This window comes from Castanea sativa, chromosome 2 (genome assembly GCF_040712315.1).
Source record: "Castanea sativa cultivar Marrone di Chiusa Pesio chromosome 2, ASM4071231v1".
Lineage (NCBI taxonomy): Eukaryota > Viridiplantae > Streptophyta > Magnoliopsida > Fagales > Fagaceae > Castanea > Castanea sativa.
In genome coordinates this window covers 29,767,127-29,828,074 of record NC_134014.1, presented here as the reverse complement: position 1 = coordinate 29,828,074, position 60,948 = coordinate 29,767,127, and the positions used below count along the sequence as shown (strand labels likewise).

The window sequence follows — 60,948 nt, the reverse complement described above, 5'->3', positions numbered from 1 at the left end:
AGTAGATTTATTATGTAAAGAAAGTCGGAGAACTTAATAGAATCTAAGTCCTTCTTTTTATACCAGTTTATTATTCCCCGGCCCCCTCGGCCTCATCTTCATCATCAAACTTATTTCATTTCTTCAGAGTAACAGTAAAGCTATGGACAACATTTAACTATTCATTAATAATGAGTTCAACCATTGAAAAGCAAGGGCGAGGGAGAATATGTGTTGAAATTTTGAAATGTGATTAGGATTTAGGAGAGGAGAGACAAAAAAAGATGTGTCGTCAAAAGTGTAAACTTGTTGGCAGTGATGACTGATGAAAGAGCAGCAAGGCCAGTTCGCAATCGCTTATCTTTAATAGCTCCATTATTTATTTATTTAATTATTTTAATTTTTGCTTTGCTCTTGATTTCTGCAAACATGGTGTTGGACTGGAATGGAATATATATAAAGAAGCATTTGCTTTATTAATGAGTTCAGTCAAGGAAAAGCAAGGTTGATAGAGAATATATGTGTTAGAGCACTTGCAGCAGTGGAGCTAAATAGCTATATAGCTATTTTAGCTCTACCAAAACACCAAAAAGAAGCATTGGAAGAATGCCTAAATCTATATTTTTTAAATTATCATATGCACATCTATAGATAGATGTGCATTGTTCATGAGAGCTAAAACAAAATTAATTTTTTATTTTGTGTTCACATTACCTTTTTATTGTGGTGTTTTTATTGTAGTGAGATATATTATTTTATTGTGGTAGATATATTATTTTATTGTGATGTTTATGTTATTTTATTATGTTGAAAGCTAAAATAGATCCACTGCTGCAGCATGTGTGTAGGTAAAATAGATAAAGTAACTTTTGGTGGAGCTAAATTGCTAAATTTTTAGCTCTATTGCTGTGGATGCTCTTACCATTGTTGCAGGGTAGGGGAGCTTGTCCTGAATCTTAGGAGAGAGATATGTAAGTGAAAACGTGTGGGCACCAATTTTTGTTGCATATGTAAAATGGTTTTGAGCCTCGACTCGAGTAGGAGAAGGAATTGAATCATTTTTTGACACTAATATATGTATGTGTCTATGCATTGTGGCGTATAATTGGAGAAGTAGGGCACTAATTTTTATAATGATTTTCTAGAGGTAAGAGACAGTTTGCAAACAATTTCTATATTACTTTTTATTTATTTATTTATTTATGAATTAGGACTTCGTTGCTTGATAATATGGTCTAGTAAAGGAATTGAATTTAAACTTTTTATTGTGATGGTGATAAAATCAATTTGAGCATCTAGAAGACTAGAACTAGAAGACTCAAAAAAAAAAATATAATAATAATAATTTTATTACTGTAAAATATTTACAATAACAATAATATGGTGATTGAAAGTGGATATGTACATGAATGGAAGCAAGTTTTTCTTCTAAATACTTTATGAAAGTGTGAACAGAAGATGTTTACGTCATAAATACTTCATAAAAAAGAAGAGAAGTACGTCATAATATATATATTTATAGTAATTTTTTAAAGAAGAACGATTTGCTTAATGAGGCAAGCTGACCAATAAGGTTGAAGGAGAAACAAGACACGTTGTGTTCTATCCAGCTCAGCTCAGCTCAGCTCAACTCAACTCGCTCCACTGTCTGTATATATAAATGTACGAGTAGTTTACTACTACTACACTACATAACATAACAAGCACAACAGCTAGCTACGTTAAACAAATCACACAAAATTCCAATCCCCAATTTCGCTCTTCGTAAAGTAAAATCAAAACCCTTCTCTCTGGCGCTCTCTCCCTCTCTCTCTCTCCCTCGCTTCAAATTCAGGTACTGTTTCTCTCTCTCTCTCTGAATCTTTCTATTTTTTGCCTTTTGTTTTTCGGTTTTTGATCTTAGTTTTATATTCTAGGGTTTTTAGGTTTATTGTGTTTATGCGATCAAAATTTGGGTATTCTTGATTGATTTATAATCTGGGTTTGCTTTCGTTTGATTAAAAAATGGGAAATTTCGTTGTTTTTGTTGGGCAATTTGGGTTTTGTATCTATGACTTATTATCTGTTTTTTGTTTTCCTCCTTCCTGTTTTGATTTTTTTAGTCAAAAATATTTTTACTAATTTCAATTTTCGCTTAATTTCCGATTGTTACTAAGGGGTTTTGTGTTCTTTTTAGGCTAACTTGTTAATCTACTCGATAAATTTAATGATTTTAATCCTATCAGGGGGTTTCTCTACTTGAATGAAGATTTGATTGGTTGGTTTATAATCTGGGCGATTTGGGTTTTATATCTATGAATCATTATCTGATTTTTATTTTTCTCCTCCCTGATTTGATTGTTTTAGTCAAAGTGTTGTATTACTTAATTTAATTTTCGATTGTTATTCAGGAGTTTTTAGGTTTTGTCTAGGCTACTTTGTACTCTACTCTATAATTTTATGTCCTTTTGATGTTAATAACATCCTATCAGGGGGTTTCTCTACTTGAAACAAATTAAATCAAGATTTGATTGGTTGGTTTTTGATTTATCTTCTTATCATTTAGTCTTTGGTATCTGTTTTGGGTTTGTATTTTTTATTTCTGAATTTGTGGGGGCGTTTCTTGTCATTTTGTGCCTAATCAATTAATAATGTTTGATAACAGGTAATTATTCCACACCAAATGTCTATTTCTAATCTCAACAAGAAACACTTTTCAATCATTCGGTGTGATTCTAGCTTCATAAACCGGAGGAGGCTCTGGCGTTCATTGAAGGTCCTGTTCGGCACTTGATTTTTTATACTCAAGTGTCATTCTCATTGCATCGCATTGTAGGGTAGAGTTCATTTCTTGTTCCTGTGAAACCATTGCATTATTGGGGAAAGGGGTTTGGGTTTTGTTGATTAAGAGCAGGTTACACGTTATTATTCTTCACTGCTTGTGAGGAAATTGTATACTAGATCTTCAAAGTTATGGAACCGAGGGAGTACGTTTTGGATTGCTTGTCGGGGAGAAAGTCATTTCCCATTCCTGGGGTTGGGTTTCATCCCACAGATGTTGAGCTTGTTGTGTACTATCTATTGTGGAAAGCTACCAAGAGACAATTCCCCATTGAACTCATTGCAGAGGTTGATGTATACAAGTTTGATCCTTGGAAACTTGCAGGTATATGGGAAAAATATTTATTTACACTCCTTTTGTCTTTTATTTTTATTTCATTAAATTACTCTATTTTGTTTTATTGATTAGCACATTATGCTTTCTTACTAAAGTTTGTTTGTTCTTCTACCAGATGAATCTATTGTGAAAGGGGATCTGAAATGGTACTTCCTTTGTCCAATTGAGAAGAAATATTTAAGTGGGGTTAGAATGAATCGTGCCACTGATGTTGGGCACTGGAAAATCACTGGAAAAGATAGACCTGTTCTACACGACAATGCATTGGTGGGCTCAATAAAAACTTTGATTTTTCACAAGGGAAAAGCACCAGGGGAACGGACGGATTGGGTTATGCATGAGTACAGACTTGATGATAAGTATCTGGCTGAGAGAGGAGTTGCTCAGGTAATGTTTGGTTATATATCATTCTTTAGTATGATACTTGTGTCTGTTGGTGTAGTCTTTGTATAAGCTGATTGTGAATATTGTTTCTTTCCTAGTCCACACAGAGGTTCAGCGATTATATTGCATGTGCATCTGAATTGACATATGTGTTACTTGCCTATTCACCAGACTTCTCTAATTTATCTGTTCGCAGTCCAAAGTTTGTTCCCTGGATTTAAATGTTGATCTCGATGGTTAGGTAAAACACTTGTTGCAATCCAAAGCTGTTTATACTTTATATCCCACCTCAACTGCCAATTGTTTAAATGCACTTACTGGACTTTCTGTTATTCCCTGTAAATTGTTTTTGAGAGACTCAAATTGTCTTTTTTTTTGATAAGTAAGAAAGATGTATATTCAAAAAACTGCTAAATGCAAAGTAGCACAAAGCATATCAAAAAGTACAAAAAAAGAGAGAAAAGCAAAAACATAAAAGAAACGCTAATGACAAAGAAAAAGAGTACTAAGGAACAAAAGGAGAGAATGACTAGATGTGAGTCCCCAAGCCCTAGACCAATCAAAAAGGGAACCAGAAAAGAGAGTAAGCAGCTGGTCATCGGATCTATCCAAGTCCTCAAAAGTCCACTAATTGCGTTTCCTCCAAATACACCACATCAAACACAACGGAACTAAATTCCAAATGTGAGATGAATGCTACCCCAACCAATTCCACCAACCAAATAGAAATCTGTCATTGAACGTGAGGGAACTCACGAAATCCCAAAAGTTTTAAAGACAAAGCTCCAAAGCCGATAAGCCTTTCCATAGTGTAACAACAAATGATCCACATTGTCTCCCCACAACAATGACACATAATGCACTAGTCAACGAAATCAAAGCCCCTAACCCGCAAGTTATCTCCCGTGAAAATTCTATCCCATTTGGTTGTCCAAGCAAAGAGAAACACGCCGGGGTGCCTTAACCTTCCAAACACATTTTCATGGAAAAACAACAAAAGAAGAACCATGTAACTTATGATAAAACGAACGGATATTTCCTATTCTTTGTCAACTTCCATCTCATACGATCACTATTAGTTGTTGAAGGTAAATTGGATGTCAAGAATCAAAAGAAATCATCCACCACATCCGCCTTCCAATCATTAGGACCCCGAATGAAACGAACATCCCAAATTCTCCTATCCTCTGCTCCTTGGCATTTCAAAGATGAGTCTACAGAAGCTGCACTGTTTGCAACAATATTGTACAAGACTGGAAAAGCCAAATGGAGAGGAAGATCCCCACACCGCTGGTCTGTCCAAAATTTGACTCTATTCCCCACCCCAACCTTAAACTTGATGTTTTTGCTAAAACCTTCCCAACCCATCCGGATACTTCTCCACAAACCATACCCATGAAGGTTGGGAAGGTTAAAGCAAAAACATCATGTTTAGCAAAACCTGGATTCAATTAAAAAAAATGCGAAAGCCCCCCATATCTGATCGGAGTAGATGAAAAGAACAAAATATCTGGCTAATTTGAGGTAGCTGGGCATGTGTAAGCTTCCTATGTACTGTGTAGTTTGGAATGTTTTAGAGATTAGAGTTTATATTTTTTGTTAAGAGGGTTTACTTGTCTGTTGAATCAACTGCTTGAATATTTTTCGTTTGTGTTAAATTTTCTTTTTTTTTGTTTGAATTATAGAAGAAATCTTAAAATTCACTATTTTATAGGTAACTCTTCTTTGCTGTTTGCAGCTCCTGAAGTCTTTTTTTCCCCTGTTGGTTGATGAGCTTATCAGTTATACTTTTAAATGGATGACATATTATCCTCAGTTATGTGGAATGGTCCAAATATGGATAACAGAATGTTTTTTTCTCTCTTTGATTGCACATTCAATAGTCTTCCCCCTACCTCATCTAATCTAGTTTATGCATTGCAAATGCTTGAGACATATTACTCTTGGCAACCATAATCTCTACTTAAAAAAGATTATTGTTGATTGAATTTTATGTTCTGTCAAACATGGCATAATTTTGTTTTTTGTGATTAGTCCATTTCTCCACTTCCTAATTCAACAGCTTCTCAAAATTACCATTAGGAAGTTGTTGTGTACTCTCTCAAAATTTGGAACTTTGTGATGGTAATTTTGGAAAATTTTCTTGTTAGAGAAACATGGTAATAATTTCTTCTTATCCTTTCCCTTCTGAAGAAAAAGATAGAAAAATATATTGTGTGTCATTAAAAGGTTGAGTTTACCAAGAGGGAAAAATATAATGGGATAGGGAATAAAATTTATTTGAATTGTTGGTCAACTGCTACAGCTATTTCTACTCCTACATGTATATAAGTGATTGATGGTGTTCTGGAGATTGAATTTAAATTGATTCTCTTGATGTTTGTCTTTCAGAGTGAACATGTGCTTTGTAAGATTTTCCAAAAGGAAGGCCTAGGCCCAAGAAATAATGCCCAATACGGAGCACCATTTAAGGAGGAAGACTGGATTGACGATGAAGAAGTTAACCGTTCTGCTGGTTTGTCTATCCCTGCTTCTGTGCTGCCTAATAACCATAGCAATTCACTTGCTGCTGGCACCTCGCAATTGAACAGCACGGCATCTGAATCATGTTTTTCTGAAATTGTGCCATTCCAGCATGTGGTACTTCCTTCAGTTCAAAGCAATAATGTTGATTCAAAGGAGTTACCTCAGATTTTGGGTGATGATGTTTTGTTTTCAACATCATTGGTTTCAAATGAAGATAAGAAAAATAAGGTGTGTAACTTCTCTGCCCTTTTTTCTTACTAGTGTTCCAGATCCAGTTGCAATGGGAATTTTAAGTAGGTTATATTTTCTAATGTACATTGTTTCATTATGAACTTAGCCAAAGCTTTGGACATTGCTATACTTTTCATTGTTGTATTTACATTTAACTATAGGTATATTTCCATCATTACCCAATTTCATTAGTAAACTCAAGATACCTGGATTCAAAATGTTAAAACATTTTTTTTTTTTTATAATAATAATTTCCTAGTTTTGGCTATCCAAATTTCATTCTATTTCTTTCCTTTCTTTGCCCTTATTGGAAAGTAATGTTAGAAAATACTGAGGAAAACCAAAGTTACAAATAAAGAATTTGCCCAATTGGTTGGCACCTCCTGGTATTTTCAAGACAACCCAAGGTTCAAATCCCCCCTCCTCCATTGTAACAATCGAATTTAAAAATAAAAAAAATAGTAAAACTATTATTAAAACTGAACCTGCAACTTTCTTCCTATAGGGTCCGTTTGGATAGAACTTATTGCTGAAAACTGAAAACACTGTAGCAAAATAATTTTTAAATGGGTAAAAAACACTGTTCATTCCAAAAGTTACTGTTCATTGGCCTAAAATCACTGTTCATGACCAATGAACAGTAACAACACGCGTTGAAAAAAAAAAACGTGGACGCAGCTAAAACACTGGATCCAAACGTATTCATAGTGTCATAAAGGCCCCACATCAAAAGCAGACCACAATTCTTGAATATTTTAGTATTTAGCCTATGTTTGGATAGCGGCCTAGTCCAACGTTTTTTGTGGGTCCCGTGCACTGTTCACGGGACCTGCGAGTATTTTTTTTTAAATTTTTTTTTTCAGAAAAACAACTTTAAAACTGGGTTCCGTTGTACTATTCACACATTTAAAAATTCTTTTGCTTCAGTGTTTTCAGTTTTCAGCAATAAACGGTATCCAAACAGACCTTAATCTTGTCTTTCCTTGAAATCTTTACTGTTTGTATCAGGGGAATAATATTGTAGCATTTAGCATTTTTTTTTCCTGATTTTTATACTATTTTGCTTGCAAATTTTCTTTGAAGTTCTAATCTCTACTTATGTGGATTTTGTTTATGATATTTGCAGAAGCCCATTCATGATAGAAGAGTTGATCCTAATTACAAACACTTGGGATATCTGGCTGGACCAAGTGAGGATGTATACACTGGTTCTCTGTACAATGGTCTTCTGTACAATGGTCTTAACATAAGGGATCTCGATAAGCCACTGAATATCCATCCTGAAGCAGGTGAACCCCAGCATGTTCCATTCAATGGCCTCAATGCTGGACACAACGATTTTATTGATTCAGAGCAGTTTCCCACATCAAAAGTAAACCACAATTCTTGAATCTTTTAGTACCTAATCTTTCATTAAACTCTTTACTTTTTGTATCAGGGATTCAAGGGGATGATATTGTAGCATTTAACATTTTTTTCCTAATTGTTATACTACTCTTTTGCTTGCAAATGTTCTTTGAAGTTCTAATCTCTCTACTGATTTGAATTTGTTTACGATTTTGCAGAATACCATTCTTGATGGAACTGTTGATGCCGAACTTACTGTTGATCCTATTTCCAAAGACTTGGAAGATCTGGGCAACAAAGCTGGATCAAGTGAGGTTGGATATGTTTTCCACTCTGGTTCTCTGTACAATGGTCTTAACATGAGGGATCTTGATAAGCCACTGAATCCAGAGGCAGGTGGATCTCAGCACTTTCCGGCCAATTCTTTTGGTGCTCCTGAGGTCTCATATGTGCCACATCAGTCTGATCCTTGGCCAGATTTACCTTGTCAAATTGAGGTGAGCTTTTGAAATAATCAAACTTTACTGACGTTCTTCTTTTACAAGTTTCATCATATCTTTTCTGTTTCCCATATTTTGCTTGCACCTCACTTGTATTTGTGGAAGATAAGGGATTGGTGCTTATGAATAAAAAAATTATGGTTGTCAATGTTTTGAACCTCATTTCAAGAAAAAGAACTGTTTTAAGGGTTCCTTACCTCTATCCTTTTATAGTAGTAATGATCTATTCGTGCTTATTTGATTAAACATATATAATAGTTTTCCCCCTTATATATTTTGTTTTATTTCCAATCTGTTTGAATTTAGTCCTACTATCCTCGGTGGGATTAAAACTGCCATCAGTCTTAGTGTTCCCTTTTTATCTTACTTGAAAGCCCTTGCTTCGTGCATGGTGCTGGAATTTTGTTTGGTAATTTGATGTGCTATTTGCCATATAAAATTTGAACTTAAAATTTCAAACATTTAAAATAAATAAATAAATTGAGAGAATTTACATTTTTAGCCACCAAAATTTTAAAATATCATTTTCGAATGAAAAAAAGTTAGGACTAAATGGCGTATAAAATTTTATAAAATAAGATAACATTTTTCTGATTGCTTTGCTAGCAAATTTTCTTTGAAGATTTAATCTCATCTGATGTAGAATCTTATGATTTTGCAGAATGCCAGTCACAATGGAACAGCTGAAGCATCATATTCTTCAGATTTTTTTGAAGGCTTGGAAAATCTGGGCAATACTACATCTGGACGAGGAGATGTCCCCTCTAGTTCTCTGGAATATTTTGACATGGATGATCTCTGGAAGCAATTGGGCTGCCCCCCTGAAACTGGTGAGTCTCAACACATTCAAACCAATGACCCAGAGCAATTTCCAGTCAATTCCTGTCATGCTGCTCGGCAGTTACCTGCGTCAGATCTCTCTCAAAAGGACTCTTCAAACAAAAAAGAGAGAAAAAGAAAAAGGAAAGAACATAATGATGAAAGAAAATGAAAAACTTTTCTTTTTTTTCCCATTGTTTATATGTAATAAATTGATGACCTACTTTCATCGTGTTTTTGAGTTGTGATTTAAATAACCTGAAGTGTTCTGTTTCTAATAATTTCCAGTTTACACAGCTAAGCTAAGCTCCTATTGCATTAGCATGTGAATGATTTTACTTTTACTTGATAGCATTTCCAAACCCAAAAAGTACCTTGTTTATTGCAAGCACCTGGTTTACCCTCTTAGATGACCAAGCAAGGCTAAACCCGTAACAGAAACCAAACCAAACCAAACCAAACCCGTTAAGATCTTAGTCTCTTACAACTATCAATGATTTGCCTTCTTACTGGGTAGTTATCTCCCAATACTAAATTAGGTTGTTATTAGCCATTAGCCAAAAATTCATCTTTTCATAATAATGATGACATGCAGCTTGACAGTTTGAATGCTGATCTAAAGAAATTTTCAATTTCAGGAAAATATTTTAAGGATTCAAAAAATAACAAATTCAAAATAGGATGATTGAAGGGCAAAATTGCATCCTGTACACGTACTATTATATTTTTACATAGAATTTTGCATAGTTCACGAAATGACTAGAAAGGTGCTGATGCTATATCCCTCGGCCCTGGTAATCTTAGTTGTTGGTCTTCTTTAGACTCGAGCTCTTCATCTTCTGTGTCTATCATTGTATTTTCATCATGTCTTGCAGTACTGACAACTGGCTCTAATCCCTGCCGAATATTTGCAATTATTACACAATGAATCATACAAGCAATCAACTCCTAAAAAATATAATGATATAATTGTAGTAATAATAACTATAAAAAAAATTTTAAAAAAAAAACAAGGGGGAGATTATAAATCATAACTTAACACAAGTTTTTTTTTTTTTGGTGTGTGTGTGTAGCTAAGATAACTTACAAAAGTAATTTATGTGTTAATTCATACAAATGCTTTTATAGCTTCTCACATCCATCTACACAAATGGATTATTATTGTTGTTGATATATGATCAATTGATTAGCTTCATCAACATCATCATCACTTCCATTGCATTTATTTCATCGATCTCTTCAAAATAATGCATCTAAGTGCTACTAACTTAAATCACAAATTCTTATTTTATGGATTCCTTTTTGCTAAGTTAATTTACACAAGTAATTTATGTGTTGATTCATACAAATGCTTTTAGCTTCTCACGTCCATCTACTCAAATGGATTATTATTGTTGTTGTTATCAATGAATCAGCTTCATCATCATCATCATCAAACTTCCATTGCACTTTATTCATCTCTTCAAAACAATGCATCTAAGTGAAAATACTCAATCACAAATTCTTATTTTATGGATTATAAAACCAAAGAACGGATTTTATAGCTGAAGAAACACATACAGAATAATGACATTTTATAAAATAAAATAAAATAAATTCCCGTACCTACCATGCATCAAACTACCTAACAGTTTTCCATCTCAAACTCAACAAAGTGTATGCCAAAATGATTTTGTGTTATACTTGCTTCAAAATCCATCATGCAAAAAATAATCCCATGCATACTCGGTGATTTATATGCAAGAAGCTATTTCTCTCTCTCTCTCTCTCTCTCAAACAAAATCAATATCATTAAACCAACAAAGAATTATTAATTCAAATAAAAAAAATTGTAAATTTGTACTAATCAAAAGTTTTTTCGACTCATTACCTTCATGAAGATAGTCATTGCTTCTTCTATGGTCCTTGTATTTAACACATACAAGGCTGCCTCCTATAAACAAATTGACGCACCAAATTAACATCCCCCAATAGTATATAACAAATCCATAAACATTTCACACACACAATTGCAAGCACAAAATTAATGCAAAACTTAATTAAGCAAATATATAAATTGACTTACCCTTGCATATTGGATTTGATCAAAACCCAAAGTCCTAGGCTCACTTTCGATTGATGATTTCCTATCAATCCGTAACATGGATGCTCCTTCCATTTTAGAGAGAGAGAGAGAGAGAGAGAGAGAGAGAGAGAGACCAAAATATATTTGGAAAGAAAGAATTATTAAGGTGCAAAGCAAAGGTGAGAGGAGGAAGTAAAACGAAAAATAGGTTTATATATATAGTTGAGGGGTTGTGAGCTAAGTGCCACCACAAAACGTAACGTGGCAATCTAGAACCAAAGGGAACTACATACGTGGCATTCTGGAGATGGTAGATAGGACACGTGGCGCGTGATGATTACCTCGTCTCTAATGAAGAAAGTCGTAAGTCAAAACCTGTGGATGTGGATGTGGCGTGGGTTTCCCATTCCCATTCCCACTCCCATAATAGAAAATTTCGAGCTGTGTTTTTTGTTCACTAATTGCGTGCTTGTGCGAGGCACGTAAGCCAATCAAAGTGTGACACCACTGCAATAGGATCCCCATGAGTTGTAGTGTACATGCGATACACGTGTGTGTTTAGGATCAGTAATTGTAGGTTTTTGACCGGATCTGTTCCTACATTTACTCATTACGTCATTGGGTTTTGGGGGCCATTGGTGACTTCTCAACATTTCTAACGCTTTTTCCTTTTTTCTTTTTTTGATCTCAAAAGATTTCTAACTTGGACATATATGGGAATACGGGAGAAAAGCATTGTCAAAAACCGTGTAATTCTTGATGCTTCTTCCATGTGATCCTTAACGTGAATATGTCTTTTTTGCTCTTCTTGTTTTTTTTTTGTTTTTGTTTTTATTGTTGCTGTTGTTTTTAAAAAGATAGAATCTAGAGAGCAAATCACTTTCCACATAAGAAAATATACCCTACTTGTGCATGGGCCCGTCACCCTGATGCTAATGTATCCGGAAGTGCTTCATATATATATAGTAGTAAATCACTTCCCACCTAATGAGATCAATCCTACTAATGCATGGTCCTGCCACCTCGATGCCAATGTAATGTATCGACACTACTTCACGAGAACAAATTGCTTTTTATCTAATGAGATAAACCCTACTCGTGCCTGCCACCCTAATGCTAATATATCTTTTGCGCTACTCAAACTTTAGCACTAAAAGCAAGGGGAACAAGGTGTTTAAATACTAGGGCCTCATAATGTTATAAATCCGTCACTTGTATGAGTGTATCATAGATTGAAAGGTGATGATGTTTGAAAATCATTAACCCGTACGCTCCAAACTTCAACGGCGGATTGATGACCTGAAAGTAAAGAAGGACTATCGAAGGTGCTGGAGTGAATCGGCCAAGAACCCTCTAATGGTTAAGTCAATTTCTCTCTAGAACTCAAGTATAGTAAATGGATGAATAGTAAAACATACCTTAGTCTGGTGAGGTTGGTTCCATTTTTATTTAGAGTTTGAAGTGAGTCAACTTGTTAGGTGCCACTAACATCATGGGAGATGTGTAGACTTAGTGAGGAAACTGGAGTGAATTTCGGGGAACTCACCGCACGTTTCAAAATAGTGAATTGTGGTGCATCTAGTCTTGGTTTGCAGAAAACACTTGGGTTTCTTGGACAATGCTTATGGACGACATATACTTTTTAAATTACCATCAAAAGGGATATGTGTTGATAATAAAATATAAAATAAAAAGAAATAGATATGTATGAGCCAATCATAACTTCAAGTTCACCATCAGGCACCTCTCGCTTCAGCATCTAGATTGGTCTAAAATCTAGATTGGATTTTACCCCCTTAAAAATTAGGAGTATTTGAATTTTACACTTTAACATTTCCGAATTTGGATTTTACCTCCTAAATTTTAAAGGGGTTTGGATTTTATTTCCTAAATTTGAGGGTGTTTAGATTTTACACTCTGAAGTTTCACAATTTGAGAGTGTAAATTCCGACACTCCCAAACTTTATGGAGTAAAATCCAAATTTTAAAATGTTAGGGTGTAAAATCCAAACACCTCAAACTTCAAAAGATAAATCCAATTTATGAGATTTCAAGGTGTAAAATCTAAACATTCTCAAATCTTAGGGATGTAACTCAACTACTAATTAATTAAATTTCATCTTTTTTTTTCTTTTTTTTCCAAGTTAAGGTTACTAGTTGAATAGGATGAAATTAATATGAGTTTGGAAATTGAGAGACGACTGTGGGGGCTAAAAGGACCTAAGTAAGTATTTGGGCCTCGGGCTTTGTTGATGGGCGCTAGTTTGTTTTAGACTAAAAGCCTCTTAGAACTGTAACTCGGCCCATGAGTCGAGAGTCCGAGGATTCGTCCGAGGTCGAATATCTCCTCGGACAGACCCACGATGACTCTGAGATTCGCCAAAAAGATCAAGGCAGAGTTACGGAAAAACCGTTGGTTAAGAGGGGGATTTAAGCACCCTCCAGACGCAACGGTATGAGGAAAATATCTTATAAAAAGGCTGCTACCTCCACATTAAAGACCCTGCACCTACCTCCCTGGCCGCATTAATGGGAGAGTGACCCCTGAATAGTAGAAGTCAGCCTTCTTGCTATAATTTAAAGACTTCCAGAGGGTGGTGGATGGGACAGGTGGCTAATAGGGTGATTTGTGTGACACGTGGACAAAAAGGGAAGAAGAAGAAGTATTTAAGGAGGAAAGAGGGCAAAGAAAAAGGGAGAGAAATATTAAGAACTGTGGTCTTTGAGAAAAGGAAAAGACAAATAATATATAATTTGTCCTCGGCTCACGTCCAAGGAAGTTTGTTTTTCCCCGTTTGTCTTTTATTGCAAACACTGTAATATTTTAGCCTGTTCATCAAGTTTTGAATATCACTAAATTAGATTGCAAGCCCACACTCTACAAATTTCATTGTTTAAGGCTCATTGGTCCTGAGCCCACGTGTGTTTTTGGGTCCAGGCGCAATTGTGCGCTTACAACGACAATGGCACAATTAACAGTTAAGAGCCTAAATTAAATGTTACTCCACAATTGGAAAATCAAATTAGTAATTTAACTTATTATTTATTTATCTAATCTATTAAAATGAATTTAAAATCATGTAATCAAATTAGTATATATATAATTTTTTTTGAAACGTACATATGTTATATTTTAGTAATTAGAACGAGTTGATTGTTAGATAAATATTATGGAGTGAATAAGAAATTGACTCCTAATGTGTCTAGTTAAACATGATATTGAAGTGGTGAGAATTCTTGAGTCTCACATAAGAAATGATAGAGAATATGAGTTTCGGATTGGACATTGGCTCAGGCTTTAGACATGTGTGGACTGGGCCCTCTTGTCCAATTAATAATAATATTTTATTATTTTATTTTTTGAGTCAGTAAGCCTATATACAATAAATATTTCTAAAATAGTGTCTGTTTTATAACGTATATATTCATAGTTTCTCATTCATGAAAAACAACTTTTGAGAAACTCTTCCAGAGAAAAAATATTTTATGCATTCATTTGAGTCAAAGAGAGACACAGACGGATTCTGTGTGCTTTTTCTCTGTGCTTTAGATAATTTTATCTTGGGAGGCAAACGTCTATGAGTCTCAAAGTACCACCGATTGTGTGAGGGGCGAAATCTGCGTTAAGAAGATTGTGTCAAACACAAGACTTGATTTCTATCATTCATCATTCATGCATTTGGTTTGTGAGTTTTTAGTTATTTGCATATTTCTTCTTATATATTATCTTTTTATTGCTTTTGCCTATCGCATTTATTTGTGTTATTACTTATATTTAAATCTGTATGTTGTTCCCTTTTTTTTAATCACAAAAGTAAATTATTGAAATATATCCAACAATCTTAAAGAAAACTTTCTTTAATTTATTTTTGTGATTTACGGTGAAAGATTTTTTGTGTTTTTCACAAACTTGTGTGCCAACGTTAATCGGCAATTTGTTCTACTCCTAAGCAAAATTGGAAAAAACTGAGTTTGAATTTTTTTGGGTTTGTTGGTTATCACAATTATCTGCTTGTTTACATTATAAAGTTAATTTGTGATCTTTGGCTTTTTGATAACATTGATTTCGTGTTTAACAGTTGAAGGCCAAAATGGTCATATACCACTATTTTGCAAAATATTTAACAATATACCACTATTTGTGAAATATTTAGCAATCTACCACCATTTTGAAACTCGAGTTTGGGAAACTCAAGTTTGCTGTGTAACTCGAGTTTGAAAAAATAGCCTTCCAATTTGTCGTGCTATTTTTTTGTGGAACCGAGTTACATAAAAAATTGGTGAAAATTTTCCATGGAACTTGAGTTTGTGAAACTCATGTTACATGGCAAACTCGAGTTTTAAAAAAGTGGTATATCTATAATTATTTTGCAAACAGTGGTAGATCCATACATAATTTCCCAAACAGTGTGCCGACGCTCGGGCCTTGAACGGCTAGAAAACCATCATCGGGCCTTCGTTCGACCACCCGTCGTGGTGACGCTCCCGCACGTGGGGCCCGTTGGAGGCCCCTCTTGATAATTGTGAGGTTCGCGCGGTGCTTCGGGTGCTCTCTCTCTCTCTCTTTCTCTCGGTGGAGGAATGTAGGTCTACCTTTAGAGGTGTGACAGGAATTTTGGCCAAATTTTAGGTGATTACCAAAGGTAAGTGAAGTCGCCACCAATCATTGAGTTTTTCTAAGGTGTGATTAGTTACTTGTTTCTAGTTGATTTTATTACAAATTCTAAGCTAAGAAAAATGGCATTTTTCCTAATCTAATGTGGATGGCAAAAAATCTTGATTCTTGAGTCCAAAAGTTTGGTTACGTGTGGGAAAGGTGTTAGGCACCCCACAACGCCTGTCCAAGGACAATCCTTTGTTTTGATAAAACCTTAATTTTCAGAGATTGGTAGTAAAAAACATGATTTTGGCTTTGGCTTTGGCTTTTGGGGCTTTGCATGCATGGGGGGCTTTAAGGTTTGGCTTTTGAATGGGTGTAGTCCCAATCTATGCTTTCCTAAGACATTTGGGCAAAGTACCAGATTTTCATGACGAAAATCCGGCGACATGTCACCTTACTTTCGCGGTGTAAATTAGGCATTGTTTTACCTTAGGTGACATGAGCTGTGACAATCACACCAGAAGGGGGGAGCAGGTGTGTGTGTATATATATATATATATATATATATATATATATATATATATATATTAATACATACATCATACACAATGAAAGCACACAGAGTAGGAAAGTAAATGCCTACATTCCTAGAGCATGGCCCAAAATATAGGTGCAAGAAAGTAAACAGGGTCGTGTTACTCTAAAGATGAGGACAAATGGTACATGGCATGATATACCTAATATAACCTATCTAAGAGAGAAATGAGGGAGGAATGAAGGGGGTTTAAAAGAGTACATAACCAAATGGGAGTAGCTAGACCCCTAAATCTACTGAACATAGCCGCTTGGCTTATATCCATATGCTCGCATCCTCGCCCTTTTTGCTTGCGCTTGGGAGACCGTGCCCTAGCTTCATGTGTCCTCGCTCTATGTGTGTACATGCAAAGGCAAAGACAAGAAATCAGCAGACAAGCAATGGAAGGAAAAGATGCAAAGAGCATATGAAAGGGGCATAAAGTAGATAAGCATGATAGACATGGCAAGCAAAGAAATAGGGAAGCAAGCAAACAAGCGAGAAGATAAACAAGCAAGAAAGCAAACAAAAGGTGGTGTCCGTGAAGGATAAATGTAGGTTTGGATGGAATGTCCATAACTTCATTGTGTTGAAGCATGGACAACGCACTAGCAAGCAAGACTCATGCATGGACATGTGAACAAGCGTGTAAAGATGCATAGAAAGCCAACTGGTGGCACAAACAAGCATGGTAAGCAGCATCGCACGAAGTGGAAAAGGGAAGGGTACGTACGGAGCAACCCGGCATCCGAAAATGCCTCCCAAATGGTTACATCCGAACAAGGCCTCATGGGCGTCGGATGTAACCAAACAAGATCAAGCCCACGGAGGGGGTTAAGCATGGTAAAGCCTAGAACAAGAGAGGCTAGCACAAGCATAAAACATAGAAGCAAGCAAGCATAGACATGCAAATAGGATGATCCAAACCCTTTGATGTGGGCCTTGGTGTATGGATGATGACAAAAACCATAGGGTCTAGATCGGGTTCTAACCATTAGGCCAAAACACAAGAAAATGTGATAAAAGGAGCAAAAGGGCTACAATAGCACATGGCATGACAAATAAGGTCTAGGCCTAAGCACATAAACATGGCGTGAAGCACGCAAGCATAAAGATGATGGCATAAAACATGTAGAGAACATCAATCTAAGCATATAAACACACCAACCTACACATATAAATATGAAAATATGCATGTAAGCATGTGGATATACATCTAAGCATGTGGATGTAAGCATAAAAACATGGAAGAACACAAATCCAAGCATACAAGCATGTGATCAGCATGGACATAGGCATAGGAGCATAGAACATGCATACAAACATGTAGATCTAAGCAAGGCATAGCCAGAGACATCATATCAAGCATGTGAGCATGTAGACCCAAACATCAACACATGGGAAAGAAAAGATCTAAGCATCTAAAGCATGGCATAAAGCATAAAACATGTAGAAGAGGCAACTAACACATGAACAAACATGGAAGCATGTGGAAATAAGCTAAAAATATGCTAGAACCAAAATAAAGCAAGAATCATGCTAGATAAAGCAATAAATCATGTTATTAAGGCAAAAAAGCAAGATAAAAGCTAGATGAAGCTTTAAAGAAAAGGGGTATGGATAGTAGCGAAAAAGCTACATCCATACCCCTTAAACCTTAAATCCAAGGTATGGAACCAAGGAGAGGAAGATGGAGGGTATGAACACTACCTTGTATTTTTGGTGAAGAAAATAATCAAAAGGCTTTGATGTATTTTATATGTGTTTTTTGTGTTTGGAAGAGAGGAGAAAAGCTCAGAATTCATCCAGGAAGAGAGCAAGCAGCCAAGAAGTCTCTCTTTTTCTGGTCTGGAGGTGCCTTGGGCCTTTTATAGCCCTGACACACTTTACGAGGCTACTGCCAGCGGCCCTTCAAGGGCCGCCACCTTCAAATGGTCTCGAATCAGGTTGATCTTGATACTCCTGAAAAGATCTTAACTTCTTGTTTCTAAAAAGGTATAGAACTTGAAAATCTAACGGTCGGATCAAAAGTTATGGCTTCCGGAAGTTAGTGGTGCATCGATCGGTGTGTTAGCCCAATTTTCATGATATCTCAGCCGTTCTAACTCCGATTTCAACCCTTGAATAGTTGTTGGACTGAAAATTTGATAATCTTCATAATGACATTGATTTCAACCCGTTTTGATAGCCAGATCAAAATTAAGGTTTCTGGGCCCACTAGAAGTCAACTCTGGGTCAAAGGCCCTACAAGGGCCACCACCTTCAAATGGTCTCAGATCAGATTGATCTTGACACCTTTGGAAATATATTGACTTCCTGTGTCTAAAAAGGTATAGAACTTGAAAATCCAACGGTCGAATCAAAAGTTATGGCTCCCGGAAGTTAGCGGTGCAACGATCGGTGCGTTAGCTCGATTTTCATGATATCTTGATTGTTCTAACTCTGATTTCGACTCATGAATAGTCGTTGGACTGAGAATTTGATAATCTCTGCAATGGCATTGGTTTCAACCCGTTTTGAAGGCGAGATCAAAATTAGGGTTTATGGGCCCGCCGAGAGTCAACTCCGGGTCAAAGTTGCCAAACGTCTTCGAAAAGCTCAGGTTTGATGTAAAACTATGAAATGTGCTGTTTTGAGGGGATTCTAACTTTGTTTGACTTTCGGTCAACCCAGGGTTAACCAGGGGCATTTTGGTCATTTTGGTTGAAAAAGGCACTTTGGGTGCTTCGGTTTCCAAACGGGTTGTGCCACATCATTATGAATGTTCTCGTGGCCCCATGGAGAGAAACTAATATTTTTGAATTTTTTGGGATCCAGCACGCAAATCGAGGGCGAACAAAATACGGTATCAACATAGTGATATTTAGCCATTTTGGGCAAAAATTGAATTTTTGGTACTATTTGTCGGCATTGATTATTAAAGGACTTTCCATCTTCTTTATTTATATTATATAATTTTAGGCAAATTTGTCTCTTTCAAATCATTGTTTGGCTGGACTTTGTTTAGATTCATTTGTACAAATTGTCTGCTCTGTTTTTGTCATTTGGTTTTACAAATAGTTGGTTTAACTTTATATTTTGCATAGTAATGTAGTTTGGAAGTTATGTATCTTTCTTAAACTTGGTTGGTTTACAGGATTCAATTTGATTTTGTTTAACATTGATGTCAAACGAAATTGTTGTGAATCCTGTTGTGGCTCAAACCAACATGAATGTTTCTACGGTGGTTTCTGATGTGAATTTGGTAGGAGGAAATACCAAGAAATACTGGGTGGACATTGAGGCTACTCGTCATGTATGCTCTAAAAAAGAAAATGTTGTCTACATATAATCTTGTGGGTGATGGAGAAAAAAATTTCATGGGTAATTCCTCAACCTCTATGGTTAAAAGAAATAGAAAGGTTGAGCTAAAGATGACTACAGGCAAGTATCTTACTTTGAAGGATGTACTGCATGTGCCAGACATTCAAAAGAATCTTGTATCGTGCTCATTATTAAGCAAGAATGGTTTTAAGTTGGATTTTGAGTCTAATAAATTTTCACTCTTTAAGAGTCGAATGTATGTGGGCAAAGGATATTTGAGCAATAGCTTGTTTAAGATGAATGTAATGGCTGTATTTCTTATTATTGATAATAATAAGAGCGCATCTTCTGTTTACATGCTTGAGTCATCTAATGTTTAGCATTGTAGATTAAGTCATGTTAGTTATCATACTTTACATAAATTGATTAGTTTACATTTACTACCTAAATTTGAAATTGATTTTGATCATAAGTGTAAAACTTGTGTGGAAGCTAAGATGGGCAGAGCATCTTTTATATCAGTTGAAAGAAGAACTGAACCTCTAGATTTAATACACATTAATGTATGTGACTTAAAATCTGTACAAACTAGAGGTGGTAAGAAATATTTCATCACTTTCATAGATGATTGTACTATATACTGCTATGTGTACTTGTTAAGGGGTAAGGATGAGGCAATTGAGGCATTCATTCAATATGAGAATTAGGTTGAGAATCAACTCAACAAAAAGAGTAAGGTTCTAAGGATTGATAGAGGTAGAGAATATAAATCACCTTTTGGTGACTTCTGTTTATATTATGGTATTGTTCATCAAACCACTACATCTTATTCACCTTAGCAAAATGGAGTTGCTGAAAGGAAAAATAGAACCTTGAAGGATATGATGAATGTGATATAGTTAAGTTCTGGTTTTTAGTAGAACTTGTGAGGGGAAACTATTCTTTCCGCCAATTATATTATTAATAAATTGCCTAGAAAGAAAACCAAAAAGACACCATATTAATTATGGAAAGGTAAAACGTCATCTTATTAATTCTTAAAGGTTTGGGGGTATTTGGCAAATGTGATTGTCCCTATTCCTAAAAGGATAAAAATAGGGTCAAAATCAGTGGATTGTGTTTTCATTGGTTATGCTCATAATAGCAGTGTATATCGGTTTCTAATTCATAAATCTGACATTCTTGACATGAATGTGAATATCATTATTGAATCAAGGAATGCAGTATTTTTTGAAAAAATATTTCCTTATAAATCCACATAAGAATTAAGTACTTTGAGTTTACATTTAGTACGTCATGATCAAGAGTTGATGGAAGAGAAGAATGAAGTTGAGCCTAGACGTATTAAGAAGGCTAAAACATCAAAACTGTTTGGTCCAGTTTTTCTAACTTATATGTTAGAAGATGAACCTCAAAGCTTCAAGGAAGCCATCTCTACATCTGAGGCAATTTTCTAGAAAGAAGCTGTCAATAGTGAGATTGAATCCATCTTACAAAATCACACATGGGAACTAGTGGATCTTCTACTAGGTTGTAAACCTCTAAGATATAAATGGATATTTAAGAGGAAATTGAAAGTTGATGGATCTATTGAAAAGTACAAGGCAAGACTTGTTATAAAGGGTTACAAACAAAAGGAAGGTGATTATTTTGACACATATTCAACTGTTACAAGAATAACATCTATTCGGATGTTGATGGCTAGAGATACATCAAATGGATGTAAAAACTGCATTATTAAATGATAAATTAAATTAAGAGATTTATATGGAATAACTTGACGGGTTTATTGTTCTTAGTTAAGAAAAGAAAGTGTATAGGCTTGTCAAATCTCTTTATAGATTAAAACAAGCTCCAAAGTATTGGCATGAGAAATTTGACAATGCAATGATGTCAAATGGGTTTAGAATCAATGAGTGTGACAAATGTGTGTATATTAAAGATACTACAAGTGGCTATGTCATTATATGTCTCTATGTTAATGATATACTCATTATAGGTACAATAATGATATCATTAAAGCTACCAAGAGAATGTTGAATGGTGAGTTCGACATGAAAGATTTAGGTGTTGCAGATGTGATACTAGGAATGAAGATTTCTAAAAAATTTGATGGACTTGTCTTATTTCAATCACATTATATTAAGAAAGTTCTCGAAAAATTCAGGAAATATGATGACAGTCTAGTGAGAACACTTGTAGATGTAAATTTACATCTAAGTAAGAATAAAGGGAAAAGAATATCTCAATTGGAGTATTCAAGAATAATAGGCAATCTTATGTATATAATGAACTGCACAAGACCGAACATAGCATATTTTGTTGGCAATTTGAGTAGATACACTAGTAATCTAGGGGAAGACCATTGGAAGACATTAGTTAGGGTTTTGAGGTATTTGAAATATACCCTAAACTATGGATTGCACTACACTCAGTATCTAGTTGTACTAGAAGGGTATAGTGATGCTAATTGGGTATTCGACACAAAATCCACGAGTGAATATGTCTTTACCCTAGGTGGTGCATTGCTAGGTCCAATGGAATTGGAATTTATTGCATTGGGCAAAGCAGGAGAAGAAGCAGAGTGGCTTTGTCATTTCCTGGAGGATATGCCAATGTGGATGAAACCTGTGCCTTATATTTGTATACATTGTGATAGAAAATCAGCTATTGGTAGGACACTGAGTCATATGTACAATGGTAAACCTTAACATATACGTCATAGACATAATACAGTGAGACAGTTGCCCTCTAATGGAATTTTTTTCATTGACTTCATAAAGTCAAAAGAGAATATAGTGGATCCGTTAACCAAAGGCTTGAATAGAGAGCAAGTAAATTGCTCATCGCGGGGAATGAGATTAAAGTCTATGACATAAAAGTCTCTAAAATGACAACCCAATCTAGTTGATTGGAGATCCCAAGATCTAGGTTCAAAGGGACAACTGAATCATGGAAACTAGTTTTATCACTATGGAGATAACATGTAACACCCCGATGTAACTTTATAGTTAACCTATCTGTTCAAGTGGTTAATTATAATTTGAATCACTTACTTTCTAAAATTAATATAAGAATATTTAATAAACATATTATTTTATAGTGCCATTGAATAAGAATTGTAAAGATTATAAATAATTAATGGCTATTTATATTATAAATATATACTAAGTATGCGCAAAACTATATTAAATGGTTAAGTTATTAGATATATAGTTGTTGGTATTTAATTAAGTGTATAAAGGTAAGGGTTTATATGCAAAGTTATTTTATTACTTGGGTTTATCTAGAATATAAGGTTATGGAAGGGTGGTAAGTAAATTTTGAAAAGTGGTAAGGGTGAATCATTAGCCCTTTTTCCTTTGCAATACATGTGCCCCACCAAGTCAATCTCCCTTATCTTTTTTTGATTACACCAGAAGGTTCAGCTTTAATTCTCCTTTTCCTATTCCTTTTTCTTTGTTCTTATTTCCTAATTCTTCCCTTGTTCTCACACGACAACACTTCATCTCTTCTTTGACTTTCTCAAAACAATTAGAAGACTCAAGAAGCTCTCTCCCTCTTTCATACCCACGGGTCCAACACCAGAAGAAAAAAAAGCTCTCAACTCTTCTCTCCCTCTCACACCTACAGGTCCAACAGCAAGAAAAAAGGTTTCTTTCAATTCTTCTCAAGTTTTGGTTCTCAATTTAAAGCTAGAGTGATTCTAGCTCTATCACTCTAAGAACTGTGTTTTGGGTAAGGGGAAAATCTAATTCTTTTAGTCTATTGTTCATTTTAAACTTAAGTGAGGGTTATATGATTTTGCATATGGGTGTGTTGGATTTTAGAGACTGTTGATTTCATGAATATGAATTGAATCATTGTTATGCTTGTACGTGCTTCTAGATGATAGACTAAAATAAAATCTGTTATGGGTAAGTGTTAAAATGAGTAAAATAGCTAGATTAACTTTATGGAATTGTTAATTGAGGTGCTGAATGTGTAGTTGATTCAGTAATTGAAGCTTGTTGAGAGTTAGTTCATGAACTTGTTAAGAGTTGCACTCATTGGCTAACCTGTTTAGTCAGTATAAATCCTGTATTTTTTCTAGGATAGCTATGAGTAAAAGGTTTATTGGAGATTATTATATGATATGTCTAGTATTTGTGTATTAAATTTCATATGAAAATACCATCGTTTGATAATTGTTTGTGAATTTACAAGAAAATGTTGCAAAGTTGTCACTGTGACAGATTATGTGTTTACGTATGATAAATTATGTATTAAATTGTATACAGTGAATTTGGATGCTAAGAGTAGTTTTTATGAATTCTAAGACACATATGGTTCTAATGGAAGTGGTCTCACAGCTATTGGATCAATATAAAAATAATGGTTTAATTTCTAAGTTGCTTGAAATTCTGGCAGGACAGATTTGAACATGTTGTCTTGTATTATTTTTAATAAATCATGGTTTTATTCTTTGACTTTGAAATTGATATGGAATCTACTAGACATCCATATAAGTGGCTTTATAAAATTTCATGAGGATCGGATGTGTTTAAATAGCCCATTCGTATTTTACAAATGAGGCATATGCTATTGAAATGAACAGTAAACAGTAAATGATAACTCCGACTTTGAGAATTTAATTCTAAAGTGAGGGTAAATGTTTTGAGCTATAATTTAATATGCTTATCATTTAGAATGTCTATATCATAGATATATTTTGTATAACTTGGCTCAAGGTTTAGTGCTCAAAGGAGGGATTCTAAACCACTCGATTGTTGTTTTTATGAAGCTGTTTCGTTCAACATATTGTATATTGCCTTGTGTAAGTTTATGCATGCACCATTACTTCCGATCTCAAACACATTCTGAATTGATTTTAAAGTTGTTTGACATGATTTGAATATGAACATTAAAATGATGGTTTTTCTTAGTTTGGTACATCATTTGTTGATGTGTGCATTGTATGTTTGGGGAACCTCGTTGAGGTGGGATTAGAATTTCCTTGATTTTAAGATATAGGTTTTGAGATGAATGTGTAAGTTTATGATAAGGAATAATTGATAGTAATAAGTTTTGATATTTGTTTTAGGTGTTATTAGTACCCAAGTCTAAGCTCCTTTGACTGTAGGCTCTTAGTTCCTCTGCTTTTAAGTAAGGGATAATTTATATGAGTATTTGGTAAGTCATGAGGTTATTTTAAAGTGTATTATGCATAAAAAGGTTTTTTATTAGAGATATGGCATATACTCATGTTTCAAATAAAGATACGTTTGTGAGTTTTCGAAACCTTATGTATATGATTTAAGCATATTGATGCTATTACTAATTCCACAAACATGATGCTTAAAGAAAACAATGGAAACGCTTTTATTATGAAATGTTATGCAAACGATGAATTTCAGTATAATGTATAAGTATGAAATGTTTTCAGGTTATGTCCTCTAGTGATTTGAACTCGGCCAGTAAGGGTTAAATTACTGGTTTTTCATGGAAAATGTTATCTGATTAGCCATTAAAAGTAGGACTAGCTCTGCTGTACCCGCCCTTGTTAGTAACGGCCAACTTATGGAGGATGCCAACCTACCTCCATGATTGAAGATATGTATTTATGATGTGATCCCGGGAATACTTGACATTGTGGGGAATGTTGGATGCCTAGCACAGTGGTGCTAGAAGCCTCCCAAATAAATACAGACTTATCAGATATGAACTAATCAATATGTTATGAACAACTATATTATTTTAATGATCATGAGAGAATGATTTTGTTTAAATGCATTATGAAAAGTTAAAAGCTCTCATGAAAAGTAGTTTCTGATGAAAAGTAGTTTCTGATGAAAAGGAAAGCTGTTCTTTAAAGACAAAAGTTTCTGAAGTTTTGTTGTGCTTTAAAGATAAAGAATTTGATGAAGAGGTCTTGGTGATCTATAAAGATAAAACTTCTGATGAAAGTATAATTTTATGTTAAGAAGTTATCAGATATCTGTTTTTTTTTTTTAATTTTTATGAAACGTTAAGTTTTATGACCATGAAAGTTATAATATCTTATGAGAAGAAGTTTATAAAGAAAAACTCTCTTATTCATCAAGATTTTTATAGTTTAAGACAAAGTTACCAATTATCTGATTTAAGTTAAAATGATTATTTTGTAATGAGAATATATACACACACACACACACACACACACACACACACAAATATGTATGTACGTACATACGTATGTATGTATGTATGTATATGATTCTAAACAATCAATATTATTTTGGTGACTTTGTAAGAAATGAAAGAAATTCAATCCAAAAAGTTTTGGTAAAATTATTCTGATAAGAAAAGGGAAAACAATTATTTTCCTACGAAGAATGTATAAGTTATTATTATAAAAAGTATAAAATACTATGCATGAAAAGATGTTCTCTTATCTGAACATTTATAAAATGAAATGATTTGATTTACATGCATTTTTATTAAATTCTTATGTATCTTACCCTTATTGAGCTGTGTAGCTTACCATTTCCACTCTTTCAGTCAACAGGTATTAATTTGGAGCAGAGGGAGCCTTAGTTAAGTTTTGGAAAGAGCTGGTTTTAGTTTTAAAGTATAGATCCTAAACTAGCAATTTAATATTTAGCTTTATAGTATTGTGTATTTTAGGATCTAATGAAAGTTGTGTACCTTAAATTATTAAGAGATGTATTATGTGAAATTTAGAATTTGAATAACTGGTGAATTATGTTATTCTTTGAGTATAGTGTAGATGCTCTGAATATCAAGTGATAAGTTATATCAAGAAGTAAAGAAACAAAAATGAAAAGAAAGTGGAAAGCTTTTGTAAAAGTTTTAGTTGGTTCTTGTTAATATCAGGCTTAAGCTTGATATTAACATGCCGGTCATGGTCACAAATCTAGGTATCGGGTTTGGGACGTGACATAACATCTCCCATCCATTCCTATGATGAAATAGTGATGACTGTAAGCGATGTTCAATGTAAGATCTGCTTTTAATAATTCTTATATCTTGGAAATCCAAGTGGGGTATAACAAGATATTTTTAATAAGAGTCACCTGTATGAGTGTGTAGTGGGCCACTTCCATGAGAATTTTAAGGTGGAATTCTCTAAAGCACTTTATGAATTTACTGAGATATGTTCAAGGCCAAAATGAACAAAACCATAAAAATGAATTGTGTTTGAAAAAGAGCTATGTGAATTCTATTGTCTTGGTATACATAACGACTGAACAGTTTAAAACATTATATTCACTAATTATCCAATATATCCGATAGTCTTTCACAAAGGAAAGTTCAAAGTCAAAAGTTATTTCTTCAGATACAATAACTTTTCTTCTACTCTTTCTGTGTCTACATTATCATTTACATTGTGTTTTATCAATTTTCATTCATGTGGGGGATTGTTAGATAAACATTATGGAGTGAATAAAAAATTGACTTCTAATGTGTTCACTTGAACATGATATTGAAGTGGTGAGAATCCTTGAGTCCCATATAGGAAATGATAGAGAATATAAGTTTTGGATTAGACATTGGGTTGGGCTTTAGGCATGTGTGGACTAGGTCCTCTTGTCTAATTAATAATAATATTTTATTATCTTATTTTTTAAGTCAGTAAGTTTGTATACAACAATTATTTCTGAAACAGTGTATATATTCAGTAACGTATATATTCATAGTCCTTCATTCATGAAAAACAACTTTTGAAAAACTCTTCTAGAGAGAAAATATTTTATGCATTCATTTGAGTCAAAGAGAGAGAAAGAGACAGATTAGTTTGCAGAGTACGAACTTTGTGTGTTTTTTCTCCGTGCAGTAAATCATTTTATCTTAGAAGGCCAGTGACTGTGAGTCCCAAAGCACCACAAATTGTATGAGAGGCAAAATCTGCTTTAAAAAGATTGTGTTAAACACAAGACTTGATTTCTATTATTCATCCTTCACACATTTGGCCATCGAGTTTTTAATTATTTGCAGATTTCTTCTTATATATACAGTATCTTTTTAGTATTTTTGTCTATCGCATTTGTTTGTGTTATTGCTTATATTTAGATATGTATATTGTTTCTTTTTTTTAATCATAAAAGTAAATTGTTGACATATATCCAAGAATGATTAATGTTGTTTTTTTTTTTGTTTAATAGATCAAAAGATTAAGGTTATTTTGTATGATTGGAATTTGGAATGAATAATTTTCTCCAGTATAGGTCAAAAAATATGTCTGAATTTGTAGGAAGAAAAGCTAAAATTTTCATTATTGATATTTCTCCAACAAAAAAAAAAAATCATTATTGATATATATTGTAATTTGTTTTAGTCATTTGATATATATATATTACTATATTAGTAAAACCCTCTGTTTATATGGAGTAACCTTAGTATATTGTTCAAGTTAAATTGTTTTATCTTCTAAAAAAAATTAAATTAAATTATTTTAAAAATAAATTATTGTGTAAAAAATAAAAATAAAAAAATAAACCGCCAAAGCCACTGAACTAGAGTAGCGACTTTACATATCTCTCAATAATTTTCTTCACTTTCTCTCTAATTTTTCTATCCCAGCAAACACTGAAACAGGAAGACTTCCATTTCTCAGTCTCTGTCCTTTTTTTTTTTTTGAGAATTATTCCATTTCTCAATATCAAAACTCTTTTGTTATTTTCACCAATTGTCCAAAAAGCTCAAAAAAAAAAAAAACCTTGTACTGTTTACCAGTCCCAACAAATTCCAGATCCTTTCGCTTCAAGTTCACCATATATGCACAAAATGGGTGTGTATCTGTATGTCTGCTTGTATGTACTTTTGCATGCCTGTATTTATGTTCTGGGTTTTTGGCATTGTGGATGTTGTAATTTTTTATTTCTTCATGTGCATAACAATTGTTTGACGAAATGTTTCAATGAGTGTAGGTTTATGAGAGATACTTCTGGCAGATTTGAAGAGTAGGAGGGTTGGTTTTTTCTTTGAATTGAAAGATGTATGGGAGAAAGGCATGCCAGCTGGTGAAAGAACTAGCAAGTGGTGAAAAGGCGTAGCTCACTCCTTACAATGTAAGTCCTGGATCTTGGTTTTTTTAATGCTTAGCTAGCACAGCAAAAGATTTTGGTTGTTTCGTGTCCTAATGAATACAAAGCTTTTGGAAATGGGAGGATGGGGTATTTTTTTGGGAAATTTTTATAAATTTATCTGGTTGGGTATGTTTCTGTTCATCAAAATTTGGTGATTTATGGCTGTGAATTTTAATTTTTGTTGAAAATTCATGGTTTAATCAAGTGATGTGCACATAATTTCTACCTTCTTGTCAATAATTTTAAAATACCACTATAACCATATGCATATCACATGATTAAATTCATCAGGTTTTAGCAGAAAAGATTAATAGAAGGTTTGATTTGTCACAAACCTAAAGTTTAGGGGATTAATTGTTCAAATTGAATGTCCAAGGAGTTAATTGATGCTCACGTCAAAATCCAAAGTAGTACTAGTGAACCCCCGTGCACCCTGTTTTTCTTTTTGAAAATTATTCAAAATTTGATGGTACATGGTTTGTTTGTTAGCATGGCTTTATTAATGGATAGGTGCTTGGTGCTATTGGTTCCAAAACAATATTACTTCATTTTGTGCAAGTTTTTCCTTTCTGGTCTATAACTTAACCTTTTATTGGATATATTTTATTTAGATAAATTCCATATCTGTAGATTTCTTTTGGCCATAATCTTTGGTGTTTTGTAATTTCTCTTAAATTAGAACATAGCATTTTGCAAAACATACAGGATCTTGTTAATGCTTGTCGCTTGAATGATAAGTGCACTCTTTGTTGAATGTTATCTCTTTCTTAATAATGTTTGAAAATTCATTGGGGACGTAGAACTTGATCTTCTAATTTTACATTGTTATTTGAACAGAAAACAATAAACGTTTTCCTTGAAATTGGATCTTTCTCACTTTCTTGTCTCCAATTTTTTAAGCCTTGGGTCCATAATTGCTTCATAAGCCCACCTGTTTTCTTTTACAGGACATGGCAATCTATGTCGTGTGGCAACACTTTTGACGCCCAAATGTGGCAAAACTCAGATCATCAATTTTGATCATTTTTCCCCTTTGATAAAATATTTTGAAACTTTTATCTAGATACATGGTGCATCCCCTATCTCATTTTCAACTTTCCCTCAGGATTTAACATTACCATCGACAACTCTCTCTCTCCCCCTTCAATTCCGTTGTCATGCTACCTTTAACTTGACTCTCTCTTTTACTATGATCTCGTAGAGCGACCTGTTTGATCAAGTAATTGCAGAATGTAGTCAGCATCACCTCGACCTTCAGTCCTTGATAAGGTGATGCTATTTTCCTGGTTTGCTCACTTTTTATTTATTTATTTATTTTTGGGTTTCTTTATTCTTATATTTTTACCTTTGCAATACTGGTCCAGTAAATGATATATATATATATATATATATTATATGTCATCTTTTGCTTGGATATCCTTGTTCCTGCATGTGGTTTGCCGGCTTTGAGGTTAATGTTCTGGTAATATAGCGATAAAAGCCTTAGTTATAGTGACAGATTCCTCCTAAATAGCGTGCAGCTACTGCTTTAATTTCTTGGATAATGAATCAGAGGCTAATTTTTCTCCATTATTTGCTCCCACTAAGTGTTGATGTGGATCCAAAATTCCTAGAACTCCAGATTTTAGAGTTGAACTTAATTAAAAAATGCTAAACATAGGTCTAATAATTTTAAGAAGCACCCTCCCATGCTGATCTCTAATGCCTTCTTCTAACTTTTAAACTAGCAAAGATAAACGTGTTTCCAAGGCGCACTCAAATGTGCATTTAGTTGCGTGGACATGTACAAGTATACATATCAGCATATCTGTGCATATTTGATGCATACATGAATAACTGTTGGATAATTCTTTAAAATAGTCAAATTGCAATTAGAGGATACATAAAAGGGAGTAGCACTCTAGGATCCAAAACTGATAGGAACCCCAAATTATGTCATATGCCTTATAATCTCCTTATAGTTGTTATAACACCTTTAGTTAGTTACTTAGTTGAGATTAGGATCGATTAGTTAGGATTTGAGCACATGTAGCTCATTTAACACATGCTTAATTCATAGAGCACATGTTGAATTAATTAGCCAATTATCTTAAGCCATGTGGGCCAATGAGTTTAGAGTTAGTTTATCAATGAAGAATAAACCAATTTCTTAGTGCATCTCTCTCTCTTAATCTCTCTCTTTCTCTGTGGAGGTCTAGGTCCCCTTGAAGTGGCCTACAACAACTACTATTCCCATTCACCATTCTTACTTTTCCACAATTCATATTCATATTCTAGCAAGTTCTTATCAAAAACATCCTCTCCAATGAGCTTAACCCCAAAATTTCTCCTTCTATAAGAGAGAATTAGCTCCTTCTTTTGTGTGTGTGTGTGGCTAAAGTCTCAACCATGGGACAATTTCGCATAGCAGCTGAGTTATTTTTATTATTATTGTTTTTGGGGGTGGGGGTGGGTGGGGATTGTTTTCTTAGCTAGTTGGCAATTTGAAAATTCTGGTAACTCATTCGGCTGGAATTTATTTTTGGGAATTCCTTTCATTCATTGACTATTATTGCAACTCTATTACCATTTTCATATGCAATGATATATTAACATCAGTTTGGTTTGATTTGGCTCATAAGCCTCATACGACTTTATATTACCACAGAAAAATGCAGGAAGAAGGATTGGATGTGCAAACAACTAGAAATGCAGATCACTATGGAGTGCTCACCCACCACCTTTCTTTAGTTCGCAATAAGTGCTGTCTAATGGCATATGTGTAACTATTTCTTTCTTGCCTTCTATTTTTTATGTGCTAACCTTTTCTAGCTTCCTCTTCTGTTGGAGGTTCATCATCTTCACCAGTTATCATGGGTATGGATATGGTATTGATAACCATGCAGGTACAACAGAGCAGAAACTATACGAAGTTTGATATGGAAAGTAGGGCCGGTGCTTCCTCAAGAAATTCAAGAGAAGCTCAGTCACACAGAGGAAGACTATTTTAAGAAACATGCTGGAACTTTGCAATCATATATGTCAAGACTTGACCTTGATTTGACTGTGGTAACCTCTCTCTCTCTCTCTACACACACACACAAAAATAGGCAAATTAAAATTTATATTATGGGATTATCAATGCTACAGAGTTGGAAGTATCCATATTCTGATTTTTTTTTTTTTAAGAATTATTTATATAGATTGATTCTGCACCTCAAAAGTAATACCTATATCTTTTCTTTGACAGGATATGGTGCCACTCAAAGATCCCTACATCCAAGTGAGAGTCCTTGACAATTTTGGTGTGGTACTAAGTGACGATAAGACAACCAATTTTGCTCGACACTCAATGCACTTTCTTAAACGAACTGATGCTGAACAATTTATCTCAAGGGTGGGTTGTCCGCAGTAACTTTAAACTTGAATTCTCATAGCAGAATGGTTTTTGTGAGTTCTTCTAACCTTCCATCTTATTCCTTTGATAACAGGGTTTGATGGAGGAGCTCACCAGCTGACTTAGCACCTTATTTTCTCAATGTTTATCTCTTTCTATGTAAATGTAGAGAAGAGATCAGTTATGTCTTAGCATTTCTTACCTGTGAAGGGTGCCCCGTTGTCATTTTCTTTTTGAAAATGGGTAAAACTTAGGTACAGGTTCTGCCCACATAAGAGCATCAAGAGCTGTGAAGAGCTTTTAGAGTCTCCGGGCAATGCTTCTAGACTGAAACCAAATGGTTATCTCAATGTAAATGGTTAGTTTGTTATCAGTTTCTCTCACTTACATATGAGACAGGGCAGGACCAGTTGCACATATGACAAATCTTAGCAATCTGAGAAAAAACCAAATTTGAAAGATAAATAATAAAGGAAACAATTAGGAAAATTAGCACAGCATTAGCAGTCTGAAATCTAAATAACACAGAGATGGACGACCTAAAACACGCTTTAGTTTGAAATAAGCTCTATTATAGGAAAAGCAAATGCTTGGCAATGGATGACCTAAAATGCCTGCCATGTTACATCTGGTAGTTCTAGAATTGGACGGGATGCACATGAAGAGATAATGCTATGGAAGTATTCAAATTCTCAAATAAACCAAAAAATGGCAATGATTACGAGTTAAGGCACATAAGAAGTCCATTTTTTTTATTATGACTTCTAGTATTATAAATAATAGATAATACTAATCTTTCTTTTTCTTTGATTTGATGGTGGTGTGTTGTTTTTGCAAAGGTAAATGGGACTTTTGTGCACACGATAATCTTTTGATAAGTAAATAAAATTCATTAGAAAAACACAAAAAAGACCGGCAAGTCTAGTATGTGAGAATTATACAAGCCAAAAAGAAAAGGTTGAGAATTCAACCTCTGAAATTCAGATGATTAATGGAATCTAAGAATGATGTCAAGCATAATCCCACTCGTGTACCTCTGAAATTCAGATGATTAATGGAATCTAAGAACGATGTCAAGCATAATCCCACTCGTGTACGGTGCATAAAAAATTAAAATTCTCAACTTCAACACTAACAGTTCATTGTCTTCAAATTTGAGTTCTTTTCAGATAGTCAACATCTGCACAAGGAACGCCCTTCGAAGTGTTAACTAGAGATGGAGTCAGGACTTGTAGTTAGAGGATGACTTTGCTACTAGTTTTGTACGGTGGCTTAGCCACTTAGGTTTTTTTTTTTTCCTGAATTTGATGCATGTTGTTGGGTAAGGACAATTATTTTGTTTGAAAATTTTTAAAAGGTCACGTTATTTGTTTTGGGTAAAATTGGTTGATTACTTTTTCTTTTTTTTAAATTTTACTATTGGTAATTTTTGTTGTTGGACTAATTTTTTTGGGCCGGTATATTTTGTTTTAAATTTATAGATTTTTTTTTATGGTCTTTAAAAAGAACAAAAAGCTAGAACTACAATTTTTTATTTTTTATTTTTTTTTACAAATTAGTGATGTGGTGAGTAGTTATTAGTAAGTAAAAAAGTGGTATAAGTGGTGAGCCTAGATGTGAATCAATAAGAATTTGATATCTCAAGAATTTGCAAAAATATTGTAGAAAACTTTGTGGCTATAATATCACTCTTAAAAGAATTAATGATATTGTTAAGGAGCCAAAGTATAATTTTAAAGAACAAAATTGCTAAAATTAATACCTAGTATATATTCAAAATTATATTTTTTTTCAAAATTAGGGCCAAGCCAAAGGCTACCTCTGTCCTTGGTGTCAACCTTGTCATATTTCTAATGTTCCATTTGGTTGTAAGGAATTTAGGGATGGCATTGGGGCAAAGCGGGGTTGGGTCAGGGCAGAAGAAACTCATGTGAGGTAGGACGAGTTTAAGTAGATAGAAGATGTTTTACTAATCCTAACAAGATTGCTCCAACATGGATAAGATAAAGATGAGATATAAAGGCAAAGTGTGACAGCGAGAGCTTAAAATGTTTTAAAGATAATCTATAATATGTATATAAAATAAAATATTATAATTAGGTTATATATAACAATTTTTTACATTATTATGTATAAATAAGTTAAATAAATAAATTATATATATATATATAGAGAGAGAGAGAGAGAGAGAGAGAGAGAGAGAGAGAGAGAGAGAGAGAGGTGGGACAAGCAAAACCTCCACTTGGGGTTGGGAAGTGAGGCATGGTGAGTCATGTAGAGCAAGCCATTTTATCATCCTTAGCGAAAATGGAAAAGTGGAATGAGATAAAATGTTTTAATTTTCCACGATGTGTGTTTGGTTAGAAAGATGAAAAATAAATATAAATTTTCTTTATTTGGTTGAAAAGAAAAATAAGAAGATGAAAAATGTAATTTATATAAATTTACTAAAAATTGGTAGAAATAACCAAATAAGACAAACATGATAATTAGTGGGCAGAGAAAAATAAATAAAAAAGTGGTGTGGGAAGTGCAATTGAATCATTTTAACTTAACTATCCATTTTCACCCTTATTTCTATCTCCCTAATTTGAGGGTAAAACAATTTGATAGACACAAGTGACACCTAGGTCTCACCATTTTCCTTCTTGTTTTTCCTAGTTAATCAAACAATGAAAAATATCAATTTTTCACAAAAATTTTCACCAAAAGTTTTCTATTCTTATTGTTTTCACCCTAACCGGACTAAAGCCTAAAAGTGCCCATTCCAACAAGCCAACAAGCTGATGACAAATCTTGTCATAACAGGAAACGACATTCATAATTCAAAATAATATTATTCATTATACATTATAATAATATATTATTTTTTTAATACTAAGTATTTTAACACACACAATATCTAATTATAATATTATTAATATAAAATAATAATAATAGTAATTATTATTATTATTATTCTTAATAATAATATATATTTATTAGAATATAAATATAAAAATAATTAATAAATAATCAGATGTTCCATTTTATAACTATAAATGTAATTACTATACCATTATTTATTGTAACGAACATGAATGAAGGTTTCAAAAATTTTGGGACTATACTCTTTAAAATTAAAAATCCCAGAATTACTTAAAATATTATTATGTAAATTTTCTAAAAAGAAAAGAAAAGAAATAGAAAGGGCCATTTATCAATAATAAAAAATGGTGTAACTAGAAAAGATATCTCAAATATGTGTATATAATATAAATTAGAGTACAACTTACCACCTGAGTAAATTTAGATTTTTGATTTGATGCTATATTGGATGATAAAATGCAGTGCGATTAGTGATATGATAATAAAATAAAGTAGGAATGTAAAGTGGAAATATGTAAAGTTGGAGCCATTATTACAATTGATGTTATACATTGGAGTAATAATTTATTTTGGAACATCTAAACTTTTTACCTTTAATATCATTTGAGTCGTTTTCAAAACATGGTATATAACTCTCAGTCTGCATAATACTTTTGTGAAGAATACTGAACAAATGATTAGGTTATTCCGTTATTTTAAAGCCAAATCTCACTTTTGACATTAAAGAAAATAGTTAGTAACACGCAAAATCATGTTCTCTTTCTCTTTCTTTTTCTTTTTCTTTTTTTAATAAGCCGCAAAAAATGATGTTCATGGAAACCAAAAAAATCTTACTTACTAGTTACTACTCTGTTTTATGTTATGTAGTAGTAGTAGAAGTGTATTGGAAGAACAACCTATAGCTGAGACCTGGAACCAAACAACCTGGCATTGATGCCTTTCCCACGCCAAGAAGCCAAGAAAGTGCCCAAAAGTACTGTATGTATTCCACGAGACCTCCAGCTCACTCCTTTTAAATAACAATTTTATTATTATTATTATTATTATTATTTTAAATCACACCCACTTTCTTTCTTTTTTTTTTTTTGCTAAATGCCAATATCTCTCACATATATACCGTTTACATTTACCCATATGATGAATTGATAGCTTCTTTGAGGGGAAAAGCGAAAGCATATGGCCATATTTCTCTTACATACTTAATTTTTTTTTTTTATAAAGTCAGATGTAATTTGTATTTTTGTGAGGTTTGGAAGATATATATATATATATATATATATATATACACACACACACATATATATACACTTCTTTTTTTTGAGAAGAAGGTTTGGATGATATTGGTTTACAAATTTCTTACATACTTTATTAAACAAAAAGTTTAACCACAAAATTAGTTGTAACTTAAAGTTATAAACATTACTCCATATTTTGAAAATCTAATATTTAAATTGTATGTTTTTTACGCTTTTAATACACATGTCAAATTTTGTGTTAATCAATATATGATCTATATAAGCTTATATTTTACACATAATTTCAAACTACAAAGACTTGTAATTTAAATAATTTATTAATGACATAGCTATTGATCTTTAATTTTTTCTAAAAATTTTGCAAGCATAGAGGATATAAGAAGAATATGTAATCTAATGGTAAATTTATCAAAATTCACATCCTATAAAAGATATTAAGTAACGTAGTAGTCTAAGGTTACAACTAATTTTGTAACTAAACTTTGTCCTACTTTATATTTGTTATTAACCGTTTTGTTTTACAAAGTTTTTATTCAAATTGGGTTGAAGGAGGATTAGAAGATCATCCATGTATATTGTATCACATCATCATTTTAATAAGTTACATGATTATTAAAATGTCTATTTGGCACAAAACTTATATCTTTTCTATTTAGCTTTTTGTTTTTTGTTTCGACCTTTTTTTTTTTTTTATAAATTAACAAAACTAGCTTTTTATGAAAATATGCTAGATTTTAAGATTTTATCACATGTTTATAGCATACAAACTAACACAAATTCATTCTAAAAAAACTTACCAAAAATTATATTTTTTGATAAATACTATATAGATTAGCTACCAAAAATTGTTGGATACCAAATAGACTATGCCACCAAAAATACTAACAAATAATACTTTAATTTATTATTTTTTTTAATGAGCTTCTAATGATAATTTTTTTATCATTAAACTAAAATATTAGTCTGTTTTTAATGTAAATGAAAATTATACTCTAAATTTGTTATTCAACTAGGAAAGAGATATATAACGGTAAGAAACAAAAGCAAAAAGAAAAAAAAGGGAAAATGAAAGGAAAAAGAGTAGGTGCTCCCTCGTCTTCCCGATATATTGACCAATAGAGAAAGAACCAAACTATCTTTTTTTTTTTTGGTAGAAAGAAACCAAACTATCTAAAAACATTTTACCCAACTAAACTCCAAAACCTCACGATTCCCAAGATTAACAGAAAAAAAACAAAGACCCATCTTCCGCTGCCTCATCATCATCATAGTATTACTCTTTCTCTCTCTCTCTCTCTCAAGAAAATAAAGAAACAAAAGCAATACCTTCACATTTTTCACAGTTACACACTCACTCTCAGACTCTAACACTCTACTCTATACCTGCTGCATCATCATCATCATCATCATCATCGTCAGTACCACCCAAAATGAGCGGTTCGACCCGGCGGAAACCCGGGTCGTGGTCACGGCGTGAGTCACAAGCTCGCCGGAGATCATGGTGTTGCTCATTCACGGTCCCACCTTCCAGCCCCGAAAACCTCTCACTCTCTCGCTCTCATTCTCACCCCAAAACTCTCTCATCAAAACCCACAAACTCCTCCGTTCCCAACTCCCCACTGAGCACTAAATCCGGGCTGAGTCTCGTGGGCCGCACCCGGATCGACCCACGTCGGATCTTGTCCCCGGGTCGGGTCTCCCCCATCGACTCCGATCCCACCGTCCATTCCATTATCCAAGAAGAAATCATCACAGCCGTTGATTCCTCCCTACCCGACCCGAAACCCGAAAGCTTTCGGGCCCCACCTGAGATTTCCGACAAGGAAGCTACTGTGTACGACGTGAGGTTGAACTTGAGAGGGAAAACTGGTGGTGGGTGTTTGGTTTTGGAGCTGAACTCGCAAGTTCTGAGTACGAGTTCTGAAGTGTTCGCTGGTTTAATCAGCGAGTTTAAGAGGAATGGTTCTTCTTCTTCGAAGATGTGTAGGATTGAGGTTCCAGAAGTGGAGAATCTTGGGGTGTTTAGAGAGACTATCGAGCTCATGTTCGAGGACGATATTCCTAAACGTCTCTCGAAGATCGGTGTCTACCGCTCAATCGATATTCTCGAGGTTTGTTTGTGCTTTTTGGTTTTTGTTTTATGTGATTTTTTTTTTAACTGGATTTTTGTTCAATTGTTGTTTGTCATAGTAATATCTAAGTGGGTTTTATCTCTAAAATTAATTTTTGTATTTTTTGGGTGTGTGTGTGATTGAAGTGTTTTTGCTTGGTTTGATGTGTTAACTGATAAGTGTATGTGAGTGAGTGAGATTATGTGCACTGTCGCATGAAATAGCATGTATGAAGAGTGGGGGGCTATGAGGTTAATGAATTTGGATATTTGTGTTTTGAATCAAATTGTGTTTGGGTAAAAAAAACTAATTATGCACAAGACTTTAGAATCCTATAAATTGTAAGAATTGAAATATCCCTAGACTCTCAAACTTAATACCCATAAATAATATGGTAAGTCTCCTGAATTTTAAATTAGTACTTTAAATTCTTGCAAAATGAACGCAACCTAAAAAGAATGTGGCTTTATGGGGCAATTTGGCCCCTTCCATTTTGAGGAAACAGGACTTATAAGTTTGTTGAATTTAGTGGTTGCCTAAGTTTAGAGTGCAGATGACCAATAGTTTCAATCAAAGAAAATACCTCAACAAAGAAAAAGAAAAAGAAAAAGAACGTTCTTGTTATTTTTGAGCAAAACATAAATATATATATATATATATATATTTTTTTTTTGAGATTGGATGGATAAAATTCTGCTTAGCCCGTCAGGGGTGAAAAGCCCCTGGATTACCCGGTAACTGGTTCTAGCGGGTGGGGTCAATTGCCCTTAGGAGTTTGATTAACAGTGAGGATTATTGTACAGTATATCTGAGTGAAGTTCTCCTGCGTCATCAAAAAAAAAAAAAAATTGGATGGATAAAATATGCAATTTGAAAGAAAGAAAGAAAAATCTCCCTTATTTCTTGTCTTAGGTGATAAAGAGAGTGATGTTTGAGGAGATCCTACTTTCAATCTTATGATCAAAAAGGAACAAAAAAAAAATCAGGGAGGGGGGTTGGTGAGGATTAAAGTTACACTGTAAAGTTAAGAAGATCAATGAAATTTTAAAAAGAAGAGACTATATACTGCCTAAAATTATCATGAAAAAATCTTAAGAACAGGGACTGAAGGGGTATGATTGGTCAGTTATCTCCATATATTCCGTATTATGCACAATGGAACTATACTCCAATATTTTCCTGTTAAAAGACTCCAAAACTTCTCCCTCCAACTAGCAAGTATTTCAATAATCCACAATGCAACCCAAAAGGAGAAAACAACAAGGCCCACAACTCCCAAGCAGTCTTCTATGGTGAGTTATTAAACTGTCCAGTCCATCAATTCTATGCTAGTTTTACACATACCATACCAATCATGATCTTCCCCCACTATCAGAATCCACTAAAGCTGCTGACCATACAAAGAAAGCAATGCTCCATGGTGCTTCAACGCCCTATATACTTTCCCATGGACGTTACACCTGTAAACCCTTGCAAAGCATTATAACGAGAACTTCAATCAGATTTTCTAACCTCCAATACGACCTTCCACCTAAGGGATAATTAGAACACACAAACTCGAACAAAGAATCCATCAGCTCTAACTCCCAATCTTGGAATGCTCTAAAGAAACTAAGGTTCCATTGTTTGCTCTCTTCTCTTGAAATACGTGGACATAAGCTATAGAAGCGTCCTTATCCTCACACATTATTGATTATTTTTGTTACAATGAGATCAATACTGCTTTCTTTTTACTTCTTTTGGTTGGATGGTTGGGTAGGGGGTTTAGATAAGTTCAAAGTAAATCTACCCACAGGGGATGTATCAGTGGTAGGTAGGATTGGCATAGGTATTAGGTCTAAATATTAATATTAAAAATTAGGAAGTGTGTACATAAGGAAGTTGGTCCTCTAATGTGATTTGAGGTTTCTTTCCCTGGAAATTGCTGTCTATGCACATCTTGGTCATTTATTTTCTCTACTCATGTCGGTAGTATGATGCCCTGCATGATTACTGTGTTCACCTCATTGTAGAGCGTGGAGGTACCAATTGCTTTTTCTCAATTGCATATCTAATTTTTTTTATTTTTTTTATTTTTAAAAGGTAGTAACAATTTTGCAGTTGAGAATTAGACTTTATCAATTTGATGGATCTGTTCTAAGAGATATATAAAATTAATTGGAGAGAGAGAAAGAGGACTTCTTTGAATTGAAACGATGGTGTTAACTAAGAAAGCTTCTGTGAATTGTGAACTATGGGATCTGTAATAATAGTTGTGTGCCTCTTTAACAATGTCTTCTCTTATTATTACTAGGTATCAGCAGGTATAATGTTCACCAAGGGAGTTTTGTCCTGTTTAAAGTACCTTGAGGCTGTTCCTTGGACTGAGGAAGAAGAGGAGAAACTGAGGATCCTGTTTTCAAGATTTAAGTTCGATGATGTAACAACTAGAGATATTTTGGCCAGACTGTACTCTCGTAACTCAGTAGATTCCCAACAACATTTAGCTAGACAGATTGTTTGGTCTATCACCAGTTGCACTGATGCTAATGCTAGGAATGAGCTAAAACCTTTAGTAAAGGGTCTCCTGTGCAGAAGTTCAGTCTATGAGAAGGACCATGCTGACATCAATAAGGAAGATCTATACAGTGTTTGCCAGTCCTGTCTGAGTTCGATTGTCTGCTTGTTTGAGGAGGCTTCTGACACTATTCCCAGTGAGAAATTGGCCAAGAAGGAAAAGGGCAGGCCCTTGATTGAACGAATCTCAAGAGAAGTTGATAACATCAACTGGTTGCTAGAAATCCTTCTTGATAGGCAAATGGCTGAGGAGTTTGTGGATATGTGGGCAGATCAGGGTGAACTGATTAAGATGCATGAGAATGTGTCTCCAATGGTCAGGTATGAGCTTAGCAGGGTTTCGGCACTCCTATTCATTGCAATGGGGACCAGAAAACTGCATTGCCGGTCAGAATCAAGATCAGGACTTCTCCTGGCATGGTTTGGCCCAATGTTATTGGACTTTGGTTGGCTGCAGAGATGCAGAAAAGGGCTTGACATGAAGGCATTGGAGGAAGCTATGGGTCAGACACTCCTTACTCTTCCTATGAAGCAGCAGTATATGCTATTTATGGAATGGTTTCGGTGTTTCTCCAAGCATGGCACTGAATGCCCTAATCTAAGCAAAGCCTTTCAGATTTGGTGGCGCCGCTCATTCCTAAGAGGCTCTGAAACTTATGCAATTGAAACCAGGTAACTGGTAAGCCTCTTTTCGTTTACAACTTGTGTGTAGTATTTTAGAAGTTTAGGGGAAGAGATTCTGGAAAACATCTGGGAGTCAATAATGTAGATCAATTGTGTAGAATTGTTGTAACAGCTGTAAGTGCATAAAATGGCATATCACAATTCTATTAGATTATCCATCCTTGTGTCTCCAGGAGTTCTTAATTTTGCCATTTTAAATACTGGACTTTATTAGCCGTGACATTCTACATGCTCTGTTTTGTCAGAAAATTCTTAGACACTCTTGGAGTACGGAAAAATGATGCTCCTTCCTCTCACGTTCATGGTGGACTCCACCATGAATTTAATAAATGGACATTATTATGAATGTTCGAGAAAAAAACATTATTCTTCATACTCCAGAAGTACTCAAGAATTACTCCCGTCCATATCATATAAATAAACCACCAACGGAGAACCTTTCTTTGGTACTTGTTACTTTGAATCCTCTCATAAATATTGTTTTCACTTTTTAGTTGTTTTTGTTCAAAGCTTATCTCTTTGTTTAAGTTGTTATATTTGTGAGTTTTAATAGACAATGATGGAGTGTTTAGATTGTCATGGTTTATAAAAGACAAAATCATGTCTTTTTTTGGAAACACACCGCCGCGGCCTAAAGAAAAAAAAACTACATTAAATCATTTATAATTGGTTGACACCCCCAGGCCACGTAGAAGGCTCTTTGAACTTTGATGTGTTCTTTTCATTACTAAAGATTTCCCCAAGGTCACGGGGAGTTGTGTTATGCCTAGTTGTCAACAATGCGACTTGGCTGATTCAATAGAAATCTGAGGGGGCGGCCTATTCAATGAAGACATAAGAGCAATCGCAAATTCGCAACAAGTTTAAACTTTAAAATTTTCCTTCAAAATTTTAGAGGAAAAAGTCACTTTCTTTTTAACTAATATGCCCTTTCTATCTCTCATCCCATAAAGAAAAATAAAATAAAATAAAATACACCCTATATATTTCTTTAACATACTAGAATAAGAGGTCAAAACTGATTAGTAGCATATTCGATCAAACGAGTGATCTTCTTATACATTGAATTAAAATATTTGTCATAAATTCTGTTTTTTTTTTTTTTTTTTTTTTTAAGAAAGATGTGGCATAAAGTTTGGTTTAAAAGAAAAAAGTTTTACAAAATGTTAAAGGGAGCTATCAAACTTGTTGAATATTGTAACATTTTGCAAACATATTTGAATAGTAGAATTGAAGAGTCAAACCTGGATTTTTTTTTTTTTGTATTTATTTATTTATAATTATTTTAATAATAACTCTTGACTACATGGTTCTTCAATAATTTGGCTAAAAAGTTTTTTTGAGAGCTGAATATTAATGCCTTAACCAGTACAAAATGCAAGCTAAGCTGCTTAAAAGAGCTCTAAAACTCAGCCTGAAGCATTAGCACAGAAGAATTGGCTTGGGTGTGCTTTTATGCACTAGACTTATTGAGATGTGAATACGTGGCAAGTGTGCTTGGATTTAGTGCTCCTATGCATTAGACTTATTGAAATATAAATACGTGTCAAACACTTGTCATATGACCAAATTTATGCACTAGACTCCATCTTTGTCCTAGTACAATAGGGAAATGATTGAAAAATCTTAAAGGTTCAAAAAATTCATACAAGCAATAGGTTAGCGGGCTTTTAGAAAAGTAATTAGGGATTACATGATCTTCATAGGATTTTAAATTTTAACATGGAAAAGGAAAATAATATTAAAAATGATTTTTCTCGTCAACAAACAAAAAATATACAACACACTACAAAGGACCAGCGTCCTTCTCCGGAGGCGCAGCCTCCAAGCAAGGAGGACAAAAATCAACCCCCAAAGACCCCCCAAAATTACACGTCAAAGACCATTTTGCAAAACAATGAGCCGCACCATACCATTTGTAACTCTAGAGACCCAACTAAAAGATATATTCTGAAAATGAGAGACCATAAGAGAAATATCTTGAACGATAGTCCTAATTCTCCAAGGAATAATGGAATCTGGAAGGCATAAATAGCCAGGTAACAAATGAATGAGAGTCTCCTTCCAAAACAATTGAGCCAAAACCTTTATCAATTGACATGAAAACCGCCCATCGCAGTGCTTCAGCCTCTGCTTGCTTGGAAAGGAAGGGCGGTTGTCACTCTTTTGGAGCAAGCAAAAACCAACTCCCTTCTCAAATTTTCAGTCACAATAGAACAGTAGTAACTAGTAATTGAGTGATTCAAACCCACAACAACGTCTACATTAATTTTAATAACGCCCCTACTTGGTGATTTTAACCTAACACATATAAGTAACTTTTCTTGATTCTGGAAATCATTAATAAGGTTTATTGATATATATATATATATATATATATATATTTTTTTTTTTCAAATATTCTTTGCACTTGTTCTGGAATAAACATGGCCATCTTTATTATTTATCTATTTTTTTAATAATTTATTTTTTGTAACCAAAATTGCATCTAAACAAGTCTTAGTCCTAAAATTTTGAAGTCTATGAATCATTAACAAATTAGTTAGAGTTAGCCACATGTATTTTATGTTTCCTCCATTCTATTTTATCTTATGTCATATTCTAGTTACTTCTTTAATTTTCATGTAATTTTTTTTATCACTTTTACTAATGTGATTTTTGGTATTCCTCTTCTTTTTTTCATTCACTGAGTTTGGATCAACTTACTATTTTTTATTGGTGTATTAGGTGTTCTTCTCTAAACATAACTAAACTATCTCAAGTAACTCTCTCTCATCTTTTCATCAATAAAGGCTATCCCTATCTTCAAGCTAATTTCCTTATTTCGAATCCTATTTTTATTTATATTTCCACTTATCCATCTTAACATTCTCATTTTAGCTACACTCGTTTTATGAATATGTTGCTTTCAAACCACTTAATATTCATTATTATAGAGAATAGCTGGTAGTATAGCAATCTAATAAAATTTTCCATTTAACTTAATAGGAATTCTATGATCGCACAAATACTTGTGATGCACTTCTCCACTTTGTCCAACTTACTCTTATCCTATGATTCACACCTTTTTCAATCCTCCATCTCTATGAATTATTGATACAAGATATCAAAATTTATCGCTCTTTAGTATCTCTTAACTATCAAGTCTTACAACCACTTCATTTTTGTTTTTACTTTTACTAAATTTACATTTCTTGTACTATGTTTAGTCCTACTTAATTGAAAGCTTTTAGATTCTAGAGTGTCTCGCCAAATTTCTAAATTGACACTAACTCCACTTCTAGTTTCATCCATTAAAACTATATAATCTACAAAAAGCATACACCTACAGACTTCCCTTTTTGATTGATTTCGGGAGCTTATCCATCACTAGTGCAAAGAGATATAGACTAAATGCTAATCCTTGAAGCAAGCCTATAGTGATAGGAAAATCACTTCTGATTCCTCCATTTATTCTCAAACTAGTTACAATTTTGTCATATATATATATATATATATATATATATATCCTTATTCAATTTAATATACTTCAATGAAATTCATTTATTTCTCAAACCCACCTCATAATCTCTCTAGGGACCCAATCATATGCTTTCTCTAGATTGATGAAATTCATATGAAAATCTTTACAAGATTCTCTACGTTTTTCCATTAGACATTTAAGTAAGAAAATATCTTCCATAGTTGGCTGTCTTGGCATAAATCATAATTATTCTCTTATATCATTGTATCATGTCTTAATGTTCAAGCACACTTTCCGAAGTTTCATAGTATGACTCATAAGTTTAATTCCACAATAATTATATAATTTTAAATATCCCCTTGTTCTTGTACATAGGTATTAAAGTACTCCTCCACTCACTAGGCATATTGTTAACACTAAAGATCTTATCAAACGGATTGTCAACTAGCAAATTCCCACATCACTTGAGCACATCCAGACTTCAATGGGGATTTCATCAGCTTATATGGCTTAATTTTCCTATTTTTATCTTCCTTAATGCATCATTTATCTTGGTCATCATAATTCTTCAAACAAGTACGGTTTCTATCCTCCATTGGGTTACTTAAATCGCTCCAATCTTTCATATTGTTTGCATTAAAAAGTTTGTCAAAATAAAATTTCCCTCACTTTGATTTGCTCTCTTTTATAAACATTGTTTGATCTTCATCTCTAAGCACTGACCACCATTTAAGTCTCTTGTTTTCATTCCCTTGTCCTAGCATTTTGTTGTTGTTGTTGTTGTTGTTGTTGTTGTTGTTGTTGTTGTTGTGTGGATAATCTGCATCAAGTTTTTATTCCCAAAACACACACACACACACAAAATAATTTAAAAAAAAAAAAAAAACCAGAGGACTACAAAGGAGAGCCTAGGACAAAGGATTGCTCCCAGAAGATTACATCATAAACTTGTCTTAGCAAGTTTATAAATATGCTTATTTCCCTTCTTCATCCCCAACTTGTTATATAAGTTATCATGACCCTTACATTTAGCCTCTTGTTCAACCTGTTTTGCCTTCCTCTCTCTCTCTCTCTCTCATTTAATTGCTTCTTGAACCTCTGTATTCAACCACCAAGTCTCCTTAGTTGGTAGTCACTATTTTAAAACATGTAGCCATTTCATTCCACATTTGCCCTCTTTGATCATTTTATCTTTGAACGCATCTTATTTCTCTCTCTTAAACTCTGCCACCTAATGCTTGGGTTTCTTTGTTTAATATTTCTTCTTTCCATCTTTTAATACAAATATCTAATACAACCGCCCTATGTTGAATGATTGCACTCTCTTCTCTGGTATCACGTTACAATCTTTACAACCTCTACTATCCACTTTTCTAGTTAGGATAAAATCTATGTGACTAATGTTTGTATCTTTTTTTGAATCTAAATGTTCCTTAATATCAAATCATATGTTGTTGCAAAATCTAATTTAGCATCTCTTAGTTCATTCCTTACTCCATATCCATGGTCTCCATGAACTCTTTGAAGTTTGGATGCCACCACATTTTTTTCCAACACGACCATTTAGGTCTCCTCCAATAATATTTTTTCCCTCTTCGGTAACCCTTGAATCAATTCATCCATGTCCTCCAAAAGTTTTTTGCTGAATGGATTCTTCCAATCTTATTTGGGGAGCATATGCATCAATTATGATAATTGTTTCTGCTCCTAGGATAATTTTTATTTTTATATATAATTCTATCCCCCATCCTATTAACCTCAACAACTTCATTTTTAAGAATTTTATCTATGATTATTCCTACTCCATTTCTATTTTTATCTTATATGATTATATCTTGTATGTTTAATTTCTCTAGATTTTGCTCCTACTCACTTTGTTTGTTTTGAAGACATATTATGTTTATTTTTCTCCTAATAATTGTATCTACTATTTTCATTAGTTTCTCAGTTAAATACCCTATATTCCAAATAACTATATTAATCATATTCTCTTGGACTAATTTCTTTATCCGGCCTGTCCATGAAATTGCAGACTCTTGCCCATTTTTCGCTCATGGGATGCCCTAATGAGTATCTGTAGTAGATAATAGGGCGACCAAATTTTAGTTTGGCCATCAACCTATCACACCCTCCTTTCCTAGGCTTGGGACTGGCTGTAAACAAAATATATAACACTAAGTATGCACACAGACGAAGTTCAACAAAATTGCATTAACATAAGGAAAATTGAGAATCACCTGCATGGGCATTCTACACCCGATTTCATCATACATGAGAGCTATTTGCTTTTACAAAGGGAACCATTCGTAAGTATTCAGTCATTAGCCTTAGGTCCAATTAACTATACCATAACTCAATATACTAGGAAAATTAACTATTTATATTAATTAGTAAGTTACCCGTGCAATGTATGGATAATATTATAATATTTTATGTAAGATGATTTTGGAGAATGTTGTACATGTGTTATAGCATAATCGTTATAGAACTTTATTAATAATGAGTTCATCGTAAAAAAAAAAAAAATTATAAATTGCATATGTACATATATTCATTATAATTATTCAATTGAAGTAATGAGAAATAAAAAATAAATTTAAAATATAAAAAAAAAGCTCCTATTTCAACGTCAATGTTTAATCAAATCTTATCAAAGCTCAAAATTGAAACTAAAAATTCTAGTGAGTGCAATTAGTGCCAAATCTGCCAAGTTTAGATTTGAAACCACTCTGTTATTTTTTATAAGTATCCCAAACTAATATTAACATGACCATTTGCAATATGCAGTCATTTGAAAGTCACAAACCACAATGGCTAAAAAGTAATTCCAACATATAAATTTGGATGATCCCTTAAAGCTTTCAAATCTTCAATTCTTCATCTTACATAGAAAACTTCATTAATATACATAGGAAACTGCCAAATATAAGCATTTGCATGCCTTAAAATTATAAATTATTATTAATTAAAAAAGGCAAAGTTCCTTCTAGCTGGAAAACATTAAAAATAACATCCAAAGGAAACAACAGGGAAAAATAAAACTGGCTTGAAAGGGATATTGCAATTTCGATGATACATTTGTGATTTTGGCAAATGTGTGAACTGCGGAGAGAGAGAGCAACTGGATATGATTGTATTCTTTGTCGTTGCCTTTGTCATGGGATTTTGTAAACCACCTTTTTTTATCTGTATGTAATTCCAACAAAAAAACTCAACACGTCAAAATTGAAAACTCTAATGTTAGATTGATAACAACATAATTAAAACCTAACCCTCTATTGATTTATAGAGACAAATTTATAATAAATAAATTTAGTTAATTTTTGTTAAAGCATTGTATTTGTGTTCCCTCTTATGTACCTTGGAAAGTAATCACTTTTCTAGAATAAATTTTCAAAAGGGGAAAAAGAATAAAATTTCAAACCCTTATTTTAGAGATTTGCCTTAGGAGTATCCGTTTGAAGCACACTCTATCTAATAATACATCAAGATTTTGAGTTATAAAACGTTTAATTAAAGATTTGAGAAAAAAAAAAGAATTAAAAAGGAGTAACAAATGTAAAAAAGTAAAGAAGAGAAGTGATTGTAAAAGGTTATACTTCTGAATCTCACAGCTCCTCTCTTTCTCAACCATATAACTCCAAAACTTTCACAACAAACAAATCACCACCACATCCAAATGAGATTATAAAATGGAGCCCAACATTCATAAAAATTGAATACAAAGTTGTGACCTCTAAATCTACATAAAGGATTGGTCAAATATCCCTAAAATAGTGCAATTATTTTTTCTTGTTTTCTTGTCTATTTAGTACATGATGTACAGAATACTGCCGAATGTTTGTACATACATGTCATGTTTGTACATACTGCCGAAGTACTCACATTTCCATATTCAAATGCGATGAGAAGCTCACTGTCTGTAAGTTTGTAATGGGAGATGAGTAACACTTGGCAACTATTTCATCTAAAATAGTTAAAAAAAAGGCATGTCAACCACAGTTTTTCTCATTATTGTTTTATTTCATTCTCTTTCTAGTTTCTAAGTTTCGACGTCACTTTCTTCTTCTTCTCTCTCCCTGGTATCATCACCAAAACCATAGAGGCAGAAACACCAGTTTTTTAATCAACAATGAAGACCTGCACATTCCTAACATAGATTTCAGTCAATACCCATTATCATCTTCTTGAGAAGAATAATTGAAAAGATTTCACAAACCCACCATATTAGCCAAACTGAAATCCCAAAAATTGCAGAGTATAAACATGCGAGAAGGTAATGAAAGAAAATTTTCCAAAACAAAGATTTAAGACATCTTTCTTGGCCATAAACTTCCCCTTTTGAACCACAAAACAAATAGATACCCATCCTTTTTTTGATGACCGTCCACCTCCTTAAGTCAAAAGCATCAACTTTGGTTGGTGTTGTTGTGGGTCTGGGTTTGGGTTGCAGATCGGTGGCAACATGGGTAACAATGGTGGGGATTTGGGCTGTCTCGTGGCAGTGGTAGGTGGTCTAGGATATCCGTTTGGCTAAAATGGTGGGTTTTGGGTTTTCAGTTTCTGCTGTGAAATTTTTTAGTTTGGTTCAATAGATGATGGTGAAGTTGCTGATTTGTTTGGCGATGGTGATGAAGGTATGCTGGTGATGTTGCAAAGCGAAGAGAAGAGGCATGAGAGATGAAAAAATTATAGAAATTTAAGACTTTGTTAAGACTTAGGGCGCGCTGGAAGTATGGTAAAGCCTAAAATATAACTTGGATAATTGCAAGGGGCGGGCAAATGAAGGGTTAGATGTTGCAGGGCTGAATTAATGGTATACAAAGTTTAAACGTTAAAGGAGTGTGGAGGAATAATAACAGATGAGGTATAAATGTAATAACTTGAAACCAAAACAAAAAAAGGCAAAAAAAAAAAAAGAAGAAGAAGAAAAAAGATGGATGGATGGCTTAAATAAAAGAGCTATATAAGGTGACATTTGGCTGAACCTCATGCTCTCTCACATGATGTCTTTTCTTTTATATATATATATTGATTGATTAACACCTTAACCAAATACCTCTATTCAAAGGTTCTCCAAAAAAAAAAAACCTCTATTCAAAGAGATTAGGGTCATGATTACATCACAAAAACCAACAATTCCAATTTTCATAATCATATATGAGAGAAAATAATTAGGGTTTTGATAGTTAAAGGAAGCGATTTTAAAGGGAGAAGAAGATAATAGAGCCATAGCCATAAGTTGGTTAATTTGAAAATTGGTTTATCGTAAAATTAATCCACGACCACAAGTACGTACCCTTTAACATATCCTCAATTTTATAATATTGGATAGCCATGATACTTATAATAGAAGAAGAAATTTTATTTTTGAAGAAGCGAGCCTTTGATGCTGAAACGAGAAAATGGAAAGCAATCAGGTAACATGAACAACAACAAAAATTAATTTCTCACTTAAATGGAGAGATGAAGTATCAAGGGAGAGAGAAGAAAACATGGACATATGGAGTGAATTGGGAAGGGTAGTCAAGATGATTTTAGATTGCTAGGTGGAAAAAGAGTTAATATGTTGATCAGTCATGGCGGCTCTAGAAATTTTTTTTTAGGATGGTTAGTAAGAAATTTAAATTATACAAAATCTAATAAAACGATAACTTGAATATTTACTACAATTGTGAGAGTAAAATTGTTGTGACTGCAAAGTCAAAAAGAATATAATTGTTGTTATCATTAATGAGAATTGACAACCACAATATTTTTCTTAGTACCATTTTTTAGGAAAAAAATGAAATTAGAGATTATTTTTATTGAATAAGTTAAATGAGCTACAAATTTGAATGTTTAGCGATTTTTATCTTTTTGTTTTATAGTAGGCTTTTTGTTGAATAATTAGATCAATTGTTGTTGTTTGGTCTTATCTTGTTTTTGTTTGGTTTATGTTTGTTATTATTTGGGTTAATATTTATTGTTGTTATTTAAGTTTTTTTTTTTAATTTTATAAAAGGGATTAAGGATTATGTTTGGGGGGTCCACAATATTTTTATAATAAATCTTATGCAAAAAACTATTAATAGTGGGTAAAAAAATAATAATATCTTAGTATTGAGTTCAAATTAGAATCAGTAATAGTGTACCATATTTGATTTGCTGTAAAATTATTGTGAAAATGTTGTGAATATGGTACTATTCTTATTTGTTTTGAATCCAACTTTTTATAATTCTCAAGTTAGAGTGTTCATCATTTTTATTAAGATGGTCACAGTAGATTAGCTTAATATATAATTTTTTTTTTGGCTAGTGTATATATGAATTTTTTTGCAAGTCAGGGTGGTCCTATGATTACCCTAGCTAGCTTGCATGTAGTGCAGCCAGTGTCAATCAGGCTTCAAAAAGCTATCGATTTGAAGTACGAAATAATATCATATAATTTCTTTTTTGAATTCAACATCATATAAGAAATATGACAAAACTTAAGGTTATAACTTCACTTAATACATTTTTATTAGATGTGAATTTTGAAAAATTTATTATTATATTACATTTTCTTTTTACATCATATATGCTTGAATATCCCAGTTAAAACATAAAAGACCGGGTTTCTTTTGTATTCTCGTCCCGAGCCAAAATCTTTTGTCTCACTTTTCTTGTTCCACTCTATACTCCACCAATAAAAACTTGCCACGTGTTTACCTAATTAATTAAATATTATCATTATTGACTTATTAATGCTACCTTTATTAATTAATAGTAGTATTTAATTAATTAGGTGAACACGTGACAAGTTTTTATTGAGCAAATTTTTATTAGTGGAGTATAGAATGGAGTAGGTAAAGTGGGACAGAAGATTTGGACTCTCTCGTCCCACTATTCCATCATTCTGACTACATTACCGTGGGCTATTATTCCTTGGCCACATTCCCTTTCTCACGGCACATTACTATTAGATATGCGACTTGATTCAGACTTTGAGGAATATTACATATACATATAATAAGTCAATCACATGCATTATAAAACCAAAATTTGAAGCAAGAGCATATGTGATATGTGCTTGTTAATGTGCAATTGATTATTGATTAATCTAAATTCACATTTACAAAATCCCTTGTTACCTGTTAAATTAAATCTTGAGATAAATGTTTTAAGAATCTCTATCACAAAATGGGTTCCAAAGCAAAAGACAATACAACAATAAATTTGGAACAAAGAAAAGGAATCAATAGGTGAACATCACTTCCAAGGCGTTTCTTACTCGGCAGCCTCTCCCTGACATACTCTCTCTCCTTTGTTCTTCTCCCGATTTAGCTTCTTCCAATCTCTTTGCAAGAATCAAAGGTGGAGGCTGTAGGAAATGGACAATTAAATCTTGATGAAGTCTCAGGAAGCCTAAACTTGATGAAGACCCTTTTAAGGAAAAGAGAGATACCCCCCCCACCTTAGGTGAAGAGAAGGAACTTGTTGCAGAGGATTGGTGGATATATATATAGTCCCAGTTGAGGTAGCAAGGGACTTGGGTGGAGACGAAGAACCGAGAGTGAAGAGGTGGTGTCATTGTCGGACTGTTTAGGCTGAAAAATGTTTAGGCTGCGATAGCAAATTTGCTGAGAGAGCGAAATATTGCTGGGCAGTTAAGCTCACCAAATAAGGGAAATGATCAATATTTTTTTTTGTGAAAGAGAAATTATTAAATTAAACAAAACTAAGTGAAAGAGAAATTAAAATAAATAGAACTAAAGATTATAAAGTCTCAGGCAGGAAATATCCCAAGTATCCCAAAATAGTTGGAACAAAATAGAGGAAGGAGGGTGTGAATACAAACAAAGCTATCCTATAAGGAGATCCTTTGCCAAAAAGTCCATGCAGTAAAACTGTAGGAGGGGTCTACATTCAGAGATCAAAATACTACAAAGATGAATCATGGGATGCAAAAATTGTAACCACAGTCTTTGCATCAATCTTAATGTAGAGTTTTTTAATATTTAGATTCTTTGCTAAAACAAGACCATAATACAAAAGAGGCCTAACATGCAATATCACAAGCTAGGAAGTTAGCTTCTTTGGTAACATAATTTACGAAGCAAAAAATAGCAGAAATATCTAGCTCAAATCTTCAATTATTAAGTGTCTATTTGGGTTTTGATTATAAGCTAATTTATTGGTTTTTCTTTTTTATCCTTACCATTTGTACCACATATTCCCCTACTTATTTTATTAGCTTTGATATTTTATTTACTTCTAGCAAAGAGCTAGACACTTAAGGCTACAAACCAAAGAGAGTGAGAGAGCATTAAATTGAGATAATAACATTTGAAGCATGACCTACTAAAGTAAAAATGGAAGGCAATATTAATATTAGTATAAGGGAAGCAACATCTGGTGCATCGAGCTACCTTGCACTATTATAGAACCAAAAGCAGAGATGTCACATGGAAGAATATGAAGTTTTGCCAAGTTGCGCATTGTATGACATTCTTTTCATTAAGCTATCCACCTAATCTAAAATTAACATTTATGTCAAACTATTAAGTAATGGCAGATGCGTTTATTTCAACGTATAATAAAATTCAAAGAATTTGTACACATTTATAACTTTAAATGCTTTTGATAAATGTGGATGGGTTTAAAAAGTCATGGAAAATGAAGTAATTAAGAAAATTTTTCAATTTTTTGCATAAGAATAACTTAAATGCAGAATTGCTAGAGTATTCAATGAATAAGATAATATGATTATGTCTCCACATTTGCCCAATATAAATCCCCAATTCCTTTGGACTTAAACTTGCATAATTTCTTTGACAATGTCTTTGGTTCCCTTTCCAAGGGGTATGTTAATTTCCAAAATATTTTTTTTTTAGCTTTTATGTATGCTTTTTTAATGATGTAGCCTTGTAATGTGTGGCTGGTTTTTTTATATTATGCGCTAATTAGAATTTTGGTTTTCTATATGATGCATATAGTTGCTATGGATTTGTAATATTTTTGGTGTTTTGGCTACTTTTAATTCAATTAAAATATAGGGGTTAAATTGTGATATTATTGCATCACTATGACATTATTGTTTCTTTTGTTGTATCATGAAATTCTAACAATTTTTATAGCTAATTGATTAAGATATAATTCTTTCAGTTTTCACCCTATTATAGTTTTGATCTTAGAAAATCAAAATTTTCTTCAATTAAAATGTTAATGTGCATTAATTTTATCTCTCATGTCAATTCTAAAGCTAAAGAAAAGATACTTTTACTTAAAAATTGTAGGTGTTGATATAGTGGAGATAGAAACTTTAGTCGCATAAGAAATAAAAAAAATTAACACTATAGAATCTATATATAAAGTATAAATCATACAAGAAAAACACCTAAGAATCAAAAGCTTATAGGTGACAATGTGAACTGTGATATGGTGAGATTTGTTGGTTGCATGAATTAGATGGAATTTCTCCCAAATGTTTTTAGTTTAAATTTCATTGTACTAGAAAAATTCATAAACTAACAATAATAGTATTCATGAAACCAATAAGTTATAAATACTTTCTTACAAAATTTATCAAATTGTATCGCACATTTCACGGGATATCAACTAATTGTTATAATTAGATGATCTTGTCTAACTAAGTAAGGTGGTCTCTTGACTTTTGCATTGATGATTATGAATGAGTCACTTGACACTAAAATTAGTAAAATTAAAATAAAGATGTGAAACTAAATCAAACAATAATGAAAAATTAATTTGGATTTGAATCAGCTTCTAGTTGTACTTTGACTTAAATATAATATATTAAATTATGAAATTTTAATAACTAAAATTTTAAATTGAATATGTTTATAGAAATAATTTGCTCAGTCTAATTAAAGATAAAATATTATTAATCAAAATTTGTTTGCATTTAGTTGTTTAGTTCAAAGGGATGATGGATTTTAATTAATTCAAACTAATATAGTTAACATAATATTAAAATGACGATACAAAATATATAAATTTTTAAAAATTTATGTGACAATATCAAAAGAAAATTATTATAATATTATTTCATTGGATGATGTATATCACAGTCATATAATGGCGTGTACCGTGTTCTACAAGATTGGACCCCAAAATGGAATTACATCCCAATTAAGAATCTAATTTTGAGTTAGTAAAATGGCCCAATCCTCGGTGTCAGCAGGGGCTCAGTTATCAACAGCGATTATGCTTCTTTAACGGTGCTCAACTCTCTAAGACTGACACGTGGTACTGCATGCATGCATTATAAAACCAAAGTATGATACCATTCATGTCATATGATATAATGCATTTAAACACACACATGTACGGTGACATACATCATGCATGCATGTACATGCCTTGCAATGTGAGGACTGGCAGGTATATGTATGTCCTTTAGCTTATATGTATGTAGGGTTGCCCTTCCATTATCTGTAATTGATACCTATTTAATCGATAAGCATTAATAAATAAAATGCCAAATAGAGCATTCTCATATGTTATTTCATAAAAAATGTCATTTTAACACATCAAAAGCCTATTTTATTATTTTACCACATCATTTTACAATATCCCATTTATCAGATATTTTATCCTTCAATTCTATACATTAAAATAATATATTAACTCCTCCCTACTACCATCATCATCATCATCAACAACGGCACAATCACCACTGCCGCAACACCACCAACAACCATTGCCGTAACATCACCAACAACCACCACCTGCACAAACCTACATCCACCAACGCCACCTTAAAAAAAAAAAAACACAACCAGAAAAAAAAAAAATCCACAACAACCCACCGCATTCACAAACCTCGAAACCCAGCCAAAATCAAACAAACCCACAACCACCAGTGCTGCAACAACGGCCACCAACAACCACTGCCACAACAACATCGACAGCCACCACCGGCACAAACCCACATCCACCAACAACACCTTATAAATAAAAAAAACCACAACAAGCAAAAAAAAATCCACAATAACCCAAAAAATAACTCCATCACCACCCACAATCACTTGAAACCCACAACCAAAAAAAAAAAAAAAGAGCCTAAATTTACATGCGATCGTGAGGCCAAACTCCACGGCAACAGTCGATCTTAATGGCAACGGTCTAGGTGGAGAAAAAAAGAAGAAAGAGAGAGAGAGAGTGACTAGAAAAAGAGAGAGAGAGAGAGAGAGAGAGAGAGAGGCGCGGAGAAAGTGATAGAAAAAAGAAAAAAGGAAAAAAAGAAAAAACAGAGAGGTGAAACTTCTGGAGAAAGAAGAAGAAAAAAGGAAGAAGAAAATGGAAAAAGAAAGTGGCAGAGATAAAGGAGTGGCGGAGAAAGAAAGAAGAAAAAGAAAAAGAAAGAGAGAGAAGAGAGAGTCATAAAGGATGAAAGAGAAAATGAATAATTTTTTTTTTTTTTTAGCATTTCAATTCGTATCGTTCTATTTTTGGAACGGTACTGTAGCATGTCTCAAAATTTTGAGACATTTGACACACCTCATGATGCTCTGTTTTTGGTGTTTGATGTGCCAAATGCCAAATATTTTGCATTTGGCACACCTGATGAGAATCCTCTTAAAGAATATGCATAAAAGACTTTACCTAATTTAATTAGTTGAATTTTTTTAATGTTAGGTTGTTCTGCCTGACGAGCATCGGTTAAAGGTCATCCAGTGTAAAGACAACCACAACCACATCTAAGTCAGGGACGAGAAAACTGATGAAAGACCGTCTGTATGAACGAGATGAGCCTATGCATACTAAAACCAGAAGTTAATTCCATCAAGTCAGCTGACAAAGAGTAAATGTGCCAGAACAATTACAAAAGCAATGATGAGCCAACTATCACCCGTCACACATTAAATAGAAACTTCATTGCCATTAAGTGCCGCATTTCCTTCAAGAGAAAAACCCCTAGAGGAGCATTAACTGGCATAACTGATTTGCTAGAAAGCAAACTATAAAAGGCAATGGAACCAAGGTAATGTTCTTCATGAGAAACTCAGTAGACAACAATTATACTATCCAATGAAAGCCATAAGCCGACTTAAGCATCAGAGTGTTCTCAACTGGCACTATGTCAGTGAACCTTCCTTGTCTTTTCTTTTCTTAACAACATGTACTGTAGGTTGTCCATCGGTATTGATGAAGAGCATACTGACGAGGTCAATTTCCGGCTTCATCAGTTTGGCGCCGTCTGTGGGAAACTAGACTTGTCAAGCCATTGTACTCTTATCGACAAAGCTCTTTAAGACCAATGGAATCCGTTGCAACATCACCTTCGGATCCTGTGGTAATGGCTTAACAGATCCAGGCTCTAATAGCCAACGTACAGGAGTTAATGAAACATAATGAAGAATTGAAGCATCGAAATTGTCTAGAAAGCAGCAACACCTCACTTTACCGACGCAGCCGTAGCAGACACGATGAAGAAGTAGCTGAAGTGAGAACAACAAGGGAAAGGATGCTTCGAAATACACCGAACAGTCCATGCATGATAGTGATCACATGATGAAAAGCTTGCAAAGGGAATTGGATGAGGTGAAGAACGCCATGAAGGGAAAGACGGCGATGAATCTTGATGGCATGCTTAAATGAACAAATTCACCCTTTACCGCTAGTGTTCTGGAGTGCCCCTTGCCACCAAAGTTTTGCCTACCTTAGCTGGAGTTCTATGATGGCATGAAAGACCCTCTTGACCACATAGGGGCTTTCAAGACAATTTTGAACCTCTAGCAAACTCCAGACGAAGTCATATGTAGGTCTTTTCCTACCACTCTCAGGGGAGCTACTAGGGTGTGTTTTAGCAAATTGCCAGCGTCCTCAATTGCTAACTTTGAACAATTTAGTGACTCATTTTTCTGACATTTCATTGGAGGGCAGCGTCACAAGAGGCCAACCTTTTACCTGCTGACAATAAGACAGTAGGAAGGGGAAAGCTTGAGAGAGTATGTGAAGCGCTTCAACAAAGCTGTGCTGGAGATCAATGAAGCTAACAACCAAATTATAATGACGACCTTTCAGGCTGGGCTCAACAATCCTGATCTCGTCTTTTCGCTGGGGAAGACGCCACCAACCTTAATGATAGATCTCCTGTTCAAAGCTCAGAAGTACATGAATGGGGAGGACGCTCTCACTGTGAAGGGCTTGACGGGCAAACAGAAAAAGGAAGAACCATGTGACTCCCAGGGTAAGAAAAAAGGTCGCAAAGACCATTCATCGGAAACCCTTTAGCAAGAGCAGCCCAGAAGTCTCAAAGAAGAGGTTGAACTTTACCCCATTGGTAATGCCTGCAGACAAAATCCTGATGCAGATTAAAGATGAACCCTCCCTAAAATGGCCAAAGTCGTTAAGCACGTCCTCCAAGAAGCGTGACTCGAAGAAATACTGCCGCTTCCACAAGGATCACGGCCACTACACCAATGAATGTTGTGATTTGAAGGAGCAAATTGAGGAACTGATTTAAAGGGGGAAGCTCCAGAAGTTCATCAAGAGAGATCATCAGTCTCGATCAAGAACGGAAGATAAACCCCATGATGACAACCAAGATGATGGACCAGACCATTCGAAACAAGCTGTAGGGGAAATAAGGATGATAACAGGCGGACCAGTATCAAGAGGATCATACAAGTCCTTAAGGAGGACTTATTAGAGGCAGATCAACAGTGTTCATGTCAAGCATCCCTCAGAAAAGTACCGTCACTAAGAGAATGACGATATAATTTTCTCTGAACGAGATGCAAGTGGAATCAAGCAGCCCCATGATGACCCCCTCGTCATCATGCTAGAACTTGAGGTTTCAACACAAGAAAAGTATTAGTCGATAACGGGAGCTCCGCAGACATCATGTACATGACGGCTTACTAGCAGCTGAGGTTGGATCCAAAGTGGCTTCTACCTTTCAAGTCACCTTTGGTCAGTTTCAGTGGAGACGGTATCTATCCAAAAGGTATCATCTCGTTATCAGTCCCAGCGGGGATGCATCCAGCCCAGGTAACAAAATATGTGGATTTTTTTATCGTTGATTGTCCATCGTCATATAATGTGATCCTTGGATGACCAACATTAAATCGACTTAAAGCTGCAACCTCGACCTACTACCTCAAGGTGAAATTCCCAACCCCACATGGGATTGGAGAAATACGTGGAGATCAACTGCTAGCCTGAGAGTGCTATCAAGTGGTACTAGCTTCTAAAGAGAATCATGCCTAAATGGTTGAGGAAGAGCCTGAGAAGCCTTCCAAAGATCTGGATTATGTGAAGTTGGTAGAGGGAGATCCTACCAAAGTCACTAAAGTCGGAGGTAGGACTTGACCCAGTATTAAAGGACAAGATTGTAGAGTTCCTGAAGAAGAATCTAGATATCTTCGCCTGGACCCATGAAGATATGCCAGGCATAGACAACAAGGTGATAGAGCACTGGCTAAATGTCGACCTAACACAAAAGCCTGTCCAACAAAAACAAAGAGTCTTTGCTTTAGAAAGGAATAAGGCTGTCATGGAAGAAGTAGAGAAGCTCTTAGCCGTCAGTTTTATAAGAGACAGCTCGCCAACATCGTCATGGTGAAGAAGTCCAACAGAAAATGACGAATGTAAGTTGATTTTAGAGATCTCAACCATGCTTGCCCGAAAGTATCAGATGAGATTAAACCCTGCGAAGTGTGTGTTTAGGGTCTCGTTAGGCAAGTTTTTGGGATTCATGGTTTTCTAAGGGGGGATCGAGGCCAACCTAGAGAAAGTTAAAGCCATACTTGACATGACCTCCCCAAGGAGCATAAGGAAGTACAAAGGTTGACTAGATGAGTAGCAGCCCTGAATAGGTTCGTCTTTAGGGCCACATATAAGTGCCTTTCGTTTTTTAAGACACTGAAGTAGGCCTTCCAGTGGACAGAAGAATGCGAAGTAGCTTTCCAAGTGCTTAAGGAATATCTGTCCAAACCACCGCTCCTAAGTCCGTCCGTCGAGGGGGAAGATCTGTTCCTTTACTTAGTTGTATCACAAACAGCTGTGAGCCCAGTATTAATCCATGAAGAGCTCAGGGTCCAGAGGCCGGTTTACTACATAAGCTAGGCCTTTCAGGGCGCAGAGGTGAGATACCTGAGGATAGAAAAGTTGGCTTTCACTCTAATTGCCACATCCAGGAAGCTTCGTTCATACTTTCGGGCTCATACCATCCTCGTCATGACGGATCAACCCCTTCGGAAGGCCATGGGCAGGCCAAATGCTGTAGGGAGAATGGCTTTATGGGCTATGGAGCTAAGTCAATTTGATATTGACTATAAACCACGGATAGCAATTAAAGCTCAGGCATTGGCTGACTTCGTCACTGAATTCACCATGACAGATTAGAATCCAGAAGCAGATTACTAGATGGTATATACAGATGGGCCGTTAGCCACGGGTGTTGGGGGTGTAGGTGTGATTCTCCTATCTCTTAAGAAAGACATCCTCAGGTACGGGGTCTAGCTTCAATTTCCAACAATAAACAATGAAGTGGAGTATGAGGCGGTACTTACAGGCCTAAGGGTTGCAAAAGCATTGGGGGTCAAAAACTTAAATCTGAATTCAGATTCAAAGCTAGTGGTGGGGTAGATCACTAAGGAGTATGAGGCAAAGGAAGACAGGATGAAAAAGTACCTAAAATTGACCAACCAGTTAGTTTTTAACTTTGATGATGTTAGGGTCAATTAGGTACCAAGGGTAGAGAACTTCAAAGCAAATGAAGTGGCTAGATTTGCATCGTCCAACAATGATGTAGGACGACTCGGGCTATACATAGAGGTGTAAAGCCTCCCAAGCATAGAAAGGTTGGATGTAATATATGTTCAATCCAGAGGAAGCTGGAAGGATCCAATAATCACTTACATCAAAGATGGCACGCTTCCACTAGAACCTTCAGGGGCCAAGAAAATCAGAGTGAGGTCATCTAGATTCATGATCCTGAATGACGAGCTTTACAAAAGGGGGGTTTCCCAACCCTACTTGAAGTGCTTAGACTCCGAAGATGCTGCATATATGCTGAGTGAGGTCCACGTAGGTCTCTATGGTAATCATTCAGGCCCATGATCACTCGTAGGGAAAGTGGTTCGAGCAG

At 34.1% G+C, this 60,948-nt stretch overlaps 3 protein-coding genes and 1 pseudogene across 3 annotated transcripts; 3 read left to right on the top strand and 1 right to left on the bottom strand.

Annotated features, from left to right (window-relative positions):
- Window positions 1–1,663: 1,663 nt before the first annotated feature.
- On the top strand, window positions 1,664–9,224 carry LOC142624679 (uncharacterized). Its single transcript, XM_075798361.1, has 7 exons — window positions 1,664–1,813; window positions 2,624–3,124; window positions 3,252–3,523; window positions 5,912–6,274; window positions 7,404–7,649; window positions 7,843–8,121; window positions 8,786–9,224. The coding sequence occupies exons 2-7, from the start codon at window positions 2,932–2,934 to the stop codon at window positions 9,113–9,115; spliced, it is 1,683 nt and encodes a 560-aa protein (XP_075654476.1). The 5' UTR covers window positions 1,664–1,813; window positions 2,624–2,931; the 3' UTR covers window positions 9,116–9,224.
- LOC142624680 (uncharacterized) lies at window positions 8,891–11,185 on the bottom strand. The gene is made up of 4 exons (XM_075798362.1): window positions 11,009–11,185; window positions 10,814–10,876; window positions 9,661–9,840; window positions 8,891–9,029 (listed from the first exon to the last, which is right to left on the bottom strand). Exons 1-3 carry the CDS (start codon window positions 11,099–11,101, stop codon window positions 9,703–9,705), a joined length of 294 nt encoding a protein of 97 aa, XP_075654477.1. The 5' UTR covers window positions 11,102–11,185; the 3' UTR covers window positions 8,891–9,029; window positions 9,661–9,702.
- A 16,484-nt stretch (window positions 11,186–27,669) lies between these two features.
- LOC142626112 (uncharacterized) lies at window positions 27,670–32,303 on the top strand (annotated as a pseudogene).
- A 5,003-nt stretch (window positions 32,304–37,306) lies between these two features.
- LOC142626142 (BTB/POZ domain-containing protein At2g13690) lies at window positions 37,307–41,572 on the top strand. The gene is made up of 2 exons (XM_075799928.1): window positions 37,307–38,164; window positions 40,458–41,572. The coding sequence occupies exons 1-2, from the start codon at window positions 37,484–37,486 to the stop codon at window positions 41,394–41,396; spliced, it is 1,620 nt and encodes a 539-aa protein (XP_075656043.1). The 5' UTR covers window positions 37,307–37,483; the 3' UTR covers window positions 41,397–41,572.
- The last annotated feature ends 19,376 nt before the right edge of the window (window positions 41,573–60,948 follow it).

Coding starts and splice junctions, on each gene's coding strand:
- LOC142624679 (XM_075798361.1), top strand. CDS start 2,932: ATGGAACCGAGGGAGTACGTTTTGGATTGCTTGTCGGGGAGAAAGTCA. Junction 3,524..5,911: donor CTGAGAGAGGAGTTGCTCAG/GTAATGTTTGGT, acceptor TTTGTCTTTCAG/AGTGAACATGTGCTTTGTAA. Junction 6,275..7,403: donor ATGAAGATAAGAAAAATAAG/GTGTGTAACTTC, acceptor TGATATTTGCAG/AAGCCCATTCATGATAGAAG.
- LOC142624680 (XM_075798362.1), bottom strand. CDS start 11,101: ATGGAAGGAGCATCCATGTTACGGATTGATAGGAAATCATCAATCGAA. Junction 10,877..11,008: donor ATCAAATCCAATATGCAAGG/GTAAGTCAATTT, acceptor ATTTGTTTATAG/GAGGCAGCCTTGTATGTGTT. Junction 9,841..10,813: donor CAATGACTATCTTCATGAAG/GTAATGAGTCGA, acceptor AATATTCGGCAG/GGATTAGAGCCAGTTGTCAG.
- LOC142626142 (XM_075799928.1), top strand. CDS start 37,484: ATGAGCGGTTCGACCCGGCGGAAACCCGGGTCGTGGTCACGGCGTGAG. Junction 38,165..40,457: donor GCTCAATCGATATTCTCGAG/GTTTGTTTGTGC, acceptor TATTATTACTAG/GTATCAGCAGGTATAATGTT.